At 38.3% G+C, this 72,089-nt stretch overlaps 1 protein-coding gene across 1 annotated transcript; it reads right to left on the bottom strand.

Annotated features, from left to right (window-relative positions):
• Positions 1-27,682: 27,682 nt before the first annotated feature.
• SLC17A6 (solute carrier family 17 member 6) lies at positions 27,683-66,108 on the bottom strand. The gene is made up of 12 exons (XM_047071920.1): positions 66,023-66,108; positions 62,995-63,247; positions 61,342-61,460; positions 44,660-44,774; positions 43,625-43,712; positions 42,992-43,078; positions 40,122-40,264; positions 36,321-36,470; positions 29,900-30,032; positions 29,386-29,496; positions 28,745-28,872; positions 27,683-28,018 (listed from the first exon to the last, which is right to left on the bottom strand). The coding sequence occupies exons 1-12, from the start codon at positions 66,106-66,108 to the stop codon at positions 27,683-27,685; spliced, it is 1,749 nt and encodes a 582-aa protein (XP_046927876.1).
• Between the last annotated feature and the right edge of the window lie 5,981 nt (positions 66,109-72,089).

Raw genomic sequence — 72,089 nt, 5'->3', positions numbered from 1 at the left:
AACATAGAGAAACAACACGCCATGTAATCAAAGGCTTGAAACCCATATGGTGCTGGCATACTAGGATTTCTGGTCAAAAAATGGTAATAGTGCATTAAAAAAAAACTGAAACAAAATGGAATGCTTTTAGTATTTATGGGTTTTATTATTTTTTTTAATGTTTATGTATTTTTGAGAAAGAGAGACAGAACATGAGTAGGGGAGGAGCAGAGAGAGAGACACACACAGAATCTGAAGCAGGCTCAGCTGTCAGCACAGAGCCCAATGTGGGGCTCGAACTCATGAACCACAAGATCATGACCTGAGTCGAAGTTGGACAGTCAACCAACTGAGCCACCCACGAATCTCCTTTGTCCTTATGGATTTTAAAACATATTTCCTTTTCTGTTGCTCTTTATTCCCAAACAAATGTCATACATTATATTCAAGATACTCAGCTTGGACACAAATATCACTGGACCTATGATAAGCCTTAAACAAATCTAAATATTTTGCTATATTTACTTCAGATCTTTAAAACAAAATATTATAGTTAAAAATTAAACAACCATTGTATTCCCTCCTTGGTTACATTTCTCTCTACCTCCGTAATTACTGGTAGAATAAATAAATAACTGAACTAATAAGCAAATCCAGTTGCAATAATATTTTCTCTTCTCTCCTTCTCAGCAAAGCCATAGTGCTTCCACCCTCTAGGCTAGACAACACCAACAAATAAACATACCCTACAGATCTGAGTGAAGAAACGAGATGAATATTCTGATGCACCCAGAATGTCCAATAATGTCACTGGGCAATATGTTCTATGGGAATGGAAACACCCTGAATCAGCTCAGACTTAGTCCCCTCCTTAGCCTTAATCAACTTACTGGCCCTGGATGCATCTGTCTTTTAAAATTTTCTATCAGAATTTCTGCACATCTATTTTTAGAATCACAGAATCACTTCTCTTTAATTTTTAGTGAGATCAAGAGCTCTAGGTGAGGACTGGCGCCACAAAGTTTATGAAAAAAATCAGCCTCCATATGTGAAAGTCACTTTTAGCGTGAGAGGTGTGACATTTTCTCTGTTGGAAAGAGAAAATGATATAGACATAGGTAACAGCATCACTTCAAAGTTGTGTGATCTATAACATCTAAAGAATTCCTGTCTTTGAGTTCTGCTCTGGCTTTCTTGTTCATGGCTTGCAATCTCTAGCTGACCCTCAACACTGGGGAAAGAGAGGAACGAGCTGTTCCCCACCACCCCAGGGTTCAGAATTCTTCTGCTCACTGAAGGAAAGTGGAGGTCTGGTCTGTGGCTGAAAAGAGACATTTATTAAATTAAATGTCCATAGCAGTCAATAACTCAAACTCTGAGCCAGGCAGGCTTTGTTTGGTGTCTTGGCTTTTTACCTTACTAATTGTATAAAGACTGAACAAGTGACCACTTCATTATAACTTAGTTTATTCATCTGTGATATGGAAATAATACTAGTAACTACTTCATTAGGTTAACATTTAATTATATATTTCATCTAAAGTTTGCTACATGGTGCATAACACAGGATAGATGTGCACCAACGGGCACTGAGCTGCCTCTCCAACTCCCTTCCTCTTCTGGAAGCTCTGCCCTCACCATCAATGTCATCTCAGGGGCCACCATGTGAATACATTATGACCTCACTCCCTGACCATAGTTGATGATTTTGAGGTGGGCATCTGATCAGTCCTTTCCCAATAATTTTGGAACTAGAACTGAGAAGCAGACTCTCCTTGAATAACTTCTGCCAAAGATGACAGAAAGCTGACTCAAAAGCTGACTTCTTGGGCAGCCATGATCATCCACTATGAATAAAAAGCTGGTGTTTAGTGGAAGGGAAGGAAAACATGCAATGGTGTCTTAATGACATTTGAAATTCTGTTTACAGTTGGTTCTGAGATACAGCCATATCCCTGCATTCTATAAGATCTTCTTGTTCTACACCATATCCCAACAACCTTCCAACCCTTTATACTTAAATTAGTTGAAGCTGAACTTTGATCTCTTGCTAACAATGGCAGCACTTAAAAATACATCATCTCATTTACATTTCAGTAAAGGTGAATATTATTTACATTTTACAGATAAGGAAACTGAGTTTCAGTAAGTGTTTGCTCAAGGTCAAACCACTGATGAAAGGTTGAACCAGGATGCAGTATGATCCTGCTTCCAAGCATTTATTCCTCTTCTCCCTTCCCTCCGTCATGTTCTTGCTTTTTCTTTCTGTTCTCCTCTTTCCCTTCACCTAACTTCTCTTGTCCTTCAGGTACCAGCCTATAGTTCCTTTAGGAAGTTTCTCTTAACTCTAAGGACCAAATAAAGGTTTTCATTCTATGCTCCATAACTTCTACACTTCCCTTTATCATAGTATTTATCACCTTGTATCCTGAATGTCTCTCTTCCTTTCTGTATGCTCCACTATACCGTAAACTGTCTAAATGTAAGAGGGGTCTTGTTTCTATCTTTGTATCTCCTGCCAGGCATAGCCCCTGGCATAAAGTAGACCCTTTATACACATACTTGGAATTGAATGAGTAAAAATATTTATAGGAGGAAAAAAGGGGTTCTCCATATCTCCAAAATCACACAACTAAGAGAGGCACCCACTTTCTCATACAGAAGATCAGGCCTGCAGTCAGAAACTTCTCTTCCTGAGTTAGATGCTCTTATCTTAGAAAATAATACAAATCATCTTTTTGCTTAACAGCACCCTCTTCTACACCTCCTCCCCATTTCCCTGCAGCTTTGCAGCTCTGTTCTAATTGGGAGGTGAGAGTGAAAATAGCAAATAAAGACAATTTAAATACTCTGAGCTATCATATGGCAGTTCTACAGGACAGGAAAATGTGTCTTGGGCTAATAATGTTCATAAAATTTCTGGCTTTAAATTCAGCCATGCTGCCTTATAATCTCCAGGAATAGAAGCTATGGTTTTTCATTAAGTTTTACTTCAGAATGTCAAAAATATTCTGGCTTTCATATTTTTTCTTGACATCCAAGGAAATATATGCATAAACAGAGCATGCATGCATACCTACACACTCACACACAAAGAGAATGTAAGTTTTAAATAAAATAATTAAATCTAATTATTAATCTAATATTTAATCTAATAATTAAATCTAAAATAATTACAATGCTATTAAAGATTCTTCAAAGTTGAATCAATCATAATGAAAAAAGTTGAAAGAATAATATTTAAGAAGATAAATTTTTAATGAACATGGTCTGCCCCTTATTAAACTTTTCTACCCAGAAATGATCTCAAGAAAAGGAAGACCAATTGGAATTGATGCTAAAATGAGCTATCAGATATGAGATTTTTTTTCTTTTTTTGATTTGGTGAGCCTCATGTCTCAGCTTGATAAAGAAGACAGCATGTCTTTTTGTAGGGACCATACTGAAATGGTTTTGACTTATTAGGACTTCTGGGAAACTGTGCCTATTTTGGACGGGTGAACTACTCTGAAGCTGTGAATCTGTTGCCATCCTCATTAAATAAAATCCTGAAAGATCAAATCCTCATGCAGGTTGGGACCAGAAGCTTTCAAAGAGCTGCTAAGCAGTGAGGGGTCTACTTTGTGGCCAATAGCCATCCAAGTTGCTCTTTGAAAGCATTGTCTCCTAAACAAATGGAAGGAAGGAGACAAGAGCTCTTCACCAATATAGAGGACACAGCAAACAAAAAGAAATGTAGTGTGAGTGCTTTCAGAGTAGTGCAGCTTAGCTCCGGAACATGCAAGATGTCGCCTTTCTTCTTGCAGGATGGGGGATGGGAGAACGAAAGAAGACAGAAACACTGAGGGTTAATATAATTAAACCAATGCTCTCATAACGTGGGGAATAGAGTTTGACTAAAAGAACATATTTCTCAATCACTGTCAAAACTATTTTCTACAGGATGCTTTTTCGTTCTCAAGCCTATATGTCTTACTGTTTTTAAAATCTTCTATGAGCTGTGTTCACCTTCCATGAATCTTTTTTTTTTTTACACTGAAAGTTGCTATTTCTGAATTTTGGTATGATGGAACAATCTGTTCAACTGTAGCTTTTCATTTGCTGATTACAATAAGGAAAGGGTTAGTTGTTTTATAAATTCAATTTATCATGAAAGGTACTAACGCAAAGAGATAAATTAAATTGATGTTTGTATTTATTGCCATGAAGATGAAAAGAGTTACTTGGAAATAAGCTGCAAACCTGCTCTAACCAGAATGCAAGTGAAAATCAATAATTCATTCTCATACATCTTCCTGCACTTTGCTGGCAATTGCAGACAAAATTAACAGCAACTCTGACAACCAAAAGAATGACTCTACCATGTTTCCCCAGGAGGGCTGCACCATTTCAGTTCCAGTGACATGATGAGCAATTGGATTTGGAATTTATTGTAGTTAGGGGGTGGGCTCAGGTGAGGGTTCTCAAACAAGGTCTTGCATGGTTTGGACTTCCCACCAGTGCCAAGGGAGGGAGTGCCCAGGCTTTCTAACCAGTTCACTGAGATGTGGAGCAGAAGAGAAAGGAGGGTGCTTGAAAGCTGCCAGCAACGAAACATTAAAAATACGGTCAGATCATTTAATACACTCTTCATCTCTTATTGGGACCCAATACTCTATATTCTCCGATTCTCTCTGCACCAATCTGCCACTTTATTTTCTTTAAAGAACTGCTCCCTCTGTCAGGCTGTTTTGTGTGTGTGTGTGTGTGTGTGTGTGTGCGTGCGTGTGTGTGTGTCTTTGGGGGCTCTGTTAGCAATGGTAAAAACTGTAAACATAAGTCTCAGTGACCTGTTAATGTTAGTGATTGTCACCATATAAATGACTAAACTGCTTTGTCTACATGTGGAATGAGAGAAAGAAAGGGAGACAGGGAAATAGAGACAAAGATGGAGAAAATGAATCATATGTTTGGATTTCCCCAAGGCAAGGTATCGACTCTGGCCTGTTTAATTATGTCCAGTGAAGTAAAGCCAGGTAGTTCAAATATGGCTACTCAAGTGCCCTCTTTCTTAACGTCCTGTGGTTGGGGTAAATTTTCGTAAAAGGAGTGATGACAGGGGGACTATTATGGCATCTTTGACATACTAAGTGAACACCGGAAACTGCGTTGTGAGATACAATTGGAGAAGTATTATTTCAATATTGATCACAGAAGATGGGAGAACAGAAAAAGACATGGTCAACTAAGGCCATGACAATTCAAAACGCAGCATGGTATGCTGTACACATTAAGCTCATAGATGATTGATTGTTGATTGAATGAGGTCATAAATAAGCAAAAGTTGGTCATTTAGTAAAAAGAGAGAGATCCATCATTCGTATGTTTTAGGTATTCTAAGTAAGCACCAAGTATGTTTTAGGTATTCTAAGTAAGCACTAAGGTTACATCCATAGACTAAACAGAAAATATCGTGCCCACATGGAGTTGCGGTAGGAAAAGGGAGATCGAAAATAAATAATTTGTAATATAATGGTTTATAGTGATAAGAATATTTTTATGAAAAATAGACAACAGCATTCTATGTAGGCTAATAGGTTGTCCATTGAGTGCTTACTATATACCAGTCCCTGATCTAAATCCTTATGGTGCATTCTCTCACATTGAATCTTCCCAGCCACTATCATGCAGCTACTCTGATTACCGCAGTTCATGAATGAGGTTTCTGAAACACCAAGGAGGTTGTTTTGCTCAAACTACACAGCTTTGGTAAAGGAGCACAGGTCTACTTAATATGAGAGACGGTGCACCTAAGTTCTGCATTGTCTTGTGGTCGTTAGAAGGTGTCCAGTGCACACATGTTTAATACATAGACTTTATTTTTTTTAATTTTTAAAAATGTTTTATTTATTTATTTTTGAGAGAGAGGGAGGGGAAGAGAGAGAGAGCGCGAGCATGTGTGTGCACGTGTGCGCGCGCAACTGGGAGAGGGGCAGAGAGAGGGAGACACAGAATCCGAAGCAGGCTCCAGGCTCCGAGCTGTCAGCACAGAGCCTGATGCAGGGCTCGAACTCACGGACCGTGAGATCATGACCTGAGCTGAAGTCGGATGCTTAACCGATTGAGCCACCCAGGTGCCCCTAATACATAGATTTTAATTCTAATGAAAAATGTGTGGAAACTCTTAGCCAGAAAAGATTCTCTTTTCCAATGGGGCCTGATTTCTCTTCTTTATTCCAGTTGTTTTTGGAAAAAAAAAAAAAAAAAAAAAAAAAAAAAGCCAAAGCATCTTGTAAGCCAAAGGGCTAATTGTGAAATTTCTCTTGATAATGATTTTACAGGTGATACCATTCACATCAAGTGGGTTCGAAAAATGGTTAAGCTTTGTCTGTCTTAATCAAAACTTTCTTTTAAATATGTGCTCCTCTCTAGCATTTAAAGAGCACATGTTGCTGCGGTTTTTAAGCTTCTCAAAAGGTCACACCAAGATAAATTATAAGTGGAAGAGGTGAGAAATTGTAAGGGAGAGGAGTGGAGATTTGTAGCAAAGGGAAAAAGCAGACCCAGTGGGAAGACATTTTCATCAGTGGGGGACAGTCAAGGTTGATGAATGTAAGGTGGAAAGTAATCTAATTCCTATAAATGTCCATGTTTATGAAACAGACAGGTCCAAAGCACAGTCTCTCCAAAGAAGGTTTTCTTAGAGTCTAGGAAAAGATTCTGCCTGAAAAGTGTCCGATTCCTCCATATTAAGTCCTATCTGCCACTTATCAGACAAGTTCTTGCCTGGGTGAACAGCATCTTAACAGGATGTGAGGCTTTGAATAAGGAGGCTGGCAAGAAGCAGTCTTGGCATAGGTGTCTTCCCCTTGTTTGACCTTTCCTAGTTACTTTTTGTACTACATATCTCTGAATCTCCTAGCTAAATACTTTTCTCTCAGACACTTTGACCACAGCCAAGTCAGCTCCTGCGTCTACCCAAAGCTCCTTTTGCCTAGTAAGTAACAGGCCTAAAATTCATAACAAGAGTCAAATATGGTCCAACCAGCTCCATTTATCAATGTAGACCACTATTCTGCAGAGTTCCTTTACTCACTCAAGACTTTCAAACTCATCCAATCCACTCATGAGCTTTTTAATCAATAAAGGCAATTTCAACATTGCTATATCTAATAAACTGTAAATACTACACAGTCTGGATTTAATTTAAAATTTTCTTCCTTTCCCACTACTATTAGTTCTGGTGCTATCTGATTCTTTCTCTTCTTTAATTGCTCAGGATCTTTCTATGTGTCGTGTCTAACGTGAGTTAACTGCTAGTACCCATTCTTCCCCTCCTTTTTAAGAGAAATTTTAGCTATATACGTGGTTACCCAGATAAAGACTACATTTTCCAGCCCTCCTTGCAGACATGCATGGCCATGTGATTAGGTTTGGGCCAATGGAATTTGATCAGAGCAATGTGTTTAACATCTGTATCATGCCTCTTCCTATACATTGGCATATAAAAGTAGAGGAGGGCCATCCACAAACATGTCGTAAAGGCAGCATTCTCAGGTTTAAGAGCAATAAAATGAACAGACCTTGCCCTTCTGTACTGTCAAGTCACCCCACCAGTCTTAGACTCCTTTCTCAGGGATGAGAGAGAAATAACTTTGAACTTGTTTAAACCATTGAAGCCACTATGTTTTAGAGTCTTCTGATTACAGTAAGCAAGCCCACATTCTAACTACTGTACTCTACTCATGTTCCACCCCATTTTTCACTTCTTGGTCGCTCCGTACACCAGGATGTCTACTATTGACTAGAGGCCTTGGTTTGTAATTGTCTGAAGTATGGGTTTTGGAATTGCCATCAGCCAAATTTAAACAAGATTTTCTTCATTCCAATGCACCCACTGTAATCTGCTATGTACACAGGAAGTCATATTTCTTTGTTTTCATAGCCCTACAGAAGAGCACCTTGTAGGTATCAAAGTTTCCTGAGTGCGCAGATGGAGATTCTCCAGGAAATATTTGTCTGGACCACCCCTGACCTTTAAACTCTATCACCCTGTTCATGCTCCATAACCTGTATAGCACACAAAGTCAAACCAATAAGGAAGAACAAAAAACTTTAACACTTCCCCAACATCCTTCCCATTTAGCTTGTCTTAAAACTTTGTTTACAGTAATAACATTAGTTTGTTTGTATTTTAGAAAATTGTGTTGATGCTTGGAAAAGATAATTTAAAATTGTCAATAAGCCCAGCACCCAGAGTTTACCATTCCCCTGACATTTAGTATTTGGTCGATATTGCCCTATTTTATTTCTGTTATTTCTAAAAATAAATCTCACATTTAAAAACTAACTGAATTTAAATTTCACATTTAAATTTTCACATTTAGGGGCACCTGAGTGGCTCAGTCGGTTAAGCGTCCAGCTTTGGCTCGGGTCATGATCTTGTGGGTTCGTGAGTTCGAGCCCCGCATCAGGCTCTATTGACACCTCAGAGCCTGGAGCCTGCTTCAGATTCAGTCTCCCTCTCTCGCTGCCCCTCCTCCACTCATGCTCTGTATGTGTGTCTCTCTCTCTCAAAAATAAATGAACATATAAAAAAAAAAAAACTAACTGAACTCTACATTATATGTATTAGAGTATGCCAATTGCTATAACAACTCCAGTTGCAGTGTTTAACATAACAAGGTGTATCTCTCACTTAAATATTAGCTGAATATGGTTCATCTGGAACATTTACTCCATTTAATCATGCAGAGACCCAAGCTTTTCCCTCTAGTGGCTATGCCACCTTTGGGTCTTCAAAGTCCTGTACTACATTCTCTGGATCTGACAAACAGATAAGAGTTAGCATGGAGGCATGGAGGAGCTCATGGAAGATTTCAGGCCTTAGGCTTCTGCTTACATTCTATTAACCGAAAATCAGACATTTAAGAACATTTAAATAAAGAGACTGGGAAGTGCAATTTAGCTGTGAGCTGAGCAAGGAAAGGTCACTCTTTTTTTTTTTTAATTTTTTTTTTCAACGTTTTATTTATTTTTGGGACAGAGAGAGACAGAGCATGAACGGGGGAGGGGCAGAGAGAGAGGGAGACACAGAATCGGAAACAGGCTCCAGGCTCTGAGCCATCAGCCCAGAGCCCGACGCGGGGCTCGAACTCACGGACCGCGAGATCGTGACCTGGCTGAAGTCGGACGCTTAACCGACTGCGCCACCCAGGCGCCCCAAGGAAAGGTCACTCTTGATGAGCATCCACTTTATCTATACAACATAGTATTTTCTCATGTGAATAAATATTCTTGGAAAATTAACTAAATGATTGCATAGATAGCTCCTGCCTACTGTAAATAGTCATATCCCTGGTTCTCAAATTGCTAACTATATACTCCAGTTTTCACTTCTGTTTGTGGAAGTATCTCATTAAAATTCCATTTTCTCTTTCTATCCATTTCTTGGTCCTGTTCTCTCTTCTTTTAACATCTCACAATGATGTTAGTGAGAAATTTTCCACTATAAATCTGAGGTCGCAGCAACCGATTAGCTCCAAAAGCTAATATGCATTTGGAAGAACAGGAAGCAAAAGGGATATTTGGAACCTGTCAACTACTCACTTTTTGGGGGGCTGTTAATGGTTCCCTATTTTCTTCAGGAAATCATCCCCTCTACTGCTCTCAAATCATGTACTTTAAACGAAACTGACTCCAGCTAGGAGTCAGGGATTAAACCTGTGTCTGCTTAATTAAAACATCTTGGGGCGCCTGGGTGGCGCAGTCGGTTAAGCGTCCTACTTCAGCCAGGTCACGATCTCGCGGTCCGTGAGTTCGAGCCCCGCGTCGGGCTCTGGGCTGATGGCTCAGAGCCTGGAGCCTGTTTCCGATTCTGTGTCTCCCTCTCTCTCTGCCCCTCCCCCGTTCATGCTCTGTCTCTCTCTGTCCCAAAAATAAATAAACGTTGAAAAAAAAATTAAAAAAAAAAAACATCTTATTTGCCTCTCCAAACAGTTATTTCAAGCAAAGGAAAGTCTGTGTGAGAGTGGCTGAAACTTAGGAGAAAGCAAAGCAGAAGAAATCCAAAACAATTTGGATTAGGCTTCTGTCTCTTTTGACAGAGTCCTGGCTACTAATAAATATAGAAACAAGCAGGGAGTAATTCAGTTTCATCAATTCAAGGAGACACCGCTCCAGAAAAAGAAAACAAAGCAGAATCTAGGAAACAGCAGAACATATCAAAAATGAACAAATTTTTTTTTAATTTTTTTAAACGTTTATTTATTTTTGAGACAGAGACAGAGAGAGCATGAACGGGGGAGGGGCAGAGAGAGAGGGAGACACAGAATCCAAAGCAGGCTCCAGGCTCCCAGCCATCAGTCCAGAGCCCGACGCGGGGCTCGAACCCACGGACCGCGAGATCGTGACCTGAGCTGAAGTCGGATGCTCAACCGACTGAGCCACCCAGGCGCCCCAAAAATGAACAAATTTTTATAAATAAAAGCATCCTAATTGAGTAACTCAGTAAACTGAAAGAGTAAATCAAAAGAGGAAGAGTACTGGAACAAGTCTGTTGTAGAGAAGATAGTTCCAAACTTGTTCAGTAGTTAATTCCAAGATGATTAAGTATCTGCTATGGTATCCTTGTAAGTACAGCCAGGTAAGCTTCACCAGTTAAAACACAGATATATACCTAAAGTACCAACATAGCCACTTATATTTTTGTGGACAGATTAGGTTTTCTGTCTCAGGTTACAAAAAAATCTTTAATAGAATGTTCCAGCTCAACCTGAGCAGAGGTTTAGTGTGGACTTGGCAAGAAGATCAGTTACCAATTGCCCAGGTGAAAAGCAGTGATTCCCCAGAGAAATATGTGGAAAGGCAAAATGGATTCTCCATTGCCATCAACTTACTTCTTAGATACATTCTTGGGTCATGGGCTTAGAAAGGGTTTTCTTCTTACATGGATTACCAGATGAAGGGGAACAGGTGATAGCTTACTTAAAATCTCGCTAATATTACCCCTTAGATTGTTTAAACCTTGATAGAGAAATTGTCATATTACTTTCTGATGACACAAGAAATGGGAATTTATACTTTTGTGGTAGAACATTTCTTGGTTCTTGGAAAAATATACCAATGGGTCATGTACTTATGCAAGTGCTTTGAGGAAATTTTGTTTAATGTTTATTTATTTATTTTGAGAGAGAGAGAAAGTGCACATGAGCAGGGGCGGGGCAGAGAGAGTGGAGAGAGAGAGATCCCAAGTGGGTTCCACACTGTCAGTGCGGGCCTGACACAGGGCTTGATCTCACCAATCATGAGATCATCACCTGAGCCCAAATCAGCTCAACCAACTGAGCCACCCAGGTGCCCTAAGTGGGCTTTATAGAAATTACAATCAGATATAGAGGTGTCTCAGAAGTTGTGGGATTAAGGTGCTAAACTGCCTGATGTGCTAACATGAATGTTTGTTAATGACGGGCATAGTTACATCTCTGAATGTGATGTTTCCTTAGAGACGATCTAATTTTCAAGTATGGATTTAGAAGGATGTGTTTTCAAAATATCTCATGGCATCATACGTTCTTCCTTTGGACTATGGTGTCACAAGAGAACAACATTTGTCAACATCACCAACAATTTCCATGTTGTAAAATCTAAGCGTCAATTTCTGTTTTTCTTTAAATAATTCAACAGCATTTAACACAGTGGTCACTCCTTACTTCCTGAAATACTCTTCTCTTCTGAATTCTGCATCAACTAGAAGGCCTTATATTGCATTACTCAACGTTACAAAATCTGGCTTAAAAACGAAGAGGGATTGATTGGTTTATACAAATGTGAAAAGTTCAGAGGTAGCACAGGGTGGTTTCAGGTAGAGTTTAGTCCAGGTTCTGGCTCCATTTATATATAGTTCTTTCAGCTCCGCCCTTCTCCAAGAGTCAGCTTCATCCATAGCTGTGCTCTTTATGTTTATACGACAGCTTCTGGCCACATCTAGGGTTAATAGCTTCCCATTTATACCCAGGAAGAATGGGTAGCTTTGCTTTAACTATGGAAAAATAAAAACCCATGTTTCATATTGATTGGAACAGACTAGAATGGAATCTTATAGTCAAAATAATGTCATGCGTTACTTGAGTTAAGCCACAGCAACTAACCCAATTACTGAGTCAAGGGGAGTGAGATTATCCTGACAGATCATTACTAACTGGGGCACTTTCTACAGGTGGGGAGACAATCCCACCCAAATTCTACAACTACAGCACCATGAAAAAAGGGATAAATTGATGACGGTTAATCAGATACAAGGTTACTCAAATACAATTTTGGTGAGATAGCCTCCTGTTGTTTCACACAAATCTATCTTAGTGTTCGTTCCTGGCTCCCTTCCCCTATCCAAGCTGTAAATATTGGATGCTCCAGAACTTGACCCTGGACCTTATTCTCTTCTCTGTACCCTCTCCCTGGCTGATGTCTCTTTCTCTCATAATTTTAAATATTATCTATTGGTTAAGGACTCTCAAATTTATGTCTCTAACCCTGACCGCACCTTAAACTTTAGTTTCATTTTCCCAACTATTTTATACAACACCTGCACTTGAATGTCAAATAAGTATTCATATTTAGCATATCCAAAATAGAATTATTCATTTCTCCACTTTAAATTTTTTCTATCTTCTGCCTATTCTGTTAACTCAAGGTAGTTAATAGCACTATGACCTACCCTAATGCAAAATATCTCATCCCTGATCCCCTAACCTCGTAATCCAATCCATCAGAAAATTTATCAGCTTTGTCTTCAGAATATTTTGCAACTTTGACAGCTTCTCATCATATTCATGGCTACTATCCTAGTCCAAGCCCCACTGTCTATTAACTGGATACTACAGTAACCTAACTGGTCTCTTGCTTGTATTCATGCTTTCCCTATAATTTATCCTCCACAAAGGGACCTCAGATCTTATTCTGAAATTTAAGGCATATCATGTCACTGCTCACTTAAAAACTTATATTGAGTTTACCACAGCACTTATGAAAAATTCATACGGGTTTTGGTTCCCCATCTACTCCTCCAGCTACATATCATCCATGCTCCACATTTCCCATTAAACCCCAGAAACATTGGCCAAGCTTGTTCCCATGAGCTCTTCCTTCAACCTGAAGTACACTTCCTCCAGATATTTGCATACCTTGCTGCTTCTTACTTCCAGAGCCAAACTCAAATATCGCCCCCGATAGTGAATATGGTTAGTGCTTACCCATAGCCCCATTGTTATGCTGGTGCACCCATCCCTAGCTGTTGGGTGCATTGGTTATTAACAGTTCACAGCTGCCACCTTTTCCAAAGAATTACCTTCAGCCCTGTAGCTTAAGAGGTATGCTCCACTCACGAGGGGAGGAATGGAGACAGTGACTGACTGACAGGGGAGATACAAAAGGCCAGCCCTCTTGCTTCAAGGTGGTACCAATTGTGTGGTGTAACTCATGTTCTAAAGTCCTTGGTGGGACTAGGCTTAAGGGCCCCACATCTGAGACCACATCCCTGATTTGCTTTCTTTCTCTGGCCTCTTTTTCCCCTAGTTCCCCTCCTCGTAACAATACACATTCAATAAATTACTAACGAATCCTCATCTCAGCTCTGCTTCTAAGAAATTCTATGTAAGGTTCCGCCTCAGAGAGACTTTCTTGACAACCAGCTGTAAGGTAGAACTATACCCTTCCACATTTGCTATCCCATTAGTCTCTTTTATTTTTCCCTAACACATTCCATTCTGAAATTACTTATTTGTTTACTTTTAAAAATCTGTCTTCTAGACATATCATAAACTGCATGACAAACATACATATGCTTGGAACAGTACCTGCCTGTGCCTGGTCACACAGTCAGTATTGGCGGAATGAATGGAATGCAGGCTTTAATGGTTGAGGAGGAAAATGCTTATTTCTGTCTGCACTTACATTTCTTAAGGCGGGTCTCTGAGGGGGGTAGACGCTTAGGAGCATAACCACAGGTAAAGGGGGAAAGGTGATATATGCGACTAGGACACAGGCTAAGAGCATGTCAGGGAGTTATTCCTAGATCTTGCCGGGAAGTCAGGTCTGTAATGAGTGTGAGGAATCCTATAAGAGAAGCTTGAGGAATTCCCAAGTCACACAGCCTCTAAAACTGTCAGCCCCGAGGCACCAGGGTGGCTCAGTCATTGAGCTACTGACTTTAGCTCAGGTCATGATCTCACAATTCATGAGTTTGAGCTCTGCACTGAGCTCTATGCTGTCAGCACACAGCCCACTTCAGATCCTCTTTCCCCCTCTTTGCCCCGCAACCCCCCCCCCGCCACGCGTGCGCTCATGTGCTATCTCGCTCTCTCTCTCTGTTTCTCTTTCTCTCTCTCTCTCTCCCTCTCACTCTGGCTCTCTCTCTCTCTCTCTCAAAAATAAAAATAAACATTAAAAAAAAGCAAAAACCTGCCAGCCTGGAGACTTCCAAGTGAAGCCTAAGGGCCAAGTTGGCCTGGAGACATTGTTTAGTTCACATTGTTTGTTAATTTGACATTATATCTGCCAGTATTTAAAAACAAAATTCCAGGGCACCTGGGTGGCTCTCTTGGTTGAATGTCTGACTTCGGCTCAGATCATGTTCTCAGGGTTCGTGAGTTTGAGCCCCATATGGGGCTCATTGCTGTCAGTGTGGAGCCTGCTTTGGATCCACTGTCCCCTTCTCTCTTTGCCCCTTCCTTGCCTGCACTCTCTCTCAAAAATAAATAAAACATTTATAGTAAAAAAAAAAAAAAAACCAAAATTCTGTGATGCCACATAAATATCTCCATTTTCTACCTCTTGGAAAAATTCCACCATTTCCACGTGGCCATAACCAACTGGAACTGAGGGGCTGCTGCCCCTTTCTGCTGGGGTGTGAATTTTCTGTGTTACCACATCCCCCATCCCCACTAGCCTTCCTTCCTTTGTGTATTATGCTTGAACCCTGTAGGCCTTTGAATTATGATCCTAAATAGTGACCAGTTGAACATCTTCTATTATTCTGGATCTTTTTTTGGATCAAACTTTGTAGAATCTGCAGCTTGTCTTGAGCTGTTGTAACTAAAGGAAAAACTGGAGTGGTAAAGGGGCAATGGGTCTGGGTGGAAGGAACCACTGAGACTGAAATGCAGCTAGAATTCTGTGCCAACAACGTACCCTGACAACTGAAAGGAAGATGTCCCGTTCAAATCTTCCTCTTTGTAATTCATTGGCAAAGAGCAGGCCACAGGTAGAAGTTATGGCTTGAGAGAGTAATACTCGGGGTAGCATTGTGGTAGCAGGAAGAGCCCCAGGAAACTCCAGGGGTAACATTTCAGCAACTCACGGGTGGATCAGTTCTCTGGCACCAAATTCAGCAGAAGTCCAGTAAGTGACTCAGATGGATAAGGGCAGCCCAAGGGACGCTTGCCAAAAAGGATAGTTCGACATCAAAGCCAGGAGTGACACTTCAGGTTTAACTGCTGTGTGATCTCATTAGAACCCAGAGCAACCTAAAGGGATTCTGGTTTTATTTGATTTTCAGGCAACTTTTCATTTGCACGTACTCTGCAGATCTCGCAGTGAGATATATACAGTTGAATCTTGAATATTTACTCCAAATAACAGCTCTACCTTCTGCAGTGACTGACGTTGACATTGAATTGAATAGATCCACTGAATTTTCTGAGTAATGTTAAGTATTGCCTGAGATGAACTGCCAAGTGGAAAAAAATCAGACTCACGAATGATTTGGGATACCAGTCACACAGCCAAGTACACTTGTTTTATGCCCTTGTCTCCAGTGCTCATTTTATTTCTTGCCCTTTGATCTAAGACTTCTGCCATCTGATTCTTGAGGGGATCGACAACGTGTCTTATCAGACTGACTCCTTGTCAACAGATATGGCCGTGCACTGTCTCTGTGATGTCTTCCTCATTGTCCAGGATGCATGTTTACTCTCCCACTTCTGGCCATGTTAGAAAATCACATTCTTGTACATCTTGGAGAGAATGAGGGCAACCAATGCCCACAATAAGCCAAGTATTGGAATATTTTGTAAGACTTTTATTATGCATACTAAAGGGAAGAAATGGAGAGATTATTAAGAAGAGCTGCTTTGTGGTCCCTAATTGAACAAGCTCTGATAAACTAAGAGACTTTTAGGTTCTCTTAAGCCCAGAGGGATGTTGTTATAGCTTGAATTATGTTCCCTCCCATAATTATGTCCCCCACAGGTTAATCCTAACCCTGAGGACTTTATTTGAGATCAGGTCTTTATAGGTATATAAATGATGTGACGTTATTTGAGATCAGGTCTTTATAGGTATAACTAGTTGAGTGAAGATAATGTCATACTAAACTAGGAAGTGTCCTTAATCCAGTACAACTGGTAGCTTTATAAAAAGAATGTCATGTGAAGAGACAGACTCACAGGGAGAAGAATGTCATGTGAAGATTAAAGTTATTCTGCCATAAACCAAGAAACTAACCAAAACTAGGAGAGAGGCCTGGAACAGATCATTTCCTAGCAACTTTAGCAAGAGCATGGCCTCACTGACACCTTGATTTCACATTTCTGATCTCCAGAACTGTGATACAATAAATTTTTGTTGTTCTAAACCATCCACCTTGTGATACTTTATCATGACACCCTAGGAAACCAACACGGAGATGTTTTGAGTTTCTCTCCAGTCTATTCTGTATTAGGTGAGAGGCATAGCTTGGCGACTGTGGGAAAACATGAAGAGAATAAAACAGGGGTCCTTCCTTCAGTAAGTTTGCTGGGGAGGCACAAATAATAAAACAATAATAATAAAGGTTACCTGAAAATAAAAGTAACTTGTCAGTGAGCAAAACAAAACATGGCATACCAGCCTTCCGGAGCCATTCCTTTCCTTTTCTATGCCCCTTTCTCCTCATCCCACACAGGATCTTCATGGGGTCACGTGGCTGCTCCTGCCCACCCCCATCCAAGAATGCCCCTATTGAACCTACTCTGCCTAGAGAGCAGCTCTTCCCAGGATTCACTTTACTTGGGCCTATCCCACCCAGAAATGGGTGCCATGATATATCTGACTTAGTACTAGTCCTGGGTTCTAGCCCAACATTCAACAAATCAAAGACTACCTCTGAGTCTTAATTTTTTGTTATTTGAAAAACATGAAAAAAATGACCCTTCTCATAGCACTGGAGTGAGAATCAAATTTAGGGAGAATGACTAAAGGCATTTAAAAAAAATTTTTTTAATGTTTATTTATTATTGAGAAACAGAGACAGAGCATGAGCAGGGGAGGGGCAGAGAGAAGGGGAGACGCAGAATCTGAAGCAGGCTCCAGGCTCTGAGCTGTCAGCACAAAGCCTGATGCGGGGCTTGAACTCACAAACCACGAGATCATGACCTGAGCTGAAGTCAGATACTTAACCGACTGAGCCACACAGGTGCCCCGACTAAAGGCATTTTGAAAACCTATAATATATCATAAAATATTCAGAGTTGCTAATATGTTTACATGCAGTTAAATACTTCCCTTTTACTGTGAGCCTTTTGCATAGCTGCCACCTTCCCTGAAATGGAGAAACTTGAAATCCTTTCATTTGCTTAGCACTTTATTAAGATTTACAAACTCCACAAATCAAATCATCCGATTAAATTTCTGCCACAATTTGGGGTGCCTGATTGGCTCAGTTGGTTGACTGTCAGACCTGTGGTTTCAACTCAGGGCATGATCTCACGGTTCATGGGTTTGAGCCCCACATTAGGCTCTGTGCTGTTAGCACGGAGTCTGCTTGCGATTCTCTGTCTCCCTCTCTCTCTGTCCCTGACATACTTATGCTCTCTCTGTCTCTCTTTCTCTCTCTGTCTCTCTCAAAAATAAATAAATAAACATTTTTAAAAATTACCACAATTTAGTGAGCTCTGCATTTTTATGCCCATTTTGAAGATAAGGATACTGAGCTCAGAGAAACGAAATGGTTTTCTCCTAAGTGGTTGGAAATATGGTGTGAAGCCAACTCCAGCATTGCTTTTGGCAACTCCTAGTAAGGGTGATATTTTGGATCACCCATTCCTTTCTATGTTTTCAAAAATAAATTCTTAAGGCAGGCAACTATAATGTCCATCATTACTGATGAAGAACTAGGATTTTGACCTTAAAAGCCCTCTGGTTACACTTCCAGTTTTTATTTATGTTTCCAGACATATCATAAAAGAACCATGCTCTCTCAAGAAAAAAAATTAAGGAATACAATGATAAAAAAGCACCAAAAATGATGGAGTATGGTCAAAGATTAACTGGAATCTACCATTTGGATGAGCCTGTTGCTCCTTGAGTTGAGTGCATTCATTTCCTTGAAAAAAGACCAACTTGGGGTTACTTCTGAAACAAATATGCTCCTAGATATGAGAGAGAAGACAAAGTAAAATTGGAGACACTTTGTCTTGTCCTTGTGTATAACCTTGAGATCCAGACAGGATTTTTAAAGGGAAGAAAGAAAAAGAAAGAAGTATTATTTCATAAATAATGTGCCTGGTTCTTTCTGTCTAGAGTTGTGAAAGCCAGGGACAAGTGGATCACTCTGCCTTGGACTCATTATGCAAGGTGCGGAAAGCATGAATCATGTATTTGTCGATATATTTTGATTATCCACATCCTGTTCTTGGGTTGTGAGTGGGTGTATATGCAATGAAGGAAACAAGCTTTTATCTTAACATCTAGAAAGACACTACGATCCCCAGAGTACATCATCTTCCCCCACACCATGTCTGCCTTGGCACTCTTGTACCAGCCCCTCCCCTCTCCTATGCAACATCCTGTAAGACAGAAATGCTCATCTCAGGCTCCACTAAAAATTCTTTCAAATATAAAATAGCATCTGAACAATATAGTCTAGCACCAAAGACACTGCACAACCAGCCTAATCATCCTATCTAGTCTCATATCTCTTCCTAAGCACACTCGATATTATATTCTCACCACCTTCTGGCTCTTTCAAACACACCACAGTAGTAACACCTCCGTGATCTGCCAGTGATGGGTCCTCTGCTGCTATGCCTTTCCTCCACTTAGAACATGGGCAAACATCTATTCTGCTTTCAAAGTCTAGTTCAGTATCTTCTCTCTGTCTCAGACTTCCCTTCTGAAAAGAAGAATTGATTTAATGAGGAGGATAATATTCTGCTTGCATTTCAACTATGACCATGCATTCTCCCACTGATTATTTGTTGAGTTCCTAATGTGTATGTTAGGCCTTGGATATAGTATGGAGAGCAAAAGATATGCCTCATAGCATTCACAGTTTAGTGGGAAAAATATGTTAATGTTATAGTTATAAACAAACAAATAAATGCCTAATTACAAATTGTGATAAGTTATATGTAAAAGTGAAATTATACAGTGGTGTACCTATGTCAGGAATGATCGTGAATATTGACTGATATGCAGAATTTGCTACCCAAATGCGAGAGGTTCTACATACACGAAGTTCTTTCTTTTTTCTTTTTTCTTTTTTTTTTTTTTGCTCTGATAACATTCTTTCTACAGTTATTTCTATTTCTATTTGTCTTCTCTTCTAAACCATGAGCTTCTCAAGAGCAGACAATATGCCTAATTCATTTTTCTGTCTCCATAGTTTAGTAATAGGTCTGCACATAGCTTAATAGACGTTGAATGAAGTAATGAATGAGCAAATACTGTAACTCTTGAAAAAATGTTTTAGTATGATAGATTTAAGCTTAGCTGATTAATATTTCTTCTTTTTAAACGTTTAGTTAATTATTTTGAGAGAGAGAGAGAAAGAGAGAGAGCACACACACAAGCAGGGGAGGGGCAGAGAGATAGGAAAAGAGAGGATCCCAAGGAAATTCCACGCTGCCAGCACAGAGCCCAATGTGGGGCTCAAACCCATGAACCGTGAGATCAGGACCTGAGCTGAAGTCAAGAAGAGCTGGACATTTAACTGACTGAGCCATCCAGGTGCCCCACATTTCTATATATTAAATACATCTAACTTGTTCTGTGTGTATACTCACCGACATTTAGGTAGTTTGAGAAAATTTTCTTCCACCCATAGACTAGGTCAAGTCCTCCATTTGAACTTCTCAAAGCACCTATCCATCTCTTTCATAGTATCTATCACAACCATAATTGATTTTTCTGTTCATTTCTTTATTATCTGTCACCTCCATGTATTAAGAGTTCCATGAAGGCAGGATCCTTTTAGCTATTTTCTCCACCATATTTCTAGTACCTGCCACATAATACATTCTCAATAAATATTTATTGCTTGACACACTGCCTAACTTCCTGAGTGAAAGAGTGGTTCTTAATTAGCTCAAAAGCTCTGTTGTGAATCCTAAGATGTAGGCTAACATTGCCTTCTGTTAATGACTAGCTTAAATTAAATCCTAAGTTTTGTAAGAGTCAGGAAGAGAGTAGCATCACAGAAAGAAGCCCACCAGGATGAAGCGAACCTCCAGTAACCATCAGGATTTTAAAAATGTCAGATAAGAATATAGACAGAAAGAGAAACTTTAGTCTTACATGTAATGGGGTTCTGAGAACAATTACACTTCTTTAAGTTGACTTGAGGAACTCAGCTATATGTCAGTGAGAATAAAGTCAGAAAACTTCAGAGCTTCAGAGCCAGGAGGATCTTTAGAAACCATCAAGGCTAACCAATTCCTTTATTTTGGCAGATTTAGGAGTTCAATCCAGATAATTCTCATTTTTATACTATCCCATTGCAACTGGAATTGAGAATTAATATTCCTTTAGATTAATGGTGTTATACTAATTTCTATTCTGCATTCAAGGAGATAGGTACACCCCCCCCAAAGCCCGTTTTTAATCTTTGAGAAGCAGTCCAATAGACTCTGAGGAGATCTGCTAGAAAGAAGGCTTTCATCTGTGACATTTATTCTCATGCACACTTTTGTTGGCTTTGTACCCAAGAACTTCATTTGGATTCATAAACCTATTCACAAATGTGTATAATTCTACCTTTATCTTGACTTTATAAAATAAAATCATTCCCCGAAAGCTGTTGCATTAAATGCTATTTTGAAAGCTGTCAAATGCTCTGGAATATTATGACAATATCTTCACTGGCAGCCCAGAGATTTAAAAACAAACAAACAAACAAACAAAAACCTGGAGAGAAATAAGACTTGTGTTCTCTCGGGAAAATATCTTTTCTGGTTTGCTTATTTTGTATTTTACAATGCAGAAAATTGTCTGAAAAATATAATAAAAAGTCATATATAAATTCCCAGAATAAACAAATATTGGAATTTTATTATATTCACTTCAGATCATCTTTCCAAGTTAAAAAATGACAATTTGAAATTTCTTTTATGTTTTTCCCAAATCTATTCTCCTCCTTCCTTTCCAGGTATAACCACGATGAATACTTTTATGTGCTTCCTTCCTGTCCATGTCTTTATCCTCTTACTACACAGTATATCATCTGATAACTGTATATTATAATTTACATAAATAGCATCCTACAGTGCCTATTATCTGCACTTATTTTCTGTCACATAAAATCTATAAGCTAGAAATAGAAAAATAATTTAGGTAATCACCCTGAGCCATTTCGTTTTGGTAAAGACAAAAATATCTGAAGATAGTTTCCAAACTGAGGTCATACTTGAAGAATTAATACCTTGCATTTCCTTAGCATAATGGGGAAAGGTGCAAACAAAATGACCCTTGTTAAAAACTAGAGTGCAAGATGCTGTGCTACATGCTTTATATGGTATTTTATGTCATCACAATCCCAGTTACAAGTTAGGGATTAGAGTGTCATATTATTGGTGAAAAAACAACAACTGAGCCTCAGAGAAATTAAGTCACTTCCCCAAATCATACAGCTATTTAGAAGCAATCAACTGTAGCGATCATGAGTACAGGATCTAGAGCCAGATGGCTTGCTCTCATGTTGTTAACTTTACTCCATTAGTTGTATGACCTTGGATAAGTTACTTCACTTCTCTGTGCCTACATCCTCTCATTTACAAAACAGAGTTGACAACAATATCTACCACAAAGGGTTATTTGGAAGATTAAATGAGTTATGTATGCATATATGAAATCCCAAGATAGTGTCTGGAATTTTATAAGCCCCATATAAATGATTCCTAGTATTAATACCATCATCATCATCATTATCATCAGATCCCTTACATCTTCCGTTAAAATGTAATCAAAGGTGGGGCGCCTGGGTGGCGCAGTCGGTTAAGCGTCCTACTTCAGCCAGGTCACGATCTCGCGGTCCGTGAGTTCGAGCCCCGCGTCAGGCTCTGGGCTGATGGCTCAGAGCCTGGAGCCTGTTTCCGATTCTGTGTCTCCCTCTCTCTCTGCCCCTCCCCCGTTCATGCTCTGTCTGTCTCTCTCTGTCCCAAATAAATAAATAAATAAATAAATAAAATGTAATCAAAGGTAATAACACCTAAACAAACAATGAAAAACAGAAACTAAATGAAAATGAGGAATGAAGATAAAAACAGCACTGAGTCAAACAGCATGTCTCTAAGCTTCTGGAGAAGGAGACAAAGAAAAGGAGACATGGTGGAGCTCCATGTCTTCATTTCTAATTGCCCACAGTGCACGAATGCATCGGGAAAGCATTCCTCAAACTCTTGGAAATGCAAGGATCTTCATCTAATGCATATTGAGCAAAGTAATAAAACGTGTCCTCCAATGTGATTTAACAAAACTGGAGAGGTTTCTTCATTTTGTTTGCTCTTAGTGAAATCTGAGGGTTTCATTCAACAAAAGTGGCTGACTTTGGACAAGGGACAGGGTAATAAGTCCAGATTATGCAGCTTTTAGCTGCCTGGCTATATTCATGGGAGAAGCTTGGAGAAGCTTGAGCATTTTAAGGGACTGTATTGCACAGAGCCACCTTCACAAATAAAGTGTTTCTGACAGCAGCTGAATGAAAATTCAGGTTTGAGGTCTTGCATGAGGACGGAGAGCAAAGGATAAAAAAACAACCCTGCTCATTATATCACCACAGTAAGAATGAAATCTCAATCGTCGTTATTTGTCATTAGGACTGACAAGGCAGTATGTGGATGCAGGGGGAACAAATGGAAAGAGAAAATGTACAGGTCATTAGAAACCCAGGGGAGGAAAACAAACAGAAAGAAATGTGAAGGAGAACAGGAAAATGAGCGTAAGAAGTTCAGCCCATCTGTCTCTTCTCCTTTGGAGACTCAGACCCTGGAGATGGTTGATGTGGATCTTCCTGCACAGCCTGGACCCCATGCAGCGTGGAGATCTCTAAGGCTGAGAATAGCTTCCTCACCTGTAACTTAAAAAAAAAAAATTGACATGGTGCCAGGGTTGGTGGCTCTGTTGGTTAAGCGTCCAACTTTGGCTCAGGTCATGATCTCAGGGTTCACGGGTTCGAGCCCCGTGTCAGACTCTGTGCAGACAGTTTAGAGCCTGGAGCCTGCTGCAGATTCTGTGTCTCCCCCTTGCGCTGCCCCTCCCCTGCTCTCATTCTCTCTCTCTCTCAAAAATAAATAAACATTTTTTAAAATGCTTAAAAAAATGTCATGGGGAGCACCTTGAAGGCAGCCCACCTTTGGGAACTTGGGGGATTAAGAAAAATATTCTCTCAGCAAAGTCCTGGTGTGCAAAAGCCTTTCCTCTCACCTCTGTGTGGCCTGTCTGGGCATCCGGGCGTGCTGCAGACACTTCAGTGAGGAGACTGGACTTAAGGATCCATGAGAGCAGGGGCTGATTTCTCACCACGCTATGGACAGTGACTTGCACAGTGTAGGTGCTAATAAACCTTTGTTAAATGAACACGTAAATTAGTAAATGAGCCACAGAAAAGCCAATTGTCAGGAGCACTGTCTGTAAACAAACACGGGAATAATAAGCTACAGATAGTAATTTAAATATCCATCACGGTTATAGAGGTTATAAGTGTGTATATGTGACTTTGCATTTCCCCAAATCATCTACACAAGCAGAAAGATAAAAGGAAAAAAAGATGTAAAATTAAAATTTTCATAAATAAGATACTGGTTACGTAGACTAAATATGGCTCATGTTATGTAACAGAATATTAGACTCTAGAACTCTGTTGTTCAAATAGGAGACTATGCATGCAATATTGTTCAGTGGAAAAATCGGTTTGCAACGATAGATAAGTATGACTTCAAATTCGAAAATTGCAAAACCTTTTTGTCCATGTTTCTTATAAAGATTCCAGAAATGTTAACAGTGCTTATCTCTGGATAGTGAGATTATCAGTTATCTTCACTTTCATTGTTTTCAATACTGTCCTTTACCTAATGAATCTCCCCTCCCTTATACTACATTTATAATCAGAAGAGTAATAAAGTGATTTAAACATAAAAATAAATCACTCTTTTGCTGTGGCCAAATAGTCTGTATCTCATTCTAATACTGCCTAGGGAATCTTTAGGAAGTTAATTATGCTGTCTTACACCTGGTTCCCCTACTTGGAAAATACAAATACTAACACTGATATGTGGCCTTTCAATTTTACAAGGCAGATAGATGTGTGGATGAAATGGGGTAACACATAAGAAAGCATTTTGCAAATTACAACATACCTGAAACATATAACACTCCACATAGGGATAGCCATTGGGATGAGGAGGAAAAGGGGAGAATGAAGAGAAAGGGAAGATAAGAGGTAAAAGCACATGAGGGTGGCCCGTGGTAATATCTGGAGACAATAGAACGCTTCTCTTACAGAACTGTAAACTTTTGTATTACAGAATTGGGGAAATTATAGACTGTTAGGTCCAAGACACTTTCATTCCTGCCAAAGATATGCAAAGATGGCATGTCAGGCTCCATAAAAATTTGTCTGGGTGTCTGGGTGTCTGGCTGTTGTTTCTTTGTGCAGAGGATTTCAGGAAGAGACAATACATTCCTTCACTTCACACACACACACACACACACACACACTGAGCTTATGTAAGTCGTGGATATGGGGTAGTGGTTGAACTGATAAATATTCTCCAGTTAATTTCTTAAATTAAGTCCTGGCTAAAAAAGAAGATAAAAATAAAAACAAAGCACAGCTTACTGTGCTACTTCTTTCCACATCCACAACATGCTCTGTGTCCCTTGATCCAGTCAGTTTCATGTATTGACCCTCAATGTCCTCATTAAACAAGGAGTGTTAACTAAATCATCCCAGAAGTCCTGTTGAGTAGTAAAGTTCTATGACTCTAAGATCCCAGTGCTGTATAATTATGGTCTTCCCCTTCCACACATCAGTAACATTGGGAATCAGAGCAAAATGATCACTTTTCCAGTAACACAGACATTCCACTGGCCGCTACCTTGATAAATCTCTCTCACTGCTTGCTGGTTTGGCTGACACATTATATCCTATGATGCTGTTACTCTGTTTTACCTTGGGAAACTTATTTAACCTTTACAAGCTTCAGTTTCTTCCTTTGTAATCTGGGAATAAAAGGAGTAACTACTGTGGGTCATTGTGGAGTTTTGTGAGATACTTTATGTAGAATGGTTAGGACAGTGTCCAGCACAACCAACAAATGCAATCCAAATTGTATAGTATCCTTGACGTGACAACTTTTGAATTTTTTCCTAAAAGGTTTAAGCTTAGCACAAATGTTATGAGAAGTCCATCACTGAAAGATAGAGTTTGACTCAGAGACCTATTCCTTGATGTAAAACTCTGTCTAGGGAACCACATCCCATACAAGCTAAAGAATGTCATGTTTTTCCATTAAATCTCAAGTAGCTAAAAAGATTATTATTCTTGAGCCTAGATTTGGCTTCATTGGAGCACACAAAAGTTAAATTTGCATTAATGTTACAAACTAAATAAAATAAATCCAAATTAATGTATTGTATTTTTACAAAAGGATAAATAGAGCATTTTATAAACTTTTTTTTTTGCAGCAACAAAATGATAGTCCATATCTTTTCATTCAACACAACAAAAGCCATGATCACATTACATCACTTTGAGACACAAAGCAAAGGATGTTTTTATTTTCTCAAGGTTCAGGGATGGTTTGCATCTTTAAAACAAATCTTATGTTTTCTATTTGCAGTAGCAGGATTTCCAGTCACTAGCACAGTACAATGAACCAATGAACAGATCAAATATCCAGAATAGACAATTAAATACACCAATCATATTTTGCATTGAATTGGGAAATGTGTTATTATCATTTAGAACATTATAAAGAGGTCTGATGTCAACTTTTTGAAAGAAAAAAAATCATTCCAACCACCCAGACAGCTACCACAAGCAAAATGAAGATAATATACAGACAGGAAATTGTATGCATTGCACTTATTGCTTGGAACACAAATGTTGCAATTCCTGTTGAGTTATATTAAGAAATGACAAGCAAAATGCCTCTGCCCCCATCTAAAATTCTATGACTCTATGAAAGTAGAAATTGCAGTCCCCTAACCCAACATGAGGTGTATGCTATTTTTGGTTTTTTGTGAAGATTGTTTATTATGTTTTTGTGTATGGATATGTATAAGATATACAGATATATATATATAGATATAATTTTTAATATAATTTATTGTCCTATATATTTAAGACAAAGATCTTTTAAATGGGACTTTAAATAATAAAATTGTCTACTTACAGTATCTCTATTAAGTTTATCTTTTCATATTATATATAGCTCTGTGGCACAAGGTTAATATAGTATTTCATTATTAAGGAAGAAGAATATCTAAACAATTTTCTATTTCTTTTGTTGTTAATATTGCATTTTAAGGGATATATCTCCATAGTAAATTTCTTATTAGATTCTTTATGGCATGTGTATCTTTTTTTTTCTAATGCAAGTTACAACCAGTACAAAGTTGTAATAAAAAATACATTAAAGTCTATTTACTTTTTATATTTTTTTGCAAAAAAGTTATGTGATATGCTACATGAAACGTCAGGTTTTGTTGAAGTGTGAAGTGTTTTATACTGTTAGGTAAATGAATGGAAGAACATGAAGCATACCCCCCACTTTACAAGTTCTCTTTCACAGATATAAGTATATGCGCACAAGCATTTCATATAAAACACTGCAAGATATTTCTTTTCAGAACCAACAAAATATTCCACATTATGTAATAATAATTATTTAGTACACCTTGCTAGTTGCTAGCCCACAATATTCTTCTCTAATTGAGAGATATATCAACTCTATAATTTATATTCAATAAATGTTGCCAACACCTGATGCAGCCAACATGACATCTTTAGTTTTCTTAACAGGACTTCTGCATGATACCTTGCAATACAGTGTAACAAATATATAAGTGCATTTTGCATGATCAAGTAGCTTTGGCTTCCTAACCTTTGTAGGATGGGATGTGCCAACTGTTTTAGTTGTGCTTTATTAAATGGTGATGAGTTTTAGCTCACATGAATCCAAAGAGTAACTACTTGCTTCTACAATTTTGACCAGTCAACCATTAAATCACAAACGCAAAAATGGATGACCTGAATGGAAATGATGGCATTTCACAACTTCTACAGATTGCACTTGATGGAAACTTCATGAGTTTTTTTCTTTGTTTGTTTGTTTTTTTTGATTCGTTTTTATAGCAAGAGTTGCCTGGTTGATATGTTTATGTGTTTACATCACTTTTTTTTTTTTAATTTTTGTGCAATCACAATTAATGTAATCACAAACACTAAAAATAAATCCAGCAATTAGCTTTGTTATGAATAATCATCTCGGTCCTTGTAGGTGTATGAGTCTTGTACTTCTTCTTGTACGAATTCCTCTTTCTTTTCCCAACCATTTGGCCAACCTCCATTGGCCTGTGTTGTGGCACCATAAGACTTGGTGGTACCATAATTTATATAATTTTGAGTAATGTCCCCTGTCTCTTCATCAAGCTCATCTTCATGGATAAATCCACATTTTTCTTCACTTGTTTCTTCAGGGTCTGCCCAGGGTTGCTTCTCTCCTGAGGCAAATATTGCGTAAAATATAACTCCGCCATAGTGAACCAGGGCAGCAATCAGGAAAACATACTGCCACTCTTCACGTGACTGTAGTGACAAAAATTGGCATTGTGAGAACAAACTCCCTGTGTTTAAAAAAGCATAACATCTTCTTTGAATGCACCACCATCAAGCTTTTCATACAATGCTATCTTTAGGGGAAACCCCTCTTCTGAGTATATAAAGCAAATACTGTGATAGAAATTTTCCATAATCCTATGACTTTTCATTAATTAACATTTTTTGTAAATCTCAGGATCTGAAATAAAACTCCAAATATATCTGTGGTCTGCTAATTTTTAAAATACCCATAATCTCTCTTTTAATTTCCATTCATGTACTTATATTTTTTTCCTCCTAATTCTTTTGTTTATTTCTTTTTGGTGAACCATAATTTTGAAGCTCTACATATAAGGACAAATACCTGATAATAATATTCTTCCATTGATACCTGTGGATTCTGAATTGACATTTCCAAATAAAGCTCAGAAGACTTCTATTTTCATGTTCTAATAAGCTAAGAGAAAAAAGTTTTTTTGTTGTTTCGCCAAACCAGAAATATAAGAAATATTAAAAGGTGTTGGAAACCATATTGTTTATTGGTTGGGAAAGAAACCTTCCTCAGAGTTCCTTGAGAGAGATTTTCTTCTGAGCCTCATTTATCTCCTTACTCAGAAGTCTGGTGACAGGACCACAAAGAGAATGTCAAACAGAACACAGGAACTTTTTTTTACCGTGAGAGAGAATCTTCTAAAACTAACACTTCCATCTTACCTTATTCTTTGTCATTGCACCAACAATGATAGGGCAAACCATTCCTGACAATGTGCCAACACCATTTGAAATGCCCATTAAGATACTTGCATATCTCGGAGCAATATCCAAGTGGTTAACATTGAAACCTGAAACATACACACAAGCTTAAACTCAGAGAATCCTAAACCTCTTAGAAGTGGGTGACTGTAGAATATTCTCTACCACACTCATCGCCCTCTTTAGAAGATACTAGGTATACAGCCTGTGCTCAATAAGTATTTTTTGATAATCTAGCTCAGGGATATAATGGGAGTATGAGGTATGATTTCTTACACAATACTTAAAATGTGATGCTCACACTACAGAGAGATTTTCTCTGAAGGAGAAGAAGGAGAAGGAGAAGGAGAAGAAGAAGAAGGACAAGAAGAAGGAGAGGAAGAAGGAGGAGGAGGAGGGTAAGCAGGAGAGAAATTAGTAGTAACAAATCCAAATAATTTTCTAAATGTTTATTCTTTTTATTTTCTAGTGGAAATATTATGAGTAACTTTTCAACAGTCAGAATATTAAAGAGGAAAGGAAAGTGTGTGTGTGTGTGTGTGTGTGTGTATTAACAGCAAAAATCAGGGTGTTACATTTATAAATTTAAAAACATATCTTACCAGAAATAGCAAATCCACTGAATCCCACTGCAAGTACCAAGAATGAGATAGCTACACCTCTAGTATGAGAATAGCCAACAACCAGAAGCAGTGTTGCTTCCATGCCAAAACCTTCAGAGACAAACACATAGAAACACTTCACAAATTTGTGTAAATTTTTCCAATGAGCTAAAACTGCTAAAAACGTTCATGCCTATCTGACATAGCAAACCATTTCAGGAAGTCTATTTTAAAAATAATAAGAACAGTATATGCACAGGGATTACTGAAGCCTTTCAATTTAATAAAAACATTGAAGACAATCTTCAGTTTCAGTGGTGGGCAGGGAAAGTTGGTTATGTAGTTACTTAAAACTAGAAATTATGAAAATTTGAAAATAGAGAAATGATTATAAATGAACAACGAAGACACAAATTGTGCTGCATATTTGATACGCACAGAAAAATTTACTCACTCCTGTAAATCAGCAGTTTGTGAGCCAAAATCATGTCCTTAACATCACTTATGTACTTACCACCACAATTCATGATCTTTCTTACTGTAGTTGTTGAAAGAATTTGCTTGCTTCTTAGAAAATCTGCAATCTGCCCTCCAATGGGTACAATAATTGTCATTACCAAGTGTGGCACAGCAGATAGCATGCCAACCTGAAGGGGAAAAAAAAGAAGAGACATATATGTGACCATAAGTAATATGGGCAACTTAATGGTCTTGGTTTTCTGAATCCATCATAAACTCTTTATGGAAAAAGAAAGGAAATAAAATACTGTCTCCAAATGACCACTTAGTCCTAGAATAAGCAATAACTTCCACAGAATAAATGAGAAAAGCTAAGTAAATTTACTTTTTGTCTTTTGGAAGAGAATGCTTTTTTGCTGTGTGATGAATCAGTAAAATTTGAGTTTATGAATAAATGATCTTGAATCTTATCACAGACTGATTCACATTTATGTGCCCATATTATATTCTTTTTTTTAAATTTTGTGTAACATTTTATTTATTTTTGAGACAGAGAGAGACAGAGCATGAACGGGGGAGGGGCAGAGAGAGACGGAGACACAGAATCGGAAGCAGGCTCCAGGCTCTGAGCCATCAGCCCAGAGCCTGACGGGGGGCTCGAACTCACGGACTGCGAGATCGTGACCTGAGCTGAAGTCGGATGCTTAACCGACTGAGCCACCCAGGCACCCCATTATATTCTTAAATGTGTTTGGAAAACTTCATCATTAGTGAGTGAGAGAGAGAGAGAGACAGAGACAGACTCAGAGGCACAAGAAACATATTGGATAAGGCTGGAAAAGGCTACATTTAAAAATTTTTTTTTAAATTCTTAATAAGGCTAAAAACCTTAAGTGCAATTTAAATGTGTATCTTTTATGAGTTTCATAGTTAGTTTCTAAGCTAATTTTAGCCCGGAAAATGAAAATAAGTTCTTTAATTTTAGGTATTTTCTATGTCAAATGTCAATCTTTTGGTCACATTGTCCTGCAGTGGTATATAGTTTCTGTATTAATTTCATATGAAATAGCTCGTATCTAACCTAGAAGCATCAATTCAACACACATTTTTTGGCCAGTAATTATGTGCAAGGTACTCTTCTCTAGGCATCATGAAGGCAGGAAGTATGAAGAAAATGCATTTTAATTGTATACATGGACTTAGTAAATTTTGAATATAAACATATAAGGAAGTGTTTTCCCTAAGTATAATTTGAAGTACAGTTCTTGGTAAATTATAAGTACTGGGAAAAAGCCTATTATTTGTGTATAAAAACGTCTTCCATGTTAGATCATTGAAAGTTTGAGACAAAGATTGCTGTATTTTACAATGGCATAAGTATAGTACCACAACCACAGAGTCAGACTGTTACAATAATTAATTGAGATAGTGAATAACTCCTAAATAGCTTAAATATATGAGTTATTTAATTCTATCTCTTTTATCCAGATGAAAGTTTATTATATTCTCTTGTATTGATGAAGAGAGTGTAATTTAAAAGGGCTAAGTGATTTCCAGAACCAAATATTGAGCCATTTTCACCTGAGTCAAAAAACTGGGCTTTTAACAATTTATGGTTAGTACTATTAACCATCTGAGAAAGAAAAATCAAATAAAACCAGTTAACATGTGTGAATACTTTTAGTTCAGTTCAAAACCTGGCATTTAGGATGGCCAACAGGCACATGAAAAGATGCTCCACGTCACTCCACATCAGGGAAACACAAATAAAAACCACACTGAGATATCACCTCATGCCAGTCAGAGTGGCTAAAATGAACAAATCAGGAGCCTATAGATGCTGGAGAGGATGTGGAGAAACGGGAACCCTCTTGCACTGTTGGGAATGCAAACTGGTGCAGACACTCTGGAAAACAGTACGGAGGTTCCTCAAAAAATTAAAAATAGATCTACCCTGTAACCCAGCAATAGCACTGCTAGGAATTTACCCAAGGGATGCAAGAGTGCTGATGCATACGGGCACTTGGTACCCCAATGTTTATAGCAGCACTTTAAACAATAGCCAAATTATGGAAATAGCTTAAATGTCCATCAACTGATGAATGGATAAAGAAGTTGTGGTTTATATATACAATGGAATACTACTTGGCAATGAGAAAGAATGAAATATGGTCTTTTGTAGCAATGTGGGTAGAACAGGACAATGTTATGCTAAGTGAAATAAGTCATACAGAGAAAGACAGGTACCATATGTTTTCACTCTTATGTAGATCCTGAGAAATGTAAGAGAAGACCAGGGGGGAGGGGAAGGGGGAAAAAAAGTTACAGAGAGGGAAGGAGGCAAACCACAAGAGACTCTTAAAAACTGAGAATAAACTGAGGGTTGATGGGGGGTGGGAGGGAGGCGAAAGTGGGTGATGGGCATTGAGGAAGGCACCTGTTGGGATGAGCACTGGGTGTTGTATGGAAACCAATTTGACAATAAATTTGATATTTAAAAAAAACTGGCATTTAGTAGAGGCTCCACAAATGTGAACGAAGTAAAAGTATAAGCTAAATTGACATTAAAGCAAACATTGCTTTTCAGAACAGCACCTTGAAAAAAGCAGTGTTCTTTATTCTTAACTACAGTAGATATATTTAAAGCAACCACTGTGTAGAGAGAAACCATCAGACAAGAAAATATTCTGAAATACACCATGCTGGATTTGTGTAGAATTGTATGTTGTGTATCTGATATTCAGAGGCAGACAAAGCCTAAGAGTGACCTGCATTTCTGAAGTCCACACAACTGGCCTGCATCTTGACCAGTGTTTGAGACATCTGAAAAGTTCTCAAATTGAACACCCTTTGCTATTTACTATCTACTCAATAAACATTTTATTCCTTTGGATAAACAAAGAATAAAGCTATGATTATTACTTATTCTTTCAGGAAAACACTGTGGGAAGTACAAGAAGCTAACAATCTCAAGGTTAATGAGACAGAAGTTGAGAATATTTTAGCACGCTGACTTAATATTTGAAGGTACTGAATCTCCCAGTTCCTTAGACAATGTTTACATATTCTGTATGCGACCTCATCAGGGACAAGTTGCAGAACTTTGAGTAACTTATTCAACTATCTTCTCAGCTTTTGGTGACTTATCATAATTAATCATTTGCGATCACATGTTATCAGAATGATCAAGACTTTTTGGGAGTATCATTATTTATGATAAACACACAGTACTTTGCTCATTATTTTAAGGCTAAATGTTTTTACATCTAAATATAATTAGATATATATACTTAGATAGATAGATAGAGTTTAGATAGCTATATCTATATATAGATATAGTTTATCAGTATATATAGACTATAACTGATTGGTTCTTCATAGAAACTCCAGGTCATTAGACTTTGTGCACCCTCCTCTTTGTGCTTCTGCTCTTTGTGCTTCACAGTCTGGATTTCCTCTCTCCCGACCTGTGTCACAGTCCTTGCAGAAATTGGCAGGTTACCACACAACAAAGAGCAGCCACTCAACACTTCTTCTCTGCCCCTAAGTGTGAAACTCAAAAGGAATCAATGTCTCCTGTCACTTGTTATCTCTTGTAACCTGACCTCTCAAAGGACTGGTTAATCCAAGCACTGGCCTTCCCTTGATATACCATTTTCAACATACATATATGTATATGTGTGTGTGTGTATGTTTCTGCTTTACCTGAGTCAGTCTACCTGAAGATTAAGCTATTATACTTGTCATTGAGTCTGAAAGATACTCAATTTAACTAAGGTTGGAGAAAACTATCCTCCTTTTAAATATATTTTAATGTTTATTTATTTATTTATTTATTTTAAGAGAGAGAGAGATCGAGAGAGAGAGAGAGAGAAAGAATACCAATCAGGCTCCATGCTGTGAGCACAGAGTCTGACACGGGGTTTGATCTCCCCAACCATGAGATTACAACCTGAGCCGAAATCAAAAGCCAGAGCATAACCAACTGAGCCCTCTCCATTTAAATATTTTAGTTTGCTTACATTTTGCTGAGTTCTGAAAGAGGATATTAATGGAGTTATTTGTACAAGAGAAAATTGGGGCTGGCAAGCATTCAAACATCAGCACTAGGTTATGTATCAATTGTTTATTGTACAGCTTGGATTCAGAGCCATGCCAGCCTGGATCCAAAACCCATGTTCTATTTATTTTACTACCTCCTTTACACATTTTTCAACGAAGTCTGTGACTTATTTTAAGCCAGTATAATGAAAATTTTCAAGCCAATCTGTGTGTGTAGAATTTACCTACCATTTTAGTTAAAAATATAGTAAGTGAATCAAATCAACTCATCTGGTTATTGTATTTAGGTTTTGCAAAATATCATTGTTTTTACTCAAGCATTTTCAATTAAGTGGAGCTACAGGGCCAGAATGACCACACAGTTTCATTAACATCAGTTGGCTCCTTCAATTTTTCCCCATGAGACCTGACTTTATTAATAGCGTCTCAGTGTCATATTTGTCCTAGATTATGAAAATGGACTCACACCTCCAGCAGCCTTTGTTGAGAAGTATAACACCTCTCAGAGCTTCCAAAGGCTACCCTGCAATGTTTGATCAGCTCTAGAGAGAAGAGGCCTATCTAAAGCAGCCATTCTTCTCAGGAATGGAGGAAACAGTTTCCTTAGAAACAGGGATTACAAAAGAGCTCTTAGAATAGCTTCTCCTAAACTCAGGTTTTCTTCAATTCCAGGCCTCTGATAGTCTTTCAAGTAGAGACATAATATGAATAGCGAGCCCAGCTGGACGTATGTAATGACATGAAGAGAAATGGCAAGTCCATTGCCAGCACAGACAAGTGTATTCAGTACTCGGCAAAGGGCTTGGCAGAGATGGTATTCAACAGATACTTTGCTAAGTGCTTAAATGAACATAGGGTCTACCTGAATTTGAATAGCATAGTAAAGGGAAATGAAACATAAATTAAAGGATCAGGGCTTCAACTCGATCCTGGCATATATTATCAGCTTGGCCGTAGGCAATTTAAATACCTTCCCTAGTTTGTTTCTTCATCAATAGAAATGATGATAGTTATCCAGCTGGTCAACCAAACAAGGTTGTTTATGAATATGAAAGGACCTTGTAAATTTCAAATCCTTCTATAAATATGAAGTTGTATTTTCATTTTATCTTTATGGAATATCTCAAAATGATTACATTTTCACAGCTACGAACGAATGTCTGTAGCATTTAGCATACTGTGCTGTAACTGGTAACTAATTGCTTTCGTCTATACCACCAAGCTGTGAACTCTTGAGGACAGGAACCATGTTTTTATTTCTGAATCCTACACATCTCATGTTCAACAAAAGCTTGTTAAATGAATAAATTGGATAAATGGCACATAAGATTGTTTTCAGCTTTTTTTTTTTGCTATCTCAAATCTTTTAGCCAGATTTTTTTAAGTTTATAGGAATTTTTTTAATTTCTTTTCTTTTACTTGAGTGTAGTTAACACACAATGTTACATTAATTTCAGGTGTATGACAAAGTGCTTCCACAAGTCTATATATTTTGCTACAGTCACCACAAGTGTGGCTACCATCTGTCACCACACAATGGCATTACAATATCATTGACTGTGTTCCTTATGTTGCGTCATTTAATCCAATGACTTATTTATTCCATAACTGGAAGCCTGTATCTCCTGCTCCCCTTCACTCATTTTGCCCATCCCTTATTTCCCACCCCTCTGGTAACCCCCAGTTTGTTCTCTATATTTACACATCTGATTCTGCTTTTTGTCTGTTTCTTCATTTAGGTTTTTTTAGATTACACATATGAGTGAAATCATAAGGTATTTGTCTTTCTCAAAGTCTGACTTATTTCATCTCATAAAATACCCCCTAGGTCCATCTATGTTGTCACAAATGGCACAATCTCATCCTTTTTGTGGCCACATAGTATTCCACTGTGTGTGCACGTGTGCACGTATGCGTGTGTGTTGTGTATGACATCTTCATTATCCATTTGTCTATCAATCAGGACCAAATCAAAATAAACTTTTACATGGAAAAGAGAGCCAGACAGATTTTTGAAAGCATTGAAGAAGAGATTGGTAATTGTATAAATACAATTCCATTTTTTGTTCACTGTAACACTATCTCTGATCTGAGACTTAAAGAAAGTTATGTTTCTTTACAGGGGAAAGGCTCCAGAGCTGCCCACCCCAACTGAGATATAAGCTCCATGAGGGCAGAGACCAGGCTGATTTTGCCTGTATTTCCATCAACAAAGAGCAGTTTCTAGCAGACAGCTGAATGAAGCAGACATTCAAACCCCTTACTCAGTCTGTTTCCCAGAAGTTATTTGTTAAATAGATGACACGTAAATGAGTAACTTATAAAATTTAGAAGATAGAATGTTGGCAAAGAAACTTAATATTCAGCTGAACACAAAAATAATGCACTAGTTAAACAGGATAATTTTTACATACCTTGCTGATTTCAAATCCAAAGACTTCCTCAAAATATGCCGGCTGACTAATAAGCAATAAGTAAAAAGTCCAGCTTCTGCAGAAGTTTGCAACAATTATTGCATAGACAGGCATAGATGTAAAAAATTTCCTCCATGGAGTCTTGAATTTCTGAAATCCCAAACAGAGAGCCATTCTGACCATTTAAAATATGTTCTTAATGTTCTTAACTTAAATGGGAATAATAAGTGCTTCGCATTTTCAGGATGTATATGTTGGGGCATGAGTAGGAGGTAATGAACAGTTCATTGCAAGTCTAATTAATCTTTGCTGCATGAATAATCATTGGAATAAAAAAAAGATATCAGCTTCTTCTGATTAGATAGTTCACATTTTAGGAATATGTAAGATCCTATGTTTATAGAAAACAATTCCAAAAGCACAGATCCTAGTTGCTAAGACGTTTTTTTGCAATGACAGATCATGACTTAGCTAAAGATCATTGCCATATCAGTGACCTTGTTAGTATCCAAAATATCTTATCTAAAACATTGAAAATCCAATATAGTTAGAAGAAAAATAAGAAAAATTAAGAGTGCAATATTCTAGACCCTATCTAAAGTCAATAATATGACTACAGATCTATAAATTCTCTTGAAAGACAATGGATTTCAATATAAATTCTGTGATGCTAAAGTGCAAGGTTCTGTAAAACTCATATGGTATACAGCTGGATTAAAGTGGCCACCCATCACACCATGGGCACATGATAATTAGTTATTTGTGATATTGAAAACATTTCAAAATTAACAACCTAAACATGATTGGTTTTGCTTATGATAACCATTAAAAAATTATACCTAATATTCCTAAAGATCCTCTATATGCCCAAACATAAAGCAATTATCTTCTCCCCCTCAAGACTAATATTTTCAGACCTGAAAATGTCTCTCCTATTCTCAAGCACTTTCTCAATGACCTTATTTTGAATGTCAAATAGAGTTTGGTGAAGAAACAATAGCCTAAAATAACTCTGTTTAACGCGAGGTTGGGATCCTTGAACCGACCAAATTAGTAAAAGAAGAGACAACCATTTTTTTGCACAGATTTGGTAATTATTCCTGGATATAGAACCTTAGAATTGCTAGCCTTGATTGTGACTCTAACTAAACCTTTCAAGATCACTTTAAAAGTAATATAGTAAGAAATTATATTTTGTGATCACAAATATATATCAGACAAAAAAGAAAAACAAACAAAAACAAAAACACAGCCTAATAACATATGAGTGCTGTGGCTTTGAATAAACATATCCAGTGACAACATCATAGATGAATTTCTTAAAATTCAATATGCTCTGGGAAAACAATGCCAGATAAATATGCTTTTTCACAGGTAATAAAAATTGTCAAATACAGGGATGTCAGCATTGTATTATTATGTTTGTATGAGAAATAACTTCAGAATATTATTAAAAGTAAATAACTTTCTCCTGCTGGGAAAGTGTTTCTATTATTCAGACCTGGAACATCTCTGCTAAGAACTTTTTTCTTCAGGTTGTAAAATATTTCATCAAATGTAAGATATATCTAATTTTATACCTTAAAAATTGTTAGGGGTCATAGGAGGGCTTATACCATTTTGATAACAGTGTACTTACTGACCTGGCTGTTTGCTTCATAAGTGTGTTTACAAAAATTAAGCAAGTTGTTTGCTTAAGATTTATGCATTTTTCTGTATACATGTTATGTTTAATTTTTTAAGGAAAAAAAAGATTTAAAAGACAATACAGTCAGCTGCAATGTGTGATCTTAATTGGATGCAGATTCCAAAGAAATAGCTGCACAGGGCATATGAATATAGACCAGGTATTCATATTGGGACTGCGTATTAGAAATTTGAATACGATCTAGGTATTAGGCACTATCAGGGAATTATTTTTAATTGTTTTAGGTATAATAATAGCCCTTAAATTGTGAAAGAGGATTTTTATTTTTTTAGAGAGGCATATGAAGTATTTGTGGGTCAAGTGTTTTAATACCTCATTTACTTTGAAATCATTCAGAAATAAGAAAAGTGAAATAGATAAGGCAAGATGTTAACAACTGTTGCATCTATGCCGTGGAGACATGGATGTTTCTGTTACTGTTCTTTCTGCTTTGCTATATATTAAATTTGTTCACAATAAAAAGCTAAAAATAACTAAAGTCCAAGTACAATAACTGGAATATAATCTCATTTTTAATTTTCTTTTGGAGCTTCAGGAAAGTATAAAACATCAGTAAGAAGTAAATACTATGTTCAGAAAAGCAGTAAGGTAAGGTAATTGGGAGTTTGAGATTATCTATGCTGTTTTATCAAGCTACTAGCTGCTCTTTTTAATGTCATTTCCAGAAATTGGTTTTCACTTAGACTAAATTTTTTACTGTTTAAAAGCGTATGTTTGATTTAGACACACAATCTCTCAAGAACTGGTAAGTAAAAGAGGTATATTAAACAATGAAAATATAGGCTGATCAGATCATTTTTGGGCTAGAAATTGAGGCTAAATTCTGAACTCACCATGGATCAGCCTATATTTAGCTTCTGTGCACAGCGACCACTGCTGGTGGGCACCAGAGTGCACTGCCAACACCCACGCCATCCCCACATCACCACTTGTTTCCTAAGTAGCCACCATTAGAAACCATCAGACCATTTACAGAAGGAAACAGGAAGGGGAAAGTTCTAATGCCAGTCTGTCCCATTCATGGGACTACCGTAAGAATACTGTTTTTAAGTACTGAAGTTTCACTTCTGTATGATATCCAATATGGGATTTTTCCTACTCATTAAAGGCCTCAACACTAGTGGCTGATAGACCTTTGAACCTAGGATGAGGTGTCAAAGACAGGCCTTCTCTAACAAATGAAGTAGAGAATCTGCTGGAATAAAATACAATTTGAATGAGGAGAGGAGCCTTTAAAAGAAAGAGAAGCATAATGTTAAGAGACACTGGTTCTTCAGCCATGCATGGTGCCTTCTATCTCTCAGCATAAGGAAATTGAGTTTCTGTTCAGGTGCTGAGTTATTGCACCTATCTAAATACATGAGTTTTGTTCCCCAGGTTTTAATAGTACCAGATGGCTATTTACCAATTAATATTTATGATATATTAATGTCACGGGGACTAAAATATTTGCATTATTGACACAGAATGCATTTCTGTCTCCATAGATTCCATTCAAGAAAGCAAATCAGAATAAGGAAAGGGGTTCATGTTATATGAATACTTTATCTTCATAACAATAATCCTGAAAATTGTAAGATTTTATCAATAACAAGATTGTATTATGCTAAGAATATTTTCATGTCAGCTATTATTGACGTTCTAATGATTTAAGATTTCTTAAACCACATATAGCATAAATAGATATGTGTAAAACCTACATTTAGACAATTCAATACACTAATAATAGTCCTTTTCATGATTGTGTTAGCTGATCTGGCATTTCCTGTGATCTGAAATTAACAAATATTTGTTGAATTTGTTTAAATTGTGGATCATATTGAACTGTTTATAAAAGCTTATTTAGATTTATAGTCCTAGCTATAGCCAAGGGAAAATTTGATAATTGAGAAAAGATAAAGAAAAAAAGAAGTTATAGGTAAAGGAAGTAGTGACCATTCCTAACTCAGAAAATATGGATGGAGGAAAGAAAACAATCATGATTGACACCAAATTGGTTTCGTTGAATTGGGACTCAGAAAGTAGTTTGGTTGGTCAAAGGGAGGTGAGATGAAGAATAAGAACAGGAATATACACCATAATAAAATTCTTACTTCCATTGCACCTAAAAGATTTGCACTCTCTCCAATGCTTTCTTCAATGTACCTACGTTCTTCATCTGTAATGGTAGGATGCTTTGCAGGACTCTCATAAGACACCAAAAGCCAAAACATGTACCAGATCATTCCAAAGCTTCCTGCAAGCAAAAGTTCAAAAGAAAAAAGGCAAAAATCTATCATAAATGTCCTTAGTTAACCATCATTTGCTGGAATAAAATGATAGGAATCTCATGACAGACACATTCTATAGAATGTGATTTGGAGTTTATGCTTCTCCAACTGACTTCAGCCATCTATGCTTGTGTTATGCCACTAGACTTCAACCTTCCTGAAGGCTGGTTCTGTAGTTTTATCCCTTTATTAAATAACAGTGATACACGGGAAACTCACAGTGAACAATTATTGAATGGCATGGTTTGGAAGATGTTCACACATCCAACAAACATTTACTGAGCACTTACTATTCCAGGCACTCTGCTAAGTGAGAGGTATTTGGTGCACAAGACAAAATTCCTGTCTTCAAAGAGGTTGAGTTCTTTTCTTATTTGCCTTCCATATGAATATGTGAGTGTATTTCCACACACAAAAAAATACTCCTTTCACTCTCCTACGAGCACCTCCAGATCTAGTAAACAGACTATTAAATAAAATCTAGATTATTTTAGCCTAAGTGGCTATCGTTCATTTAAAAAATTCTCTAATTAATGTAGTAACATTTAACACTTTATATGACTATATACCATGTCATTTTCAGTACCACCCTGCTGCCTATGGATCACTCTTTGGGCAGATGAAAGTTAAATACAATAAACTGTTTGCAAGTTCTTCTCCATCCCTTTCTTTAGCACTTTCACTATTAAATCATGCCCTTATTGTGCAATGTAAACCTAAAGAATTAATAAAAGAAAAAATTTCAAGTGGTTTATTCTGGTTTCCCAGAGGATGGTCATTTATTTTTGCCTCTTACCGTTCTTTATCCCTTGGGTAACAATCTAAATACTCCTGATCTCTCTAATACTTTTTTCCTGCTTGTTCAATCTCTAAGAATTGTTTCTTAATACCACAGATTTTGATGTGCCGTGCTTTTTTTTTTTTCATTACCAAACATGACAGCGAACACAACTGGGGGTTAGATAGTATGTGAACATTTGGTAGAGTGTAGTCGTTGTGGCATATGGGTCTCCCAGATTCAAATCCTGGCTGTGTCACTCATTAGATATATGCTCTAATCAATGATGAAATCTCCGTAAACCTCCACTATAAAATGAGATGACTTTTTTTTTTTTTTATAAGACTGTGGCAAAGAAGGGTTAAAGGAGATAATGCAACTAGTAACTAGCAGAGTGGATGGCACAAAAAAAGCACTCAATAAATGAAAGCTCGTGTAATTCAGTAGTAATTATCATTACCACTAACTGAATGCATCTGCAGTGCCAGACATTTAGCTAATTGCTATATATGCATTATCTGTTTTAATGTAAGCCACTATTCAGTTCATATCTTATTAATTTTTAAATTATTAATAGTGAATGTGTGGCTGGCTCAAAGACCTAATTTTTGTTACACACAGTAGGCAAGTGCTATAATGTGATATTTTCAGAGTATCTAATATCTAAATTTTGTACCATTCAATGATAAATATTAAATGAGATACAACTTACATAATGGGATTGATTTTCATGAGTGCTTTGTGGAAATTAATATTCTTCCTTTACTGTCACATCATATTTTCAATTAAGCAATGGGTTAAATGAAGGCACAAATCAGAGGATTTAATGGCTGGCCATCCTAACTTGTACTACATTTGCTTTAAACTATACACATGTGCTTTAAATTTCTTAGAATTATGGACTCTTGAAAATCTAATGAAAGACATGGATTAAAATCTGATAAAAATATCTCCCCAGGAAAAAATGTACAAACGCATGCATGGCTGATAATTTTGGGCATTCATGAATCTAAAACCCATCCATGGCTTTTGAACCAGAATAAGAGCTCCTGCTATATAAAGCATATTAAATAATATTCTGCAAATATAAGAATTTGCTCTGACGAGAACATTCTGAAATGGAAATGGATCATGCCAAATTTGGAAGCAGCCAGATACTGTCCGGTTCTACCTCATGACTTCATTAATATTTCACATTCTCGGCCCACATCCAAAGATGGTATTAATCAGTGACATCAGTTGGAATCCAGCTGTCTTATATTTCTCTTTTTCTGATTGTTACAAAAAAAAAAAGAATCTAGAGAGAGACATTAGGGGTACTTTGAAGGGGTAAGCTTTCTGGTTCTGGTTAGAAAGTGAACAGAAAGGGACTTCAGACTTAGAGTTTCGGGTCCTTTTTTATTTCCATTTGAAGGTTTCATCGGATTTAATTCTGGAATAATGAAGACGAAAATGTCTGTTGCTGCAGCTGACAGTTAATATTTCATCACAAAACTGCACTGCTGCATTAACCCCACTATTGTTTTCCAGCTTTCTACCCCTATTCAGCCTTGATAAGGCAGGGTCAGGGGAATAACTAAGAAAGCAGTAGCAAAGAAAGAAAAGTGGGTGCTGCCTAGCTCTTTCCTCTTAATTGGCTATGAATCAAGAGCTAACTTTTTTTCATATTCAAGGACAATATATGTCATACCATGTCAACGTTGCCACCAGCAATGTAATTGCTTTTAAAAACAATAAATACCAAGGTAGGGAGAATCATAAAGATAAGACATTTTCCTTGATCTTCCCAAAATATGAAAAAAGGATTATTAATGGGGAAAATGTGAGTAAATGCAGGAGTCTATTCAGGGATCTATCACTTTGTTTTAGTTTACATACATTTCTTTTAACTTTATTGTAGAGAAATGCAACATACCATAGACATAGAATACTGAGGACCAACCAGTATACTGTACAAGAATGCCAGCTAAAGGCATTGCAATCACAGCTCCAGCATATGAACCTAAAGCAGAAGGGAGAATGGGAGGAAGGTAAGTGAAATAAATACAAATTCTGACTTCATCTCACATTTATTGGTTGGCTCCCACTAACACATAGTTGCACACGTAGGTACATGCACACTTGTACCCCTGGACCTACAAATACATATATATATATGTCTACATACACAGCCAGTGATACAGGACTACACAAGTGTATCTGACCTACTTCCCTAAGGCACAAAAGAGGTATAAAAATAAGACTATAATAAAAAAAATAAAGTAAAAAGACTATGATAAAATTATTTATGAATATATTTGAAAACTTAGATGAAATGGATCATCAACTCCTAGAAAAATACAAAACGCAGAAGAGATAGAGGATTTAAGGAGACCAATAAGAATTAAAGAAATTGAACTGGTGGTCAAAAACCTTTCCTCATGTACACACACACACACACACACACACCCCAAATGGTTTTAGAGATGTGCTTTATCGACTTTCGGTTCTTATCCAAGTTGTTCCTAAACTTTTACCTACCATAATTCCATCTGCATGTGGTACTCACCACAAAAGGAGGTGGTTGCCAATCTACTCCTCTCTAGAGGAGGAGCCCATTTGCTCCATATCCCATGACATGCTGGGTAGGTGACGCCCTGTGATGGGGGAAGATATATATATCACCATTTAGGATGCAGGGTAACTGAAAAATAAGCTCATTCCCTTCTCTGAGGCTATCTCCTTCAAATGGGCCCAAGGTATTAGAGAAAGCTGCTACTCACAGCTCTTTGCTAATTCCCTGAAATTTCACCTTAAAAACTTTCAGCCCAGATCAAGTAAGACATGGCTTTTTAGTGACCTGTCCAAATTCTCCCCAACCCTCAAGTATTACTCCATTCATCTGCAACTCTGAACAGCTCAAGAAATGTGGGAGGCCTTTTCATGAGGCATTAAATACAGTGATTCCCAAATATAAGGAATCCATGCAGAAGAAGGTAAAGCTTAGATCCTTGAAGCTCACACTTCCTAAAAGTAGTATCTAGAACTTAAGACCTTTAAAATAATTATCCATTTTGTGTTATTTTGATCCTATCAAGTTTTTCTTTCTTTTTTGGAGAGAAGGGCTTTAATACTTATCTGATTTACCTACTCTCACTATACTTCAGGAGAATTCTGAATTCCCAAAGAATATAGTCAATGAAACGTTTTAGTGAAAACTCAAATCATGATTCGAGTCCAACGGGGACTTGGTATAAAACTCCCAAAAGGTATTAATTCAGGTTATCACCAGGAAAGGACGGACTCAAAAATTCTTATCATAGCACATTAACAAAAGTGTTTGTCCTTTTTATTTTTTTAAGTTAAATAGTCATTAAACATTTCTTTAATACCACTCAATTCTCGAGAAGAGGAGACGAGCAGTCACAGTTGTACTTTAGCATTATTTAAACACAAAATATCTGATTGCCCAATTTTCCAATTTTTAAGCATACTGTGTAGACACAACGTTATAAAATGTGTATTTGTAGATCAAGACAAAGATAGCCTGCTGGTTCTGATTAACATGCCAACCTTAAGATGATGTCATCCTGCGGTTCCATACCTCAACAAGTCCCTGCAATATCCTAACAAAGATGACACACCCATAATGCACTCTGGCTGCTGATGGGATTAGCATATTCAGAGTAGAGGTAAGAAGTATGGCAGCTCCAAAAACCCTGAAAAAGAAAAGGAGTTAGCAGATCTAAATATCTCAGGTCAAGTTAATTAAAAGCAATTTTAAGGTACATTGCTTTTTCCAAAAGAATAAAATGTGTTCTGGACTTGATTGACTAGCCACTACAAATAAAGACCTTGACCATCTTGAAATGTTGTATTATTAAAGCACAAGAAATAAAAGAAAGACTCAAGAAATCCAGTTATATTTACTTGTATTTATTTTCTTCATAGATCTAAGCACAAATTGCAAATATTTGACAAATCATTGTACATGTTTTTGGTTTATATCTCAGTCTACGATGTAAGCTGCTTACGGGCAAGAGGATTTTTTTTTTTCAGGTATACTGTTATATCCCCAATACAGCACAGTGCCTGACACATAGTAGATATTCACTGAAAAGTTGTCAAAAAAATCATAAATGCCTAAATGGGCTTATGTCTCACATTATACAACTATTTTCAACTTTCTTAAAGGCTGCATATACATAAAAATGTTATGAATGGAATTATATTTTAAATACCCCGAGAAATCTCATGATTGGATCCAGCAGCACATGTATTTATAGTGAAAGTAACTATTACTTAGTACGTATTTTTTTCTTTCTTTTTTGTGTGAGTGGGGATAGTGTCTGAGGCACACCTCTAGCTGTGTGCATACACACAATACGTCAGAAAAGAATTGCTTTAGCTATGGTACTCACACCATCTATCTATAAGCAAAAATTCCACTTTGTTTTCAAAATATCTTCCACAATGTTCATACTAAGTAAGAAAGATATTCCCTTAACTGGGTAGCTTTAGAAATATTCTCTTGCAGAGAAGTATGGGAACACACTATCTCTAATGAGCTAATTTGTGCATCCTGTGCAAGTTTTCTCAAGTCGACCACTGAGCCTCGAATTCAGTGAAGATTGTTGCCTCATAGAAGCTCTGATTCTTCCATGGGGCACATTTAAGTGTAAGAGTTAAAGCCTGGAGTTTCTGAAAGGGACCTTGGTCATTATTAATCAGCTACTGAAATTTGAGAAATGACTTTATGAAAGGCTAAAGTGGATCAGCTGTTTTTCTATGAATCATAGATCGGGTCAAATACTTTTGTTTACTTCATGTAACCTAATATCTGCCTGTCCTCAGTGGCTTCTCAGGAGGTAAATATCCTGTTCCATTCTTCCTCTCTGCTGTTTGCTGAATAGGTATCTTTAGGTTTGAGTCAAAGAATGACTTATTTCCTAAATGTCTGTCACAAAAGAGGAACTTTCTATTTCTAAAGATGATTACCCTCATTAAAATGCCACCCATCCAGTGACATTAAACTTCTGCCAAACATGGATTTATTTTTTCAGAAAAGAAATGCAAAATCCCAATGACCTGCCTTTATAAAATAAGAGTCCAAAATTGGTATAAAAATTGATTTAAAATGTATTGTCATTGATTATTACCTTCCAGCTGAAAGAATTTCAACCTCTCTTAAAAATGCAATCCGAACGTGGCTGCGTGCAAACCCCAGGACATTTTGGAGGCTTCCTTTAAGGCTGATAGGAAGCAAGAGAAAAGGTATAGGGCATGTTTCCTGGACCTAGTGGTAAATGGTGCCTGTTTCCAAAGGCCAGTGTGATGCACATGTTTCTACTGCTCTGGAAGTATGAATGTTTTACCTGTGTAACAGGATGAAGGCAGGAAGGGCAAAAGACACTGAAGTTTTGGTCATGTGGGTAGGCTGTCTAGGTCCTGCCAAACTCACTCTGCTGTATCCTGTAGCTGTATCTCACTTTGCTTATTATCCTCCATACTAAAGAGACTGACCCTGCTGCAGGCTTTAAGGATAATGAGAACCAGAGCTACATAATGCGACGGCACTTTTGAAGGTGTTTGTATGAGTTATGCATCTACCCCATTCAGCCCTTCAAAAGAATCCCTTCAAACTGTTGTCCATGAACCAGCTGCAGATTTAAAAATGCAGATTATTAAAAATGCAGATTTTTCACACCAGAGTTTCCAAATCAGACTATGCTGTGAGTGAAGCCTGAAAATCTGTGTTTTAATAAGAAATCCAGGTGATAATTTTGCATGCTAAGGTTTGCCAAAAAACAAACCAACCAACAAACAAACAAACAAACAAACAAAACCACCATAAGGTGTATATCCAGGCTTATCTAATATGTGTGCCTTCTTTTCCAATAATTTTTTGAAAGTATGATGCATGAAGTTTACTTTTTATGAATATAACTTTCAACCATCACTTTCTCCCCATTTGAAGTGTTTTTTTTTTCACATTTATTTATTTTTGAAAGACAGAGTGAGACAGAACGCAAGCGGGGGAGGGACAGAGAGAGAAGGAGACACAGAATCTGAAGCAGCCTCCAGGCTCTAAGCAAGCAGTCAGCACAGAGCCTGACACAGGGCTCGAACCCACAAACCATGAGATCATGGCCTGAGCTGAAGTTGGACGCTCAAGCAACCGAGCCACTCAGGAGCCCCATGAAGTGTTTTAAAATATGGCTGTCTCTAGAAATGTCAGGAGAGATGACTTTTACCCATTCTATAGCTCAGGATTTCTCAACCTCCACACTATTGATATTTCAGGACGGATGCTTCTTTGTTGTGGGACACTGTCTGTGCATTGTATCATGTTTAGCAGCACCCATGGCCTTTATGCACTAGGTGCAGTAGCATTTGTCCCCAAGTTGTAGCAACCAAAAATGTCTACAAAAATTGCAAAATGTCCCTTGGGGGACAAAATCACCCACTAGTAGAACTGAATCAATTATGAACTGTTCATTAAGCATCCATTATAGTTAGACCTAAATCTAATAAATGCTTCTTCACCTTGCTAAACCCCAGGCTAACACTTCACATGCCATAAAATCCATAGCCACTTAACAACCCAATGACATGGATATTATTAATATACCCATTTTATAGATGACGAAACTAAGCCTCAGATAAGTGAGATCATTTGCACAAGTCACTAATCAGTTCCAAGTAGAAGAACCCTGGTTCAAATCTAGTCTGTCTGATTCCAAAGCCAGTAGGTTTTACCACTAGGGTTTTCATCTGATTATGCATACATGTAGTCAGTAATGTGTTTCAGGATTCTAAGTGTAAATTTAAGTAGTAATCTTCACAAACCTACTTGAACTCACGCTACTATTCCTGAAATAAAACACCAATAGATCATTTTCAAAGTTTACTTCTCACTCTCACCCTGAAGAGTGTTTGTAATAATATAATCATGTGGCATGTTTAAATGCTTCCCACTTGCAAGTTCCCATACTATTCCTTTTTCATTATAGTTGCTATTGGATCATGAAAACACATTGACTTTTTTTCTATTTAAAAATGAAATCCATCAGACTTTTCAGAACCTCATCTTCTTTTTAAAATTTTATATAGTTGTTATCCAAATCAATATCCAAGTACTTACAAATCTATCAAAATTCTTGCCCAGTATGAGAAGCTTTCACACCTTCTCTTCCTGTGCTACACACAGCCAAAATTAAAGCAGCCACTTCACTCAACATTCATTTATGCATTCACACTCCAATTCTTTGTGAGACTGTATTTAGAGTAGGGTACTGTGCTGAGGAGGAAAAGGAAGCTAAACCTTACAGAACAATTACTATACTCTCCACCTACATTAATTCATGTAATCCTTACCTCTCTGAGTCACACTTTCTTCTCATTTTACAAATAGGAAAATGGAGACCAGAATTGTGTAAGATAAAAGCAAGCAGTAGAGTGGAGATTGGAATCTAGGGCTCTCTGACATGAAAAGCAATGCTCTTTCACCAATATGGTGCTACTACGCACTCAGGAGAAAACATAAGAATGGCCCTTGGTGTAGTAAGAGAAAGAACGAGACAAGTAGCAAGAGACAGCTTAAGCCAAAGTTCATAACAAATGAACTGCAAATGAAATGAAAAATGTACAAATGTGTACAAATGAAAAGCAAAAGAGGGAAAATACCATTCCAGCTGGGGTGACCAAGAAGCAAGCCCTTCGTAGGGATACTCTCAGGTTGGGCCTTGGAAGATGAATTGTTGAAGGAAGAAGGAAGAAGGAAAAAGGAAGAAGGGAGAAAGGACAAGGAAAAGGAGAAGGAGAGGAAGAAGAAGAGGAAGAAGGTGGAGGAGGAGGGAGAAATTCCAAAAAGAGGAAATGGATCAGCAAAGGTTCAAAAACATGGAAGAGATTTCATTATATATCAGAAACTAGAAACTATTTAAAATGGCTGGGCATGGTGGTACCCTATAGCCTGCGTAAGAGAAGTAAGAACATCAAGGGTGAGATTATGAACAAGGAATTAGTAGAGGGTGTGAGGAAATGCAGATTGAACAAGGAGGGGAAGAGCAGAGTCTGTAAGTCCATGACATCTTGGACATAACGTAGCTTAGAGTGATTAGAGAAGATAATTGATGATCAAGCCCTTAAAGTGAAGTAAACACAAAAGCTGATCAGAATTAAGGGGCAAGGGATTGTTAAGGCCAGGGAGACATAAAGTGATTAGGATCCATGTAAATTTAGGCAAGATGATGGATTGCAGAGGAGCAAGGTGCCAAAGTCACTAATGGTGATAGGAGAAATAGTGACATAAACATGGTACAGAAATTTTTATAAGACTCCAGCTTTGTCATTTAATAACTATGTAACTGGAAAGTTATGTCACTTCTCTGGGTGTCTGATTCCTTGTCTATAAAAAAGGGCAGAGCTGTGTAATGGTCAAGAGCACAGATTCTAAGGCCTGGGTTTGAAGTTTATTTCTGTCATTTATTACTTGAGTGATCTTGAGCTGTTTACTTAACTGACTATGCTTCATTCCTGGTCTACAAAATGGGGACATTAACAGAACCTATGTATTATTACAAGTAAAGCACCCAGAAGAATGTCTGGCATATCATAAGCATTTAAGGGGTGTTAAGATCTGTACAAAGAACTATTAATAAATTACATGTCATAGGACTGCTGTCAGACTAAAAATAATGCACTTAAAAGGCTTAGGCTGGTGCCTGGCACATAATAATAAATCCATAAATGTGAGTCAGTCAAGTAGAAATAATAATAAATAGCCAATGGTTATTGAATTGTTAGTGTATGTCAGTCAGTGTTCTAGATTCTCATTTTAAGCTAACAATAATATCAGAAAGCTGCCACCGCTATCCTTATTTCACAATAGAATAACTACATGCAAGTGAGTTTAAATAACTTGCTACAGTCACATAGATATAAGCGGAGAATTATGGTTTATATTTACTCAGTCTGGTTGTAGATCCTAGATACTTAACTGCTAAGTTCTACGTACTCTAACAGCAGCATAACTAATACTTACACTGTTCTGGCAGCACCAGATAAAATCACAACAACTTTGAAGGACAAAAACTTGCTGAATAACGGATGATAGCAGCAGTGAGGAGGAAAAAAGGATTCTACTCCTGTTCTATTTTCCAAAGTCATTAAATGGATGAGCTTATTTAGAGAGGGTTTTGAATTCCTATGAGCAAAGTCTAGGTTTTAACAGAGAAATGGAAGAAATAGAAGTAAGTATGGAATACAAGTTCCAGAGTATAAAATAGTGATTTTCAGATTTCATCATTCATGATCATCACCTTAGATGGCTTGTTAAAACACAGACTGCTGGGTGCCACAGCTTCTGATTCAGTAGGTATATGCGGGTCCTGAGAATTTGCATTTCTAACTAGTTCCCAGGTGATGCTGATGTTACTTTTCCTGTCTTGAGAATCTTTGGTTTAGCAGGACTATGCTAGCTATTCCCCGAAGACACCACAAAAAGGACACATCTGGGGCAGAGGTGGGGGGACAGGCTTAAAATGGACAGAGGTAGACATAGGTAGAAAAGGGGAGGGTTGCCTTTGACGATAGAGGGGAGTGGCAAGAATGGAATGGAAACACCTGCTGATAGAAATGATATCACTTACAAAATATAAATTGTAATTTGATGGTGGGATCAAGACCAAAAGTGAGGTTCTCTGGCCTAATTTTGACTGCCCTCACTGACCAAATTGACTGAGCAACTGCCATATTTTTCTTGGGGACATAAAAACAGCACAACATAATATTAAGAATAAAAGCTGCAGTTACGGTGTGTGATTTCAAATTCCAACTCTAATTTCTTTCTAGTTATAACTTTGGACAAGTTATTACTTAAATTCTCTAAGCCTTACTTTTTCCATTTGTAAAATGGAAATAATAAGTTTTCACACTTCAAAGGACTATCATGGAGATTAGTTAAGTCAATTATGAAAGAGGACAGTGCCTGGTTCATAGCGTGTGTATGGTTTATAAATATCATCTATCATTACACAGGAATTTCCCAACATTCAATAGAGTTTCCAGAGAATTGTTATTCTTTGCCTTTTTTTTTCCAGAATGTTTTTGCCCTAGTTAAATAGTATTATTTCTATAACAACGGACCCAGAGTTGTTCCGTGTCATCTTGAAATTCTAGCAGCTTAAAGTGTATGAAGACATATACTGAAAATTCCCTCTCCCCTTCTGAAGACATACAGAATTGATTGAACTGCATCAGCCTCTCAGTCTGTGCCTCAGTAGACCATCTAAAATATCTGTCAGAAAAAACAAAACATTTTTTTTAATGTACAGCATTGTCTAAATGAATTATACTTGTCTTAGTATCCCTCCATCCTATCCCTAGTAACCACCCAACACACACACACACACACACACACACACACACACACACACACACACACCTCTTTTTTCAGCTAATCTCCTCTCAGATATTTCTCAAGCACTGTAGATTGCTTTTATAAGACTTAACTCAAGAGATCACATGTTCCCTTACCCCCTGCATTATTTGTGTCTCTTGGGGAACACATTCAGGGTCCTTATCTCACTTCTTCAACCCCTATGATGCTAGCAGAATGCTTTGTAGATAACATGCTCTTAAGAAGTAACAATTCAGTTACTTTTGTAGAAAGACTGTAAAGAGAAGGCAATGATAACTTCCCTTCCTGAGATGTGTGTGATAACAGATTCTTCTTTGAACCTTTGTTATCCCAATATCCTTTTCAATCAATTGACCATTTGTATGTTTTTGAGCTTTTAGTAGGAATGAACTGCTGTTCTTGGTATCTTAATAATCCTAGGAAGCTGAGTTACTCTCACAGAATAACTGTAGGATGGCAGCTATGGATTAGAATTTAGAGTATTCCTGTGGATAAATCCTCACTTGAGATAGTTGCTGAGTTCAAGTATGTGGCCCAGCCTGGCCTCATCCTTAAGTCTTCTAAACAACACTGTAGAATCTCCTGAAACCAACTGCCATTATACTTTATTTATTACAGCATCCTCATCAGCCTTTGAAACCACTCTTTCTAAAGCTCTGCTTTCATAACTAAATTAGATGGTGATGTTTCAGAGATGACATATTGTCCTCCTGAAGAATCCTACCATTTTTCAATATTTAATATAGTCGTGTATATTGTATGGTGCTTGATAATCATTGGTTTGTTTGGCTTGATGTTCCAAGAACAAACATAAGCATTGAACATATTTTTGGTATCTCAACAGAAGGAAATCTATACACGTAATATTCATGTGAGTTTCATGATCTCTAGCACTGGTTTCAACTTTGACACATAATTGCATCTCATAGTACTGCTGCCCTGAAAGCAGTTTCCACCATAATAGGCTTTCCAGATTTACCCTCTGATTAGAAGACTTGTGTAAAAACCAAACTCATGCAAAAAAAAAAAAAAAAGCTTTAAATTATTCCACAGCCATGTTCTTTCCTATGGACCTAGCCCAGCACTAAATAATACAGTGAAATTTTTTAAGACACTGTTAAAAAAATGTTTTAAGGAACACACGGCAAAGGTATTTAACAGGAGAAATGTGTTTAGAAAAGAAGCACATCCTTTGAAATTAGACATACTGGGGTTGATACCCCAGCTCTTCCTCTTACCAGCTAGTAATATTTGAGGAAATAATAGCTATTCTGTGTTCAGTTCTCTCACCAGTAAAACAAGTGTTAAGAATGTCTGCCTTCCAGAGTCTCTATGAGGAAGAAAGATCATGTATATAAAAAGTTTAGTGACACATGTATTTAGTATTCTATTCAATTTCAATTTCATCTGCCTCCTGAAATGGGGAACTAAGGCAATTACAAAAACAATTAATAACTCATATCCTCTCTCTTCCTACCCCAATACAAATGTACTATTTAGGGAGAGGTTGAAACTTTATCCCTGAATGATCTACTTCACATTGATGGAAAAGCTTTTCTGATATTCACTCAGGCCTGTCCATTGTACATGGTTAGAGTGTCTCTTCCATATTTCCATTCATTTGGGCTGGTTTTATTTTTCCCCACATTAATCTAAAAGCTAGATTTCTAGACTCTCTTTACAGGGAAGGAGAAGGCTGTCCTCTACTCCATCATATAAATTAAGCAATCGTGTTACTGCTTGACCTCAGTAGGCCTATGCTGCTTTCCAGGTTCATTTTTACAATTTTTTTTTGTCTTTTGAAATTTCATTGTGGGTTTTTTCAGGGACATTTTCAATGTTTCTCAATAGGTTAAGTGCTAAATTTAATGACATCAAATAGTAACGTAGTTTATTTGAGAATGTTTTAACGAATGGCGATTATAGAGTAGAAATGTAAGACTCTATTCAATATAGGTAACCAATTACACATTTGTAAAAGTAAGCTGACTTCTGATTTATATTGTCAGGTTTGTTTTGTTTTGTTGTTTGCTTTATAATCCATGTCAGTCAAGAAATTCACTTAAGGTCTGATGCACCACTTATTCCAAGTAAAGGTGAATAATGTATAGTCAAATAAATATTATACTTCACATCAAAAAAACAATTTATAGAAATAAATTTCCCCAAATAAACATTTTCCATGTTTAATATATTATTTTACTTTCTGAATTATAAATCTAGGTTCTATAGAATATCACGTAGTATCTATATCAATATATGTAATCTCAGGCAATATATTCATGTCAGTACTACACCTAAAAACTAAATCATCATTGAAAATTCTGGCAAATTACAAAAAAATTTTCTGCAATAAACTAAACCATTAATTTCACTTAACAAATAATCAAGCCATAGAGTTATTAAGTAGATAAGTATTGCCGAACTTTAAATTCCAAACAGTAGGCTGAATCTCAACTAGCATATTTCATTTTGCCTAAAGTCATTCTCCTTATAATGGACAGTTAAAGTCCTACCTGAAAAACCCACTCAAGTGTGAATATAAGTCAGAGATGGGCGTCAGTAACTGGGCCAAGAAAAAAAAGGCAAAGAAATGAAAAATCTGAACATTTCAATGCCTTAAGAACAAGATTAGAAACTGATGGGTGCTCTCCATTTCTCACAGAACATCTTTATAACCTCTGTGAAATAAAATAAGGGCCATTTGCTTATTAACATTGTTTTTAGGGGCGTCTGGGTGGCTCAGTCGGTTGAGCGTCCAGCTTCGGCTCAGGTCATGATTTCATGGTTTGTGAATTGGAGCCCCGCATTGGGCTCTGTGCTGACAGCTCAGAGCCTGGAGCCTGTTTGGCATTCTGTATCTCCCTCTCTCTCTGCTCCTTGCCCACTCGTGCTCTGCCTCTCTCTCTGTCTCTCTCTTTCAAAAATAAATAAACATTAAAAAAAAGATTGCTTTTAAAAATGATAAACTACTTGAAAGCTACTTAAAATTGTTGTTTTCCTCATGATTTCCCCTGCAGCAAATGACACACTAAAATGAATTTAATTTGCCTATTTTCAAGTTAAAACCTAATTTCTACTTGTTTTTCCTCTACTTGTTACAACACATACACACACACACACACACACACACAATTCTTTGTCTTCCAGTGTGAAATGATCATATTCTCTTACACAGAATAATTTTAAGAACACTGGTGTGTGTGCATACATGTGTGTGCACCTGTGATCACATACATGTGTGTATGTATGTGTGGTAGGAGGCTCTGCATTACTAAACAGATTCCCCAAATTGAAAAGCATATAGTACCCTGATACAGAAATGTTTGGAAAAGCAAATGCATTTGCTGAAAACGTGCATCACCCGCTGTCTGATGATTAATATTCAGTGTGGTCCAGAGTGAGTTAGCTGTGAAATCCTCAGTCATATTATTCTCTCTGCCCCCCAGCCACAAACACCCTCACCTACCAAGCCCACCCCACAAGGATTTTCCTGGAAGAGATGACAGGAACACTGGTGACCTGTCACTCCTACAGATGCTATCCATTTTCCCAGAATCAATCAATCCATTTCCATTTGGGCAGTGGCTTATCCCTTAACAGGGAACTAGTGTTCCTCACCCCAGGTGTGGCACTAATCCTTTCCTAGAGGGTCTGTAAGAATAGACTGATTCAGGCTGTTTAATCTATTTAATATAATCAAATCAGGGCTCAGGCGCCTCCCTTTGTCACATCTGATGCTCCGGTCCCATATTTAAAAAGGAATACACAAGCACAAGCCAGCCCTCTGGGTCCCTTGGTACATCATTAAGTTGTAAAAATGACTTCATCACTCATGACAGAGAAATGAGACAGCCCCAACAGTGGCATATGGCAGCGGGAGAATCATTCTACCAGCTGCCCACCTGACTCTCTCCTCCCTCAAAATCACGTCCCTCCCCTCTAGAGGCTGCCTCTGCACTGCAGTAGGTTGGATGTGGCAGCCGCAGGGGAAGCCAGAGCTAGAAAGGGTGAGAGGAGAGAATAGAAAGAAAGAGAAGCTCAAGCCAGCAAACCACGTGCAAGCCCTTAGGGACCCCTCCCCCTCTCAATCCATCTATTTGTCTTGTGCAAAGGGTATTTTCTTTTGTCAGAAAAAGGAAGGTCTCTTCCGTGTTGTCCCAGACACATAACCTAGAGAACCCACAATAGGAAGGTGGCGAGATGCTTGATAGGCTGCTAAATGAGTGAAATAGAGTCACCTCTGGCCCTAAAGGACTGGATGATGACAAACCATTTCCACCGCAGTAGGATGGTGGTTTCTTGCAGCAGCTTTATGTTCATAGTCTGAATTATTTTCTCACACAAAAGGAATTTGCAAATGTTTTTCACTGGAAGGGTTCATGAACCCCTGCTTGCAATAGAGGTAGCAATGGACAGGTAAGTAGAGGAGAAAAAATGGTGATGGATGATAGGTAGACAGAGAACGTTTGTATATGTGCTTGGTAATGATGCTTAAGAATTCATTTCCAATGCTTATTCCAGTAAATAAAGTACATGTTCAGTGTTTTATTTCTGTGAAAGAAAAAGAATAACACCTGTAAATTGTTCCTTTCTGGGCTTAAAACATGAAGATGTTGAGTTTAAAATATCTTCACTCCTCTTTTTCTGAAAATCCCTCCCACATGAGAATTTTTCAGAATCAGGCCAGTCAGAATGTTTACCTAAAGTATACCAGATTTCGTTTTTATAATTGCAAATTCAACATTAGGTAACAGTTTTAAAATCCATGCATTTGAATTTGTAGATTTTTTCAGTATAAACCACTCTCTCTTTTGGTATGAATTAAGTTGTATCAGTCAAAATCCCAAGGAAAAATCCCTTCTTTTTTGCAGACAAAAGGTCTAAAGTACCCCACCTCTCCCCCCACCCTCAGTCATGCTCAAACCTCTATAATCTTGCAGGAGCTCACACTGCCAAAGGGCTAGGTAGGGAGAAAAAGTTCTAAATACTGCTTTCTCCTATAGACAATCACAAGTCGTTTGTTTAAGTCGTTACCAAGTTTGGGTTTTGTCTTTTGCAAAGAAAAGAGCAGAATCATTCATATGGATTCGGGAATCTGTACACACACACACACACACACACACACACACACAAATGCAGTATGTTTTTCCTACCACCAAAATCTAAGGATCCCTTGGGCTTGCTAAAGACTTCTCCTTCTAATTCTTGGATTTCTGTCCTGGATTTGGGGCATTATAGATTGTAGGCACTCACTGAGAGAGCAGATGGCTCAGCTTACTGCTGAAAGTGAACTTTGTGGTGAAGCACAAGGTATCAGGCAGAGATGTTAAATTTCAGTGTAAAGATAGACTAAGGTCATGCATTCCTGCACACCTGAGTTTTAGTCCCAAACTCTTGGTGATCTTGTGATCCCTGATTCTCTGTTTCCTTTCCTGGTCTCTAAATGAGAAGATTGGATTAGATGACCCTTATTCCGCTTTACTATGGGCTCTTTCTGTTAGCCAAAGTCCACTGTTCAATCTCTTAATTCAAATAAAGAGCTTCTTTTTTTCCTTAGCAAAAGTCAGGCTAGAAAGCCAGGAAATACCTGAAAAGACAGTGTTGCACCAGAATCAGACACTATTTAAATAAAGGATAGGCGTAGGGGGAAATAAATTGTAACTATCAACAGAGAAGTCTACCCTCAAACTTAAATGGATTTCTCTAAGTGTATTTATAATGCCTGACTAGAATTCAAAGACTGAATGCGCTGAATTACTAGCACTGTCTATACCATTGGCCGAAAAGCTCTTTTAAGAGAGTCCTTCAAATGAGATGTAAGGCATTTTCAGTGAACAATAATTTTAGCTGTAAATAATGTGTATGGAAAAATAATTTTAAAGGTGCTTAAGACAGATTTAAACACGAGTAGTACTGAATGGCCATAAGACATTATTTATTCTTTCATTTTCTTCTGAAGTCAGGACGTTATTAATAATAAATGGTAACAGCCAACAATTACCGCGGGCCAGGCACTTCTAAGAACATTACACGGATTCTCTTACTTAGCGGTCATGATACTCATATCAGGTAAGTAGTTTGATTAATCCCCTTTTACAGAAATATAAGCTGAAGCTCAGAGTTGTTGAATAATGTTTTATGTCATTCAGTTATTAAATAGTACATTCAGGAGTCTAAACCCACATGGTTTGTGCTTAGAACCTGTATCTTAACCACTATACCATACTGCCTTTAAAAATTTTTTTAATCCCAAACACTTTTATTCAACAAGTGTCTGTCATGGGCCAGGCACTCTTGAAATGCCAGGGATATAGCAGGAAGAACTACATGGACACAACAGCCTGCTGTCATGGAGCTTACATTTTAATGGAGAAAACAGATAAGTAAAATACCTGTATGACCGCTGGCAATAAGTGCTCTGTAAAGAACCAAATCAGCATTGGAAGATCAAGAGGACAGGAGCAGGAGAGAGAAAATTTTTAAATAGGTTTAAATAATATTGCCCCTAGACAGAAAGGATAGCCTTTGTGAAGACAATATCGGCCATGAAAAACATAACGTTGACCAAATATTCTTTGGTAAATCTGGCCATCTTTGGTTATGTCTTTGGTCAAAATTCTGTTGTGTCTCCTGTTAAGTACTTGACTAGGTTCCTCACCAGTCCATATGCAAGATAAAAAATAATCCTTAGCAATTCCACATTTGTAATTATCCGGATTACTGCAAGACCATGTCTTGGACTGTTTAAAGGTAAAATGAATTTGTCCCCGATGCATTTTTATCCGTGTAGTAAGTATGTTCTCATCTAAAAACACCACAGATTTTGTAAGGATTCCTCCTTGGCTTCCTCACCCCAAAGCCCTCCATGGAGGTGACTAAATTTTCATGCCCACAATGTGCAATAGCCCTTTAAGACAAAGACAAAGGAAAACATGATGCAAGAGTCCTTTCTCTCCCCTTGACTCCCCTGGCTTTGTCTCTCAATGAGGAGGAAAACAGGAATACTTGAAATTTGACCAGAAAGGGACCAAGTATCTGTATTCTGACCAAGGGTGTTGCTGCTTTTGTTTAAAGCACAAAATGGAGAGGCAAAATCACTGCTCTGGGTTTTTCATTGAGAAATTTGCCAGGGGGCGTAGCCAGGAGCTCTTCTCTCTAGAGGAGCAGTCTCCACACACCTCAGTTCCTCTACTCTAGTCCTGCCCATGACTGTGATGACAAACACTTTCCAAAGGGAGCTTCTTTTATACCTAGACAGACAGGACTCTATCCCCATACCCACCCCCCAAGGGAAATCTTGTTCTACTATTAGATGATCTATAGGGAGAGGCTTATGTGAATGGGCACGCCATATCTGTAGGTGGAAAACTGGTCTTGCTGGGTTGTTTTTACTGTTTTTGAAAAGGTAACATCATAGGAAATGTACATCTTTCAAACCAATTATAAAAGTCTTTCAGATTTTATGTTTAAAAAAATTTTTCCAAAATAAAATTCCATGTCCATAGGACTACGTGGACATTTACCAACATATTAACAATAGGGTCTCGGTGTGATTAAATTATTTATGATTTTTATTACATTTTATTTTTTATATATTTTTATTACCTATTATACAGTAGTTTTCTCATCAGAAAAGAAAATGTTATATATCTTTTAGACCTGTTTTCACAGAAAATTTCCACTGTATTTGTAATGTTTTGTTATATTTTTTAAATGAAGCAAATATGTCAAAATCCTAAGGTCTGATAAGGAAGTTACTCTATATTTTCCATATGTTTGTAGTATTTTACAATAAATTTTAACTTAGTTTTCTCAGTCTTGGAGGACATAAGACATTGAAAATATTAAGTTTCTCTTCCTTGAATATCCATTTCAGATCCAAATAGGACTTCCAAAGTTCACAATTGTTTCCTTTAAGGAAAATCTATCAGTCAATTAGAACCTGAGTTAGCATTAGTCTTTAATAAACATAACACAAATGATAGCAATGAGCTTGTTGTTTTGTTTTTTGGTTTTTTGTTTTGTTTTGTTTTTTTTGTTAACCAGAAAAACCTGTTTACTGACCTCCCAGTGTTACAACAAGGGAAAGCTGGGGCATCCCTGGTGTTTTTTCCTGGCAGGAAAATGTTAGCATTTTAACAATTGGCAAGCTGAAGGTTTTGACTCTAAAAAAAACTTAAAGGCACAGTCATAATATAGTTTCACTTCACATTACATTGAGTTTGCTGTATCATTTGTGTGTGTGTGTGTGTGTGTGAGAATTTTTGGTTGTTTTCCCCCTGAAGTGAAAATACTTATATATGTATGTTTGAATTATCTTTCTGGGAAGTTTATATTGTTTTAAAAAAAAATTTAGGGGGAAAAAAAAAGATTCAAGACATTATACATTAGGGATATGAAAGCCAAAAATGTAACACGCTCATTACTACATTACCAGTACTATTTAATGACATATTTTCTTCAATTTGATTTATCTCATCCATAGAATTGGGTTTTGTAAATAGTTAATGATTTTAATTTTACACTGATCCCTTTTTTAAAAGACTGGTTTGTCTCCTGTTGGGTCTGAGTACTAACCATCGTGGTGCCAAGGTAAAGATGATATTCAAAAGGTACTATTCCTAATCTTTTGCCCTCTTCTTTTGACATTTTGAAAAAATGGTCAAAAATTCTGGTCCAAGGATTGTTAAACCTAAAATAAATTTCCAAGAATTCTTCCCTAGGCTCTGGAGCAGACTGAAAAGTCTTGGGCAGGAAGTCACAGCTGGTGAATGGAATTAGAGGTGACAAAAGCCACTAGAAGAGGCGTGGGAGATTTTACTGAGAAATGAGGAGGGACCAGTTTACAAAAGCAAAGAAGAGATCAAGACTGGAGAGGTGCCCCGTTCAAGATTTCTTCCCCAGAAAATCTGAGTTTGGAGGGGAGGGAGAAAGGTGAAGTCATAGATTCGAGGTCTGAAGAAAGACCGGAAGTCTTTACTTGGAGTCTTCACGAAGCGATACCTGAAAACGTGAGTGCTTGCGTTGTCAGTTTTCCAATTCAGACTTAGGGAGCACTTGGTTTTATTCATCTTAATATACACAAGGAAGCAAATAAAGCTGCCTTTCACCCTCCAGTGGCCAGGCTGTGCTCCTTGGTATTCCAAACCTTATCAGTCCTTATGCCCCATATTTTGGGGTGTCTCTGCAGCTGACCCCGACGGCATTCGCAGAGCTGGCGCTGGGAGCTCGACTGCAGCCACCGCTGCATTGCTGGAGGCCGCGGGACTCAGCTGAGCGCCCTCCCCACCCCCGCCCCTATTCGCTGGAGCTCATTAACAGGTGGAATCGCACCCCCGGCGCCTGAAATCCCGCCTGCCTCCATAGAAACAAATCCTTCAGACCCAGAGCACCATCTGGGCGGGCTCGGTGGCCCGGCGTTCGATGCGCCCTGCCGGGAGGTCAGCACCACAGGGAGCCGGGGCACCCGAGGGACGCCCTGCCGAGAGCGCAGCACGTGACGCCCCCCAACACACTCGCCTTTGTGCACCCAGCCGCTCAGTCCCGGCCCGGCCACACCCCGCCTGGCCTCAGCTCTTACCAGGCCTTAAGGCACGTAGACCATTTGGCGAAAAGCTGGCTCAGCCAGGGCAGAGAGAAAGCGGCAACTAGGGCCCTGCCTGGCGATCCCAAATCCTCTCGGGTGCCTAATTCTGGAACGAGGCACGAACAGTTCCAGCCCGGAGAGATGGGGTGCCAGCGGACCAGAAGACCTTGCCCAAGAGTTCCAATCCCCGCGGGGCTGTGGTCCCTGCCCCCAGCCTCTGATGCCCCTTGTGAGGGTACCAGCCCCATTACCCCCCGCCCTGGGGACGCGTTACCTGTTGGCTGCCAGCCGAGACGCGATGTAGCCGCCCGGAATCTGGGTGATGATGTAGCCCCAAAAGAAGGAACCGTGGATCATCCCCACGGTTTCTGGGTCCCAGTTGAATTTGGCCTTCTATGGGGGGTACAGGGGAAACGGGGTGGAGGGAAAGAGGAGAGTCAGTGTTTGGGCTGCAGACTCACGCTCAGGAGCCCTCAATCCCCGGGGTGCTCCCTGCATTCTGGGGTTGGAGGTGGCTGAATTTTCGTTTTCTAACAAAATTGAATCTATACCTTCTTATAGAGAAGAAATGCTTCTTTTAACTGAAAAACTGTGTTCGTTTGAAATGTATTGCAGTTAATGGCGAAGCTGGACGCCCTGGCTTTGCTCCCCAACTACTGTCAGCCAGATCTGATCACCTCGATGAATGAGGAGTCCTCCGGGCTCCAGTTTTGAAAATTAGAACTCCCCAGGAAGAGATTCCATTTGCTGGCTGGGGACAGAGACCCCTGACCGGGGTCCGTTTAGCCGATGCCAGCCAGTACTAAAGCAGTAGTGGGGTCTCTTCCAGAATGAAATCCAACCAGGGAAATTCTGAGGAAGGAAGGTGGGGAATTTGGGATGGAAGGTGAGGAGGTCCGAGGAGCTAGAGGAAAGGATCCTCCAGGCAAAATGGGGATGGGCGTAGGTGGGCAAGATTTGGAGTAGCCTGGGGAATGGGTGGGGGTGGTCAATGGAGAGGAGGATTTCCTCAGGGGTGGTCAGAAAAGCTGGAGAGGGGTGTGTGTGAAGGTCAAGGCCTAACTCCGCCCTCCCCAGCCTGGGTGAACCTTTAAGTATCAGCATCAGAAAGGCGGAGGAGGGCTTATGCCTCCTGAAGAACTGAGGACCCTTTTCGTCTCTTTGAGTAGTATTTTGAAACTAAATCTGCTTTGCAGGGTCTCTGGGAATACCCGGGGACCAGCGGCGCTCACAGCTTCGCATCCACAGTGAGTTCCCGAATTTCTCTCCCCCCTACCCCGGCTCTGCCTTGTTAATGGTCGCTCAGATCCCTGAACTGGACGTCTAGACCCACAGGTTTCAGTGACTTTGACATTGACCTTCCTCTCCCTACCCATCACCCCAACACACCCTTCAGGAGATTATCAGACTGTATGACCGGTGACCTCAAGGCACTGCTGAGCTTGGCTTTTCTCTCCACCAGTTAAGTGGACAACTCCTAAAGGCCCTTCGGTGGAAACTGCCCATGTGCTCACAGTTGATCTGATTTCGGTTTTGTTTCATTTTTATTATTAAGACTGTTTGGCAGGAATTGGAGGAAATCAGGGAGACATTATCACTGATATGCTGCCTTACTCCTTCCTCTGAGTGAAAGAAAAATATTTCGATTTAAATTTAGCGTACATTAGTAAGCACTAACTTCTGGTATGGAGTCACTCTTGACAAGAAGCTAGTGAGCTACATGCTATTTTCCACTTTGCAGGTGAGAAAAGGAAGGCCCAGAGAGAGGAAGCGAAAAGGGAGGCCTTAATGGCTATCGCGGTCTATTCCTATTCTAGAAGCGCTAGCAGGGGGCTGGCGAGCATTCAGGCCTTCCTCTTTCAGGGGGGAAATGGAGCTCAAACAGGTGAGGCGGCTTTGCGAACCCACACGGCCGGCGGCTGCCCACCTCCTTGATGACCTTGCCCCCTCGGTGGATTGTGCTGTTGTTGACCATGTCCACGATGGCCACGCCCAGGTTGCAGCGGATGCCGAAGGAGATGCAGAAGCCCAGGCCGCTCATGATGGCGATGATGTAGCGGCGCGGCAGGCCGAAGCAGGTGCAATCGCACAGTGGAGCCTTTTTCTCGGGCACCTCCAGGGGCTTCCCATCCTCCGTCAGCTCGATGGTCTCCCCAGTGTCTTGTTTCTTCTCCAGCACCCTGCGTGGCAGAGCGGGGGAAAGGCAAGGACGCGGCGGGTTAGGCACCCCCGACGCCGACCCATCCCAGTTCCCAGGACCCGTCAGGGCTGGGGGCGGGGAGGGGCGCTGCCTCGCTCGACTCCTTCGGGAGTTAGGGTGCTAGGGCGCCACCAGGCTTCGGGACCTCCCCGGCTCTCCAGCCTCCTGCTAGCCCCCCTCCCTGCCGCAGCATCTCTTCAACTTTAATGCCGTGTGGCCCGTGGCACCCAGCCCGCATTCCCTCGGGATCCACCCCGCAGCGGGTTGGATTAACAGACACAGGCAATTGGGGCCTAACTTTCTCCGAGGGTCTGTGGTTTGGGAGGGAGTGGGTTACTGGAGCGGCGCCTCGTCAGCAACCGTGTAGACTTCTCCCACCTGCAGTGCTTTACCCCCGGCGACGGTCGGTTTTATCCAGCCACTAGCTTCCCGAGGGCCGGTGCTCTGCAGGCCAGCCCAGCTCAGACCTGCACCCGCGCTACCCCTTCCTTCCCAGCTAAGTTGAACCTTCTGGGTTAAAGACACGCGATCCTGCCTCTTAGCTGAGCGCGGGGACCCCCAGGGACTAAGGCCGCTCCTGACCGGCGCCCACGCGGAGAAGGTCTTGTGAGCGCTCTCTGAGAGTGTCACGCACGCATTCTATTGCCCATTCCTCCAGTCCCAGGGTGCCTGTTCACCGTTTACTCTCCCGTTACACATCTTACTTTCTTCTCCTTGTCACTCGAGTTTGAAACAAAGGCCTCCGCAGCATATGGCCGACACCTAAGCTTCCTACTGCCAGAACATGAATAATTAATTATTCACAATCTTGCGTCATTACTATCTCGGTTACAAACACCGAAAAATGTCTTGGGCACATTTCCAAAGACGTAAAATGCGACTTCCAGATACACAGACGTGCCCCAAATCAACTCTGGTAAGATGTCCCACACCACAGTAGATCTCAAATTTTTGCTTTGTTTTGTGTTTTTTAATCTTCATAGTATTTCACAAGATTTCACCCTTAAAATTCAGTTCCTTTTAGGTTTTCGTCCTTGAGGGGAGGAGGAAGGGAGAAGGGGAATGGGGAGTGATGGAATGGTTTTGCTAAAAGCTGAGGGTGTTATGCTAGTCCACGATATATCTGTGAAATGTCTATTAAAAAGAGAGAGAGAATGAATGTGAACAGTACAATTACTGTGGACTCTTGGGATGGATACTTTCGATATTTAAACAAAGAACCTCTCCGTTTACAGTTTGCAGATGTTTTTCAATCCACTGTATAGTTCATTTTTCTGTGTGCCCTTTTAAGTGATATATTCACACACAATTATTTTCATACATGGGAGTAAAGCAAATGAAATTTTAAGATCAATTCCAAGAATGCACAGGTTGGGAGCTGACTGCCAAACAATTTGAGGCTACCAGAAAAAAAAAAAATGTCAGACTTCCAATTTTACAAAATACCACCTGGGGAATAAGTCATAAAGGTTTTTGCAGCTATGTTAATTCGTATTTTTAAAGTTCAATCCCAAAGTCAGAACACATGGCAATTTATTCTGGGAGAAAAAAATTCAACTAATGTGATTTCTTTCTTTCTTTCTTTCTTTCTTTCTTTCTTTCTTTTCTTTTCGATTTTTTTTGTTTACATTGGCTCCTAGGCTGTTATATGCAAAGTTGGACTATGCACCTGAACTCCCCACCTGATGGCAATTGAGCTGGGAAAGAAGAGCTTTTTTCCAGGGCAGCTGCGGGACTGCAGGGCCCTTGCGGTATCTATTGCCGCATAGGTGCATGATGGGGTGCCTACATGAAGCCCACCAGATCCGAAGAGATTTGGAAAATCAGGAAGTGCATTGGTCATTTTGTGTACATTTTCTCTACACTTCTAAGGGCTTCATTTTCCCAAAAGTGAAAATTAGCGCTCTCTTGGAATCGTTTATCCTTCTGTTTCTGCCCTCTCTTATTGATTTTGCTCATATTATTAAGGAAAGTGTACTCATATAATATTCTTAAAATAATTTAAAGTTGCAAAATTTTCAGCATAATTAGTACATTGACTACAGGGACGATAAAAAATTAAATCATTGCCAGTACTTTCAAAGTCATTATGCTTTTTCTTATAAACACTGACATTTGCCATGCAAGACATAGACTTCTCAGAAAAGTCAAATAATTAAAGCACATATATATTGTTTTGGATTTGGGTAGAGGAAATGCTTCAGCTATTAATTATTGATATATTTTGATTCTTCCTCCTTCAGCACAGAAGGAAGATTCCACTGGGAGATTATCTACTTGAGTTGTTTTAAAGCTGAGGTCTAAATTTCTTTCTGCCATTACTCTTTGGAATTTCTTTGTTGATTTCTTTGAGGGTTGTATTTTCTAAATTCATGTGTCTGCATTAAAGGAATTTGTTGTCACTATGAGCACCAAAAGAAAGATTCTTTGAACAGGTGCTGGTCATTTCTCAATTGTAAAGAGGGTAAATCCCGGATAGGAAAGGATGAGAATCTGCAGGTACCAAAACAAAAACCACACACACACACACACACACACAGCACACAGGTTCATTTAGTGCAACATTCCTGAATTAATAAGCAGGTTTCCAGAGCAGCCCCGCTTGAGCAATAGCAGCAACCAACAAAAAAAGACTTTCCGATCATATTACAACCTCTCATAGCAAGCAGGGTTTACGGAAATAGCCCTGCAGATTTTTTCATGCTGAGCCCCAGGCAAATATGGGTTTGCCCAGGCAAATATGGGTTTCTCTTACCTGTAGATCTGGCCAAGGGATTTTCCAGCAAAATTCTTTAGCCCCTCTTTTCCTGGGGTCAAAATCCTTTGTTTTACCGACTCCATTCTTGCAAAGACTGGTGTTGGCTCTTGCCAGATTTGTATAGTGATCGCTATGAAAGGCGAGAGTTGCGCATATTGTCTTAATCGCTTAAGGTAGTTGTGGGCTTTTTCTTCTCAGCAGAACGGTATTGGTGTGCCTTCAGCAAGAGTGTGAGTGAGAGAGGGGAGGGAGTGAGAAAGAGAATACAACAGAATAGCTGCATGCAACCCACGGGTTTCCTAATAGGAGAGTTGGTAGACACAATCAGAAAGTCTCATTGGAAGGGGAGGATCCGGTGGCAAAGGGCGCACGCAGTGCCATGGTATTTGGGCGGGTGCAGATGAGTCCTTGTCCTGGAAGTCAGTCCACTGAAAAACAATGCAAATTCCCGATTTTGAAAACCTTATTGCTGCCAAATCTTCTGGCTTTTAAACGAAAGGCGGAAATACCACAGAACCTTTGTGTAAAAGCAAAGTCAGAAGAATAGTATTTTTTTTAATGGTGTCTTTGCTGTAGGGAGCAGAGCACTTCCAAACTCATGGGAGCATCTGAGGTCTCAGGTGAGCAATGCTGATGTTAGTTTTTCCTCCTTGCCTATGATCTCCTCCTATCACGCCGGCGCAACTCTGCTCTGCGGTAGTGTCGAATTAAGATGGAGAAAGCTTGCTGCTCTTTGAGGACGTGAGTAAATAACAGATACACAGTTCTGATTTGGGCAGCGTCAGGGAAGATTTTTTCAGCGCGGCTGACAGCGCTCCTCAGGGCGCGTCTCGGCAGAATTGTTCAGCACCACGGACAGAGTAAGTTTCCGGAAAAGGGAAAGCTGCTTTTGGCTGGCCAGGTTGCCAACTTTCTTGGGGAGCTGGGTGGTCGCCCTGACCAAAGACCATTCTGGGGATCTTCAGGAATGGATGCTATGGAAACCAAGTGGAAATATGTCATCATCTCCAGAGTTTGCAGGGAGAATGGTGCATTTGACTCTTCAAGGGAGGAAGACTTAATTAAAAATTGACAAGTTACTTCTAGTTTCCTACGTTTTGCCCAGCACACTACCGCCAGCTCTGACAATGTTGCAGGGAAGGAAGAGTACATGTTTCATTTATGTTTGTGGAATTCTGGGGCATTTGGGCTCCCTTGGATATAAAACATATGCACACAGAATGCATAATTACATTGTTCATGTGTTTTGTTTTAATTCCTGATAAGAAGGAAGGAAGGAAGGAAGGAAGGAAGGAAGGAAGGAAGGAAGGAAGAAAGGAAAAGAGAAAGAAAAACAGAAAGAAAAGAAAGGAAAGAAAAAGAGAGGAGGAAAGCAGAAAGGGAAGGAGGAGGGGAGAGAAAGAAAGAAAAGACAAGCTGCAACCTCATTGCCCTTGGTTAAATAAAATATAGACAGTTTAATATAAATTCCTTGAAATTTTTTGATTCTTTGCTTAACTAATTTGCAGCACACGATGGAAATATCAATATACTGACAAAATTTGTGGCTGTATCTTGTGCTTGTGAACAAATTATCATTAATATTTTCATGATTTATTTGAAATTGCTTACATTTCTTTAAAATGTGATTTTTTTTCCTTGTACCATCTTCCCCTAAAACAGAATTATAGAGAGACATTCATGTAAGACATTTGTTTTCACATACATAGGTACAGCATCAATGAATCTATTTCATTAAGCAAAGCCAAAAAGCTATGCTAGCTTAATGTTAATTATTAATGCATTTAACATGAATCACAAACCTCTTAGATGCAATTCAGCCAAGTGATTACAAAACCGATTGCCCTTGAGTCACATTGCCAAGGTCAAAATCCTTGGATTTTATTTAGGCCAACAGGGGGAGTAGATTTTTCCTAGGGATTTTGGGACCAAATCTCAAAAGTATGGATCTAAATAGAGAATCATGTAAGAACGTTCCCTGAATAGGACAAATTATACTATGGATGTGTATACACTGAATGGATAGCCAAAAAAAAAAAAAGATTATCAAAAGTAGCTAAAACCATCTGTCATTATTAAATTTGATAGTTGTCATATTATATTTCATTATGAATTATAATGATGAAAAGAATGTTAGAGGCATCTTTCTCTCATTTTTATAAACATGTATTAAAATATATATCCCTATAAAACAGTGGACCAGATTTTTCTTAAACTCCAGAATGCCTCAAGATAGTATCTATCCCCAAAGATGATCAAGTATAAGAAGGGGGGAAAACCCCACTAATCTACCTCCTTCCAAATAAAAGATTCAAGTTAATTAGGACCTTACTCATCTAGGGTGCTTTTCAAAATATGTATGTTTTTCAAATCTTTAGTGAACAAGTTCAATAGACCAAATTCATTTTGGGATATCCATGATTTTGAAATTCTGGGAAGTGATGCAAAAAATAGAAGTTAAATAAATATCTGTGAAGCTAGGAAGGGGATATAAAACTGATTCTCCTCAGCACTCCTGCTTACATTTCACCTCAAATAACTAGAGATCTAAACCACCAATAAACTTAATTGCTAACTCTGCACTATAGATTATCGGTGGGGCACCAAGCAATATAAATCCAACATGAAAACATTGTTTCTAGAGTAAAATAATTACATTGACCTTATTGAAATTAATGTCATCTGGCTCCTCCATTCTCTTGATAACAGGGCAAGTACTTGAATCAGAATTATTGCTAATATTGATTTATTCATTCTAAAAATACTCATTTAGTGCCAAGAATTGTACTAGATTCTGAGAATATTCCCAGAAAGATCTCACAAGCTATGGGAAATAGACACATAAATACAATTACAAATAATTATGGATGAAATTGGACAAGAAGATGACCCAACCTGGGAGTGAAAGTATATGGAAGAGAAACCAGGAAATGATGTTTCCTTGTCTGTCTTAATACTTTAAGAGAAACTTAGCTCCAAGAAGGTGATGGTAGCCTAGTGGAATTGGGTGAGGAGGGGTGGTGATACTTGGAGAGCATCCCAGCCAGAGGGGACATCTTGAGCAAAGTCATAAACAAGGGAAAAATATTGTATGTGGAAAATTACAAGAATTGTTACTAGGCCACCTGAGACCAAAGAATGCCATGTAGGCTTTTCTTGAATTAATAGCTCCCAATATAAGAGACAAATATTCAGGCACTATTTACATATCTAATAGATTCTCTTCATGTGTGATCCCCAAATTCAAACACTGAACATGTACTTTTGTGACCTTAAGATCACCAGATTTCTCTTTATGCAAAAATAGTAGTAGTTACACATATGGTATTAATTTAGTCATATGGAAAAGACTTCCTTTTTGTGGACACCTCCCTTACCTCCTTACTCCCTTACCTCTCTTACCTCTTCCATCTTCTTCCAGCCAATTTTAACAGTGCTTTAAATGGAATTATTAGACAATTCTTCTTATAGAAGAATTGTCCCCTCTACCCAAGCACTCTTAAAAATAAAAGCTTTCGGGGTGCCTGGGTGGCTCAGTCGGTTAAGCATCCAACTCTTGGTTTTTGGCTCAGGTCATGATCTCACAGTTCCTGAGTTTGAGCCCCACATTGTGTTCTGTGCTGACAGTGCACAGCTTGCTTGGGATTCTCTCTCTCTCTCCTTCTTTCTGATCCTACCTCCCCGTCAAAATATATAAGCTATGAAATATTATTAAAAATAAAAGTTTTCTTTGAATTTATTTAATGTGTGTAGCATATTACAAATTATGAATGACTTTGATTTACATGATCTCATTTATTCCTTGTATTCTTCAGACTAATTTTATTCCCATTTATTGAGAAGAAAAATTAGATTTAATGAATTGCCTGAAGACATGCAAACAGTGATGAAGAAGGAGCATGAGTTAGTGTAGTTTCTCGCAATTTAAGAAAACACAGATTCTGATTCAATAGGTCTAAAGTGGAGCCCAAGATTCAGCAGTTTTAACAAGTTTTCAACACTACTTCCTCATAAATCACACTTTGACTATTGACAGTGTAGAGTATGAAAGGTGAAATGTGCTGACCTGGGTTTGGGTCTTGATTCTGTGGATTATCATCCTTGTAACTTTTTTTTAATGTTTATTTTTGAGAGAGAGAAAGAGAGAGAGAGGGAGAGAGAGAGAGAGAGAGAGAGAAAGCGAATGCACAAGGAGGGGAGGGGCAGACACACACAAACACACACGCACACACACACACAATCTAAAGCAGGCTCCAGGCTCTGAGCACAGAGCCCGACGTGGGGCTCCAACTCACAAACCACGAGATCATGACCTGAGCTGAAGTCAAACACTTAACCGACTGAGCCAGCCAGGTGCCCCTCATCCTTATAATTTTTAATCAATCATTTAATTCAATAAATTTTGGTTCCTTAATTGTGTAAATGAAGGATTATAGTAAGTGGTTTCTATTATACCTTCTACTTGTAAAATTTTATGACTTTTTGTTAATTTATTCATTGATGTAAAGCCACAATTCCCTTGTTTATTCCACCATAAGATTGTTCTATTGTATTTGAGCTAAATGGTTAATAATGAAAAGAGAAAAATGCCAATACTATAGAAAACCCTACTTCTTTCTGAAAGTTGTATCTTCTTACATATTGAAAGAAGAATAAATTTATTGCTTTTTTTACTATGACTGGTTATTGAGTTTTATATGCAATTGTTTAAATAATTGTCTTTATAGTATTCTTTAAAATTTATAGAAGATATTACCCAATAACAATGTGATAGGTTTGCATTTGTTTATATCCTTGTGAGGAAATACATTTGAGAGATCCTTTAAATGACTTGCAAATGTTGCCCTCTGGTGGAAGGATATACAATTATTTTAGAAGCAATTGTCCTTAATTATGTCATTAAAACTACTGTTTCCTTTCTTTCTCTCAATCTCTTTTTCTCTCAATTCTCTCTCTCTCCCTCTCTTTTCAGTACTTGTTAAATTAATATCTACAACTAAAAATATGAAGTCACTTTTGTGCCCAATATACTTGCAATTGCCTGAGCAAGTATACATGTCTTTAGAAATAAGTTGATTATGTAAGAAGAATCAGTTAACCAAAGAGTTATTATAAGGAAATTTAACTCTATTAAGATTTATATATGGTATGGTAATCACACAGGGGGTAAATGATTAAAATTCTAATCCCTAGAATTAATTGTGATAATCTTATAAATATTTTGGAATAGTAATATAAGTTTGATAAGTTTCCTTCCCCATTACCAAAAAAATATATTTTAGAGGCATCATATTTAATACTATTCGTAAATTTTGCTAGAGCACTTTCAAGACAATTTTATTTCAAAAAATTCTTCAAGGTGTCTAATTCTGAGGCTATTTTAAATACAACATTTTGTATTTATTTTTTTACAAATACTCATTTAACAGATAATTTGCATGTCTGGTGGGCTAGGCCCTTTTCTGCAATATGTAACCCAATGAAGTAAGTATTATGGTTTTTATAATAGACATAGGGAGTATATATGAAGAAAAAAGATGCTTTGAAAAGCTTTTTTCTTTTTTTTTTTACAGTATCACTTATTATTTGACTTGAATTCCTAAATCAACATTCATTCTAATAATTACACACATCTTTCAGGTTGAGGCTATACAAATAAGCTCTAGGATTCATCTGTGACTTGTTTCTTATCAAGGCTTCTTAAGTGGACAGTGTTTTGTTCAGCTTTATTTGACTTTACTTTGCAGTGTTAGCCTCAAAGATATTTCCAAGAAATTATGATTATACAATTTCTTGAGTGCCAGAGATAGAAGATATAATTTAGTTTGTCTTATCCACATCTGTGTACATAACCCAATATGTTGCACTGCTATATTTAGTGGCCTAGTATAAAACATCTTTTGATTTCCCTGTGATCTGTTTGATTAAAAAACTAGAAGCTGTAAGTTTTTTTTTTTTAAAGTTTATTTTTGAGACAGAGAGAGACAGAGCATGAATGGGGGAGGGTCAGAGAGAGAGGGAGACACAGAATCTGAAACAGGCTCCGGGCTCTCAGCACAGAGCC

This window comes from Lynx rufus, unplaced genomic scaffold (genome assembly GCF_022079265.1).
Source record: "Lynx rufus isolate CCGP_SWC_20201006 ecotype Redwood Valley unplaced genomic scaffold, mLynRuf1.p SCAF_9, whole genome shotgun sequence".
In the NCBI taxonomy this organism is placed as follows: Eukaryota; Metazoa; Chordata; class Mammalia; order Carnivora; family Felidae; genus Lynx; species Lynx rufus.
The sequence above is the reverse complement of the archived record's forward strand: the minus strand, read 5'-3'. Positions and strand labels throughout refer to the sequence as shown.

Bases quoted from the DNA above. Each gene is read 5' to 3' on its own strand.
- SLC17A6 (XM_047071920.1), bottom strand. From the start codon at position 66,108: ATGGAGTCGGTAAAACAAAGGATTTTGACCCCAGGAAAAGAGGGGCTA. The intron at 43,079-43,624 runs GTGAGTACCACA...CTTCTGCTTTAG, and splicing joins GGCAACCACCTCCTTTTGTG to GTTCATATGCTGGAGCTGTG. The intron at 28,019-28,744 runs GTAAGATGGAAG...TTGTCACTACAG, and splicing joins GTGCAATGACAAAGAATAAG to TCACGTGAAGAGTGGCAGTA.